The 72,089-nt window shown below is 44.8% G+C and overlaps 2 protein-coding genes and 1 long non-coding RNA gene across 6 annotated transcripts; 2 read left to right on the forward strand and 1 right to left on the reverse strand.

Annotated features, from left to right (window-relative positions):
• Window positions 1–27,538: 27,538 nt before the first annotated feature.
• LOC127754753 (mitochondrial arginine transporter BAC1) lies at window positions 27,539–36,263 on the forward strand. 3 transcript variants are annotated; one of them, XM_052280317.1, is made up of 10 exons: window positions 27,541–27,834; window positions 27,968–28,094; window positions 28,930–29,019; window positions 32,976–33,077; window positions 34,450–34,554; window positions 34,648–34,740; window positions 34,822–35,022; window positions 35,099–35,197; window positions 35,282–35,445; window positions 35,574–36,263. In XM_052280317.1, the coding sequence occupies exons 2-9, from the start codon at window positions 27,999–28,001 to the stop codon at window positions 35,426–35,428; spliced, it is 933 nt and encodes a 310-aa protein (XP_052136277.1). In that variant the 5' UTR covers window positions 27,541–27,834; window positions 27,968–27,998; the 3' UTR covers window positions 35,429–35,445; window positions 35,574–36,263. The 3 variants fall into 3 exon arrangements, with proteins under 3 accessions (XP_052136279.1, XP_052136277.1, XP_052136278.1); XM_052280318.1 differs by having other exon boundaries at window positions 27,544–27,834; window positions 35,305–35,445; XM_052280319.1 differs by lacking the exon at window positions 32,976–33,077 and having other exon boundaries at window positions 27,539–27,834.
• Window positions 36,264–51,586: 15,323 nt separating this feature from the next.
• LOC127755020 (uncharacterized) lies at window positions 51,587–55,603 on the forward strand. 2 transcript variants are annotated; one of them, XR_008012945.1, is made up of 6 exons: window positions 51,587–52,070; window positions 52,615–52,834; window positions 52,946–53,057; window positions 54,191–54,291; window positions 54,369–54,477; window positions 55,250–55,603. It is a non-coding gene; the product is annotated as an uncharacterized LOC127755020 (long non-coding RNA). The 2 variants fall into 2 exon arrangements; XR_008012946.1 differs by lacking the exon at window positions 54,191–54,291.
• Window positions 55,604–69,916: 14,313 nt separating this feature from the next.
• LOC127755231 (myosin-3-like) lies at window positions 69,917–71,862 on the reverse strand. The gene is made up of 3 exons (XM_052280889.1): window positions 71,307–71,862; window positions 71,013–71,231; window positions 69,917–70,875 (listed from the first exon to the last, which is right to left on the reverse strand). The coding sequence occupies exons 1-3, from the start codon at window positions 71,523–71,525 to the stop codon at window positions 70,336–70,338; spliced, it is 978 nt and encodes a 325-aa protein (XP_052136849.1). The 5' UTR covers window positions 71,526–71,862; the 3' UTR covers window positions 69,917–70,335.
• Between the last annotated feature and the right edge of the window lie 227 nt (window positions 71,863–72,089).

The raw sequence follows: 72,089 nt of genomic DNA on the forward strand, positions 1-72,089 counted from the left end.
CTACCCGCCGTCCTCCTTCTCTCTCCCATGCCGCCGGCCACCTCCAGCCGCCCGTGCCGCCGCACCAGTGCGTCGGCTGGCAGCGCCACCACCTTCCTCGGCCTCGCAGGTGTCTCCTCTACGCCGGCCTACCCTCCGTTTCGCACGGAGACCATCGAAGACGCGTCCTCGCTGGTGTACAGTGGCGTTGCCGCCACTGTACCACCTCCAGCCGCCTGTGCCGCCTTGCTGGAGCGTCGACTTTCATCGTCACTGCCTCTCCCGGCACAGCAGCGCCATCCTCATCCCCGGCCAGGTCACGGTGTAGCCCGAATTTCGCCGGAACACCGTCGCCGCGGCGCCTCTCCCTCGGTCTTGTCGTCACCTACTCCGGCAGCCCCTTCCGCCGTGACTGTGCGTCGGCCGACGCTGCTGTCCCCTTCCTCGGCACGGTGACATCGCCCTTCACCTCGGCCACTCAACTTCGCCCGGAAGCCGCAGCACGTCGCTACCGCGCCATCCTTGTCGGAGCCTCTTCGGCCACCCGTTTCTCCTCACCCGTGCGCCGGTCGACCGCACCACCTTCGTCACCAACATCGCAGCGGCAAGATCGTCCTCAGCCTCGGCTCTCCTTTGGCTGAACCCCGCCAGCGTTCGCCGTCGTCGCCTCTTGTCGTTCGCACTCGTCGTGGTGTTCGTCCCTCCGTCGAGTCATTCTCGTCCATCGTTCGCGTTCCGTCAAGTGAGCCGCTGTAGCCCCATTGTCGTCTTCGTCCACGGCTCCGTGTCATCAAGCCCTGTGCCGGTCGTGTCTTGCCTTCGCCCAAGCATCGCCGCCGAAGTCGTCCCCTCGCCATTCGTCTTCGTCGTTCCCGTCCGTCTCTGCCGCCCGTTTGTCGTCGTCATTCCCACGCCTCGTCGTGTGGTGGTAAGGGTCTCTCCTTCGCGGCCCCGTCCTTGTTCGTTCTGTGTCGTCCCGTGCCCATTGTGCAGTTGTCGACCCTGGTACCTGTGTATCGATGTCGACAGTCGTTCGCGTGCGCGGGTGGTGACCGTGTAGTGTCTGTGTTTGTGTGCCCGCTCGGTAGCCGCGTGGTTTCTACGTGTGCAGCCTGCGTGGTGTCTAGTGGAGTCCGTTTGTTGGCCACTCGCCTCAGTTGACACACGGGGTCCGCCTCCGTCGACCCGTGGACCGTCTCTGTGTACTAGGTCTACCATGGTCCCTTAGGTTGACATGTGGGGTCCGCATGTCAACAGCGCAGCCTTCCTGTCTTTTCCAGGCTAGCGCTTACACATGTTTTACAGTTGCAAAACCTAATTACAATAATCCGTAAATCTCCATGTAACAGCATTAAACTTCGGATGATCATACCTTGATCATACGAACTCCGAATCGACCCATTCAAGTCTCTTAGGGCCTCTTTGAATCAAAGGATTTATGTAGGAATTTCATAGGATTCAAATCCTATAGGAAATTTTCCTATTTGGCCCTTTGATTCAAAGGATTGAAGTTTTTCAAATCCTATGAAATTCCTATGGAATGGCACATTGCATGTGGATTTTGGAGGAAATTTAGCAAGAGCTCCAACCTCTTGGAAAATTTCCTTTGAGTCTATCTCTCTCATGCGATTCCAGCGTTTTTCCCGCGCTCCAATCAAACGACCATTCTTGTGTTTTCCCTGTGTTTTGCAATCCTCTATTTTACACTTTAATTCCTGTCAGTATCCTGTGTTTTTCCTATTCCTCTGTTTTTTCCACCCTGCGATTCAAAGGGGCCCTTAATTTTTGTTATAACCTAAAGAACCCTGTGCTTTCTTTTTGTGTATTGTCATTGCTTCTTTATAGGCTTGTAGCTTTGCTTGTGTGCTTCGCGTAGCTTCTGTCATTCCAGAGGTTCCCGAAGTGCGGTTCACGGTCGTCTCCGAAGGTTCGGAAGGCCGTTCTCTCTAAGTAAGGCAAGTCACATCATACTTGAACATATTGAATCCCAGTTTCTAAAATTATTTTATTTTAAATTATTGCATTACTGCTTTATTTAAATTTCTGCGTTATCACTGTTTTATTTAGCACTTCCTATTAATCCTTGTTATAGCCTTATCATTGCTATTATCACCTTGTTCAACCTAGGAAAATAAAATCCCAACTAGTGGGTAATCTATTCATGGTTCCACTAGTATGAATTTAGGTAGATGCTTCGTTGATTAATTAGGCAACACTAGGTGGTTTCATAACTTTAGACTTTGGGAGTCCTCGTATCATTTGGACATTATGGAATGGTTGGCTTGTGATGGAATTGAACACACACCTCCCCCTCTATTCAAAACCCCCAAAATGGTTTTAGGCTGGGCTCGAGGTGCATGGTTTTGCTAGGAGCACCTCGGCCACCATAAGGACTGGTCTTCGGGTCTCTGTTGCAAAGCACTATCGTACTAACCACATGTCTAATGGGTAAGGCTTAACTCGGTGCTCAGTCTAGTCCTGGCAAGAGGACACAGATAGAGATGGACGAAGTCGGGGCTCGATGGACATCTCTAGGGCAAATGAAGGCTACACGGGTCGCGGCTCGGTAGTCGAGATGTCATGGTACATGGCTGGTGTTCTGTTGCTAGGGGCTCAATCCTGCCATACCTGTCTCGGGGGTTCCGGCCGTAGGCGGGGTTAGGTAGGTGCTTTTGTCATGGCTAGGATGGGTAAAGGGGTTATGTCACATCCTTTATGATGGGTTCCACGGCCGTGGGATGCGGCGTATAGATGTGTCTTGTGGGTAAAGATGTACACCTCTAATCAGAGTATAATCTATTCGAATAGCCGCGCCCTCGGTTATGGGCAAGCCTAGCAATGTACCCAAGTTAGTGGTTTAATTCTTAAAACTTGCTTAACAACTAAAATGTGGAATGGTTGGCCTAGGTTGGCTTGGGACGAGCTGGGACCTGGGTCTGGTTGCCAGTTCGGTCTGAATCACCGTAGGCCTTGGCTTAAGGCAGGTTCGTGTGGGTTCACGGCCTTGATTAATAATATTGTGTAGCTCTAGGATCGTGTTTACAAAATAGCTTTGGGCAATTAAGTGACTTTTAAATGCTGTTTACTACAAAACCTAACCCTATATTATTACTCCTTGTACCCCCCTGCATTAATCATGCATCTCCTGGTGAGGCTTGCTGAGTACTGTGGTTGTACTCATTCTTGCTCTATCTTTCCCCCTTCAGTCAGAGAAGCTTTGGAGAAGAAGTCCTAGGTGGAGTCCTGGCTTATATCCCAGTTGAGCGCCTGTGAAGATGGAGCTGTAGGCCCGCTAGTCCGCTGGTGTTTATTTTTGTTTGTCGGGCCTGGAGTGCCTTTGTAATAATGTAAATATTATCGATATAACAAAGATGTGTCTTTTATATCATGTTTGTGTGGTGTACCCCGGCTTTTCCAGGGACGGGGATTAATACACTAGCGTTCTGGAAAATGTATTTTTCCGGGCGCGACACTGCACCCGTCGTATTCCTATTGACCCCGAGAGTACTCCCTCCAGGGAATCTCAACGACGGCTCAATAATGCAATCTGAGAGGTTGTAAAGAAGGAGGTCTTGAAACTCCTGCATGCCGGGATTATTTATCCCGTACCATACAGTGAGTGGGTTAGCCCAGTCCAGGTTGTGCCAAAGAAGGGAGGAATGACGGTCGTTGCAAGTGCTCAAAATGAACTTATTCCGCAACGAACCGTAACCGGATGGAGGATGTGCATCGACTACCGGAAACTTAACAAGGCTACAAAAAAAGGATCATTTCCCGCTACCCTTCATTGATGAAATGTTGGAACGACTGGCAAATCATTCATTTTTCTGTTTCCTTGATGGGTATTCCGGGTATCATCAAATTCCTATCCATCCGGAGGACCAGAGTAAGACTATGTTCATATGTCCGTACGGCACCTATGCATACTGTAGGATGTCCTTCGAATTGTGCAATGCTCCTGCATCTTTCCAAAGGTGTATCATGTTTATTTTCTCGGACATGATCGAGGACATTATGGAAGTCTTCTATGGAAAGACCTTTGGTCATTATCTACAGAATTTAGACAAAGTCTTACAACGATGCCAAGAAAAGGACCTGGTACTTAACTGGGAAAAGTGTCATTTCATGGTCCGTGAAGGGATAGTTCTTGGCCATCGAGTGTCCAAACGAGGAATCAAAGTTGATCGTGCTAAAATCGATGTTATACATCAACTTCCTCCTGTGAACATCAAGGGGATCTGCAGCTTCTTGGGACACGCCGTCTTTTATAGAAGGTTCATCAAGGACTTTTCTACAATCGCTCGACCGCTGACCAATCTACTGGCCAAGGATGTGCCCTTTGAGTTCCATGACGCGTGCCTAAAATGCTTTGAAATCCTCAAAAAGGCACTCGTCTCCGCTCCAATCATCCAACCTCCTAATTAGACTCTGCCCTTCGAGATCATGTGTGATGCAAGCGACTTCACTGTTGGTGCGGTCTTGGGCCAAACCAAGGATAAAAAGCATCATGCAATCTGCTAAGCTAGCAAAACTCTAACTGGAGCTCAGTTGAATTATGCAACCACCAAAAAAGAGCTGCGGTTGTTTTTGCTATCGATAAGTTTAGATCTTACTTGGTGGGAGCTAAGGTGATAGTTTATACTGATCATGCTGCTCTAAAATACCTACTCTCCAAGAAAGATGCTAAACCACGTCTCTTAAGATGAATTTTGTTGCTCCAAGAATTTGACTTAGAAATTAAGGATAAAAAGGGAGTAGAAAATTCTGTAGCAGATCATTTGTCTAGGCTGCAGACCACTGACACGCAAGAACAGCCGATAAATGACTTCTTGAGAGATGACTTGCTGATGACGGTTCGCGACTCCAACCCGTGTTATGCCAACATAGTAAACTACATGGTATCCAAGTACATACCACCAGGGAAAAATCAACGGAAGCTGAAGTACGAAAATCGCCGTCATATATGGGATGAGCCATACTTATATCGGGTCTGCTTCGATGGCTTACTACGAAGATGTGTACCGACTGATGAGGGACCTAAGATCATAGAGCGATGCCATGCCTCACCCTATGGTGGCCACTATGGTGCATTCCGCACCCAGGCCAAGATTTGGTAAAGCGGCTTCTTCTGGCCGACAATGTACGAAGACTCAAAAGAATTCGTCAGAAGATGCACAAGTTGCCAGAGGCAAGGAGGAATCACTGCTCGTGATGCAATGCCCCTCACATACAATATGCAACTCGAGATATTCGATGTTTGGGGTATAGACTTTATGGGACCCTTCCCTAAGTCCCGCAACTGTGAGTACATTCTGGTGGCAGTCAACTATGTCTCCAAATGGGTTGAGGCTATGCCATGCAGCGCTACGGAAGCGAAGCATGCCAAGAAGATGTTCACAGAAATCATCTTCCCAAGATTTGGTACCCCTAGGATGGTCATAAGTGACGGAGGTTCTCACTTCATTAACAAAACCTTCCGAGACCTCCTATGTCACGACCGGAAATAACCCAACGGGCGTTCCTTACGTGCGTGTATTATTCCTTGTCCCAGGAGGCAAGGTACACCAAAAATTGATACATTTCAGAGTTTATCAAGCGGAAGCGTAAATAGTTAATTTATTACATGGGCAGCGAAGGCCCAGCACACACAAAGACAAACGGGAAACAGCGGAAGACTAGGGCGACGACCACAGGCGCTTGACGGCAGGCACGAGCTAAACACCAAAGCCTTCATCATCCAGGGGCTCCTCTTCTGGGTTTGGGAAAAATTGAGCAAGACTGAGTACAACCACCGTACTCAACAAGACACACCCATAAGTGCAGAATAAATGCAAAGGAGTACAATGGAGTTATAATATAGGGGGTTAGGGTTTTGCGGTAAACAGCATTTAAAGACACTTAGTTGCTCAAAGTTAAATTTAAAACACGATCCTAGAACTATTTAATATTATTAAACAAGGCCGTAAACCCACACGAACCTGCCTTAACCCAAGGCCTACGATGATTCAGACCGAACTGGTGACCCGACCCTGGGTCCCAGCCCGTCCCAAGCCAACCCAGGCCAACCATTTCACATTTTAGTTGTTAAGCAGGTTTTAAGAATTAAAACACTAACTTGGGTAACTTGGGTACATTGCTCGGCTTGCCCATAACCAAGGGCGCGGCTATTCGAATAGATTATACTCTGATCAGAGGTGTACATCTTTACCCACAAGACACATCTTCCTCACGTGGGACCACGTGCCACATACCACCACGGCGTACGGACGGAAGACGTGACATAGTTTCCAACCCATCCTAGCCATAGACAAGAGTACCGACCCAACCCCACCTACGGCCGGAACCCTCGGGACAGGTAGGCAGGACTGAGCCCCTAGCAGCAGGACGCCGGCCCTGTGCCATGACATCTCGACTACCGGGCCGCAGCTCGTGTAGCCTTCATTTGCCCTAGAGATGTCCATCGACCCCCGACTTCGTCCATCTCCATCCGTGTACTTTTGTTTATAACCAGACTGAGCCACAAACTAAGCCTTACCCATTAGACATGTGGAAGTACGGTAGTGCTTTGCAACAGAGGCCCGAAGACCGGTCCTTATATGGCCGAGGTGCTACCGTCAAAACCATGCACCCCGAGCCCAGCCTAAAACCATTTTGAGGGTTTTGAATAGAGGGGGAGGTGTGAATCCAATTCCACAATAATCCAACCATTCCATGGTGTCCAAGTGATATGAATATTCCCAAAGTCTAGAGTTATAAAACCACCTAAGGTTGTCCTATTAATCAGCGAAGCATCTACCTAAATTCATACTAGTGGAACCATGAATAAAATGTCCACTAGTTGGGGTTTTGTTTATCCTAGGGTGAACAAGGTAATAATAACAATAACAATAATAAGGTCATAACAAAGGTAAATAGGCATGGCTAGATAAAACAGTGATAACGCGGGAATTTAAATAAAGCGATAATGCAATAATTTAAATCAAAATAACTTTATAAACTGGGATTCAATATGTTCAAGGATGATGTGACTTGCCTTGCTCGCTTTCCCAAACGTCGGCTTCAACCTCCACGTAGAGCGGATCTTCCGAAGCTGCAGCGTCTACACGACCAACGGAAAATAAAAGGGCTTTTACTCTAATAAACTCCATATAACAAGTAGGAACAAAGCACAAAAATGGGTTCTTGACTTCTTAAGGAAAAATTAGAGACTTGAACGGTCCAATTCCGAGTTCAAATGGCCAAGTTATGACCATTTGAAGTTTATATGCTCTTTAAATGAATATTTGCGAATTTCTTCATTTAAATTTTAATTTTAAAAGGGATTTATTGCGTCAGCTGAGGGGAGAGGCGCGCGGACCGGGTCCACGGGAGTGGGGCCCACGCTGCAGCCTCACGGTCCACGGTGGACCGGGTGCACCCGGGCTCACACCGGCCGGCGCCGTGGGCCCCACGCGTCCGCCGCACCCAAGGGGGCAGGCGGCTGACGGCCGGGCCCCACGCGGCAGCCACTCGGCGCGCCCGAGGGCGGCCAAGCCGGCGCGGCTGGCGGGAGACGGCGCGCCCGCGCACGGCGGAGCGGCGGCCGAGAGAGGGGAGGGAAAGGGGGAAACGAGGCGGCGGTCCACGGCTCACCCTAGGTCGACGGCGACGACGGAAAAGGCGACCGGAGCGGAGGAAGGCGGCGGCGCTCCGGTGGTCGGCGAGCTCGACGAGGGGGTGGACGGGGATGGCGGCGATGCGGCGAAGCCGGAGGAGGCGACGCCGGGGCGGGAGACGGTCCGGGGCGACGACGGCGGCAGACCGGAGCTCGGCGGCGACGGCGGAGAGCTCGACGGCGTTCTCGGGCTCCATCAATGGCGCCGGCGGGATTAGGGGCAGGTTTCCAAACGAATCCAAGGGAGAGAGGGAGGGAAAAATGGGGGGAAAGGGAGAGGGGATCACGGGGAGTATTTCCCCCCACTTTATTGCACGCGGGGACGGCGGGAGGCGGCGGGATTCGCGGCGGCGGTGGCGCTAGGGTGCGGGGGAGGCGGCGGGAGCGGCGGGAGGAAGGGGATGACGGGTGGGCCCCACCCGTCAGCGAGGGTGGCGGGCGGGCCCGCCCGTCAGCGGCGCGCGCGCGGGGAGGGAGGCCGAATGGGCCGCGGGGGAGAGGAGAGAGAGGGGGGGAGAGAGGGAGATGGGCCGGGCCGGCCTAAGGGAGGGAAGGGGAACTTTTAGGGTTTTTCTTTTTATAAAACTTTTTCAACTTTATTTATTTCTTCTCAATTATTATTTGTGCTCTGAAAATTCCACTAAAATTTATTTACATATTTTAGGCTTTTAGGAAATATGCAAAAATCCTTTAAGCCTTGTTTGACTTTTACTTTACACATTTTAATTTTTGGAGGCTTTCACACGGATTTTAATTATTCTAGGCATAATTTAAAGGATATATTTTAGGGTCGTTTTGGGACGTGACATCCTACGAGAGATGGGAGCCAAACACAACGTGGCCACTCCTTACCATCCACAGACTAGCGGTCAAGCAGAAACATCAAACAAACAGATCAAGAATATTCTGCAGAAGACGGTCAATAAAATGGGAATAGGATGGAAGGATAGATTGTCGGACGCACTGTAGGCATACCAGACAGCGTACAAGACACCCATTGGAATGTCCCCCTAGCAGATAGTCTACGGGAAGTCATGTCGACTACCCGTAGAACTTGAGCACAAAGCATACTGGGTCATCAGGAATAGGAACATGGACTTTGAAGGAGCAGGAGAATGGTGAAAAATGCAAATTGCTGAACTTGAAGAATGGAGAGAGAAGGCTTACCATAACGTGAGGATATACAAAGAAAGGACGAAGCGCTGGCATGACAAAAGGATAAAAATCAAGAAATTCAAGCTAGAAGACAAAGTGCTAATGTTCAACTCCAGGGTTAAGCTTTTTAGCCACGGAAAACTACACAGTAAATGGGAAGGACTGTTTGACGTCATCGACACCTCTTCGCACAGGGCAATCACACTCTGCGACGACTCAGGTAATATATTCAAGGTAAACGATCAACGCTTAAAGAATTTTCTTGAGCCAAATGAAACTTTAGATGAAGAAGTGGATGTTATTGAATTAATCGATTATGAACCATGATGATCTCATCTATTGCATGCTTAAAACCCATTTTTGAATGATAGTCTCCCTCGCGCCCAAGTCAATCTCCCTGTCCTCTCGGTCTCGGCTCTCGCATCCTCGCGAGTTCGCCAGCCGCCGCCGCCTGCGCCGAATGTAACTGACATGAATCGTCTCTCCCAATGTGTTTTTTCTGCTTAGTTCGATCCACATCAATGAGATGCTTGGTTGATTTTGGAGCCGATCGGCGAGCTCCCTGGTTCGGTCGAACCAGGGGTTCGGCCGAACCCTCCTCGGCCCCGTTCGGCCCCCCCCCCCCCCCCGTTCGGCAGCGTGATCCCTCTCCCCTTGCCATGTCACAAAAACCAAAATCCGGGGGGGAGGGGTTCGCCTGGGCGACGGCTGACAACGGGAGAGCTCGGTCTCTTAAAGGCACGTCGCCTTTTTCAAGATGATGAGAAGGCCGCGCCGCCTTTCGCCGAGGCTATGTGGGCACCCTGTTCACTAAGGCAGGGGATGAAGTGCTCCACAAATATGTCACACCCACCGCTAATCCATCCACTCCAAAGGAGGAGCGGTTCCGCATCACGGGAGTGCGAACTCCCGACGGTGGGTATGGCAAAGGTTTGCTCTGGCCTTTGACGGCATCAGAGAAGAAGGAGGCAGTGGAATCCCGTAGCCCTCCAACTATGAAGGTGAAGCGTCATTTGACACCCCCTCCAATTGTGAGGGCTCCCGACCAATATCAAGAAGATGAAGTGAAGTCGCCGGAGCCCTCAATCCATAAGCTCACCGCACAAGTGAAGAAACTCTGCAAGGAGAATATAGAGCTTAGGGATCGCAACACGGAACTAGGGGTAGAGCTAGCTGAAATTAGAAATAATTTTGATACCCTTAGTCGCGGTTTGTGCGCTAAGATCAAGCGTGCATTCATAGAGATGGGGAAGGAAAATAAGTATTATGCCAATTAGATGTTTCCTTTCCCATAAATAAAATGGTAGTAGGTGCTTAGTTTTTTATTTTCCAATCATGTAAGCACTTGCTATGAATAATGCGGCTCATTGGTGTTAACCCCAATGTTTGCCAAAGTTTGTTGTTGTTTATGTTTAATAAAGATTCAGGTTTTGAATAAGTGTGGGGGAGATATCCCAGCTTCTGATGTGCACATGCTCTGAAAATTGCTGAATATCTGAACACCTGGAACGCACTGAACTCTGCAGAAAATTGCAGAGGGATTGGGCACCAGAGTGGTTCGGCCGAACCAGTGTTGGCCCCAATTCCTCTCAGTTTTCACAGGTAAGCAGGTGAGCACGTATTTTATCTGTATATCTCCACCATGGTGCAGTACTAGAGCTGAAAATCCAGAAAACAATTGGTTCAAGTATAATTGAAAGATAAAATTTCCAACTGATGAAATTCTTCATATGATTAATCTTGTATATTCATTATTCTTAGTTGAACTTGTACTTGTGAACACTCATTCATGTTTAGGAAACCTTATACATCCAAGTGATTGTTTTATGTGAGATGATTTAAGATGAAAGGAATTCTTGCAACTCTTGTTACAACTCTTGGGAATTTGTTTTTAAAATAAAAATGTTTTAAAGGCTCAATCCTCAAATTGACTTCATTCTATATATACCCACCAAGGCCATATGCAAAAGTATCTTTGATGAACCTTATCATCCACATGACTGCTTTACATTATATTGAGCTTTGTCAAATTTATGTGACTCGTGTTAGATATCTTTCATACTCTCATGATCAAGGGGTCAATTCCATTTTCGTTTTCCACATATACAATTAAGCTAAGCTTCTACACTGGAAGTTGGCTTTCTAGAAAAATTCCATTTAAATAAACTCCTACATTAGACTATGCTTTCTTCTCCTAGAAAAATTCTTGGCAAAAAGAAAATGAGAAAAGGAGGGAAAGGCATGGCTATGAAAAAAAAAAGAAGAGGAAAGGGAATAAAGCTTGTTCTCAAAACAGTAAGCAATGTTGAAAAGAAACTATAGCCATGCCCCCTTCCATACTCATGCCAAGAAAACAAAATAAGGAGAAGATATAGGAAAAAGGAGAAAATCATTTCTTTATTCCACCATTCATTTTAGTTTTCCATTTTTTCTACCACAAATAAAGACCCTTTATCAGGAGTATGACTGATGATCTTCTTGAGTCCATATTTTTGGCTTTGCGATATATATGATGCAGGTATGTCACGATTTATCCCTACCAAGCTCCACAGATCAGCCTTATAATAGGGGTAAATTTGGGCACATTTTGCCTTGGTGAGGATCCAAAAAGAAAATATACATCATTGAGAGCTAAGAGTGAAAGTCAATATGAGGAAAGGAGCTGGTTTGCGAAAATTTATAAAAGTCACATGAGTCTGACAGAGAAGCAAGAAGGATTGTGTCAGGGTTATGGGTTAGGTATACCCTTTACCCTTCGATATACGCTACATATCGGTATGGCATACCTACGCGTATACGGACACTCTCTGCATATACTAAGGAAATCCTTCACGGATTTTGTAGCTGGAAAGAGTCCTACTCGGACAAGACTGGGTCGTCAATGTATCGTGTAGGGTCCGATGTCTCCGAGTCCTACTTGGAGACCACCTGACCTACGATATAAAAGGGACAGAGCCAACACAACCCCCACAGCCTACGAAGTCGGAGCCTGTAGGAGCCAAATCGCCCGAGATCCAGTCGAACCAACTCGACTACGATCTCGCCGGATCCATCGAGTTCCATCGTTCCCTTTGTAACCTGTGTTTTCCATCATATAATCCCACATCAACTAGATTAGGGCTATTACCTATCAAGGGGCCTGAACTAGTATAATCTTCGTCTTCTGTTTGCTTGATGTCGTATTACGTAGACCCTTGTACCAACGTACCCCAATACCCTCTATATCCGGTCTACGGGTATCACCCATCGACAGTGGCACGCCAGGTAGGGGGACTTGGTGCTCAAGGTTCTACTACTATGTCATCCAGCTTCGTCGACAACAACGTCAACACCAACCTCAACCAGGTATTTCCTACTTCAACTCTGGTGTGGACTCAAGTCGGCGAAATCGTCTTCCCGGTTTACACCACGATGCCGATCTCAGCCGGTCCATCAATGACCGGAAACAAGAACGCAGTGGCCACAAACCAGGACGACTCCATGTCGAAAGATCCTCCCACCGAAGCGGAGAACGGAACATCGATGACATCCGAGCTCGAGAAGGATTCTAATGCGGCCAAACCTTGTCGTTCTGACAAGAACCACGAGCCGACGAGGATGACTTCCGAAGCGACAAGGTCCTGATGTCCTATCCACAAAACCAGGAAAGACACTTTGCAAGCCTACTAGGTTTTTCTCAACGTCCGCGCCGAAATTCGCGCCTGCAAAGAGCGTGGAATTCAGCGTATTTCTCCAACTCGTGATGTCTATTGTCCTATTCACAAGACAAAGAATCACGACCTCTCAAGCTGCAAGGTCTTTCTCAGCGCCATGAAAGCGCCATCTCCTAAGGTCCAGCAGTCACACATCCCCGTCAGGGATAAAGACAAGGAACGAGGAGCGACGCCAATTTCAGATCGATTTGTTGGGGTAATCGACATCGATCCCCACGAACCATCAGTTTTGCACCTCCTCGAAGACTATGGATCATCGACAACGAGCGTGCCGCGGGAAGTATTAGCTATCGACGATGTCGGCGTGTCAGCACGCACCAATGCGGAAGCAGAAAATCAAGTGACCACTCCGACCCAGCACATCAGAGCCGTCAACGCAATACTGAGGGAAACCCCCTACGATCCCGTTCTGAGCGACGATCTCACATGTTGGACGGAACGACTATAGGAATCAGTGGCCAACCTCGGTAACGCATTCAAAGAGGCCGCTGCTGCAGCGCGTCCGGAACAGCCACCAACTGGCGATGCTAATGGTGAAAACCCTAAACAGCGGGAATCGCCTCATCGAGCCACCCCTCCACCTCGCGGCACCGGCGACCTCTGCGACCACCTCAATGGCCGCCGAGAGGCACGACGCACACGAGACAATGGGGATCGCTCCCGACACCGCGTCTCTTCACGACATCGCGATAATGAAAGACGGGAAGGCCGCTCGAGCGAAGACCGAGACCGTGTTAATCGCCACGATCGCCGCAATCACGACGATCGCGAGAGGCGGACGCAGGGCGACACTGGTCGAGGACACCGCCATAATGACGGGGATGATAGAGATCGGCGCCAGGACAACAACGGAGGGCGGCGACAAGATTCTCGAGAACCTAGCCGACGTCCTTGTAATCCTACACCGGAACCAAGTGATCCATTGTCATCGTCGTCTTCTTCTTTATCCTCATCATCAGACAGACATCCACGAAGGACACACGACCGCCGACAACCCACTGCCCCCAGTGCTGGGTGTAGAGCTTTCAGTCGTTCCCTGCGTGATGTCCGATGGCCTGAGAGATTCCGACCCGGAGCACCGACCTAGAAGAGTTCCTACAAGTCTACTCCACGGTGCTCTACGCTGCCGAAGCAGACGACAACTCATTGGCGAATTATTTGCCAACCGCGTTAAAAGGCTCTGCACGTTCATGGCTGATGCATCTCCCACCCTACTCGATCTCTTCGTGGGCAGACCTGTGGCAGCAGTTCGTCACCAACTTCCAAGGAACTTACAAGCGCTACGCAATCGAAGACGACCTACATGCGTTGACACAGAGCTCGGGTGAATCCTTGAGGGAATATGTTCGGCGCTTCAACAAGTGCAGAAATACAATCCCCGAAATCACCGACGCTTCTGTAATTCGCGCCTTCAAGTCCGGTGTTAGAGATCGCTATGCTACCCAGGAGTTGGCGACAAGACGCATCACAACTACTCGGAGATTGTTCGAGATCGTTGAACGATGCGCCCACGCAGATGATGCGCTGAGACGCAAGAACGATAAACCGAAGACCAGGGGAGAGAAGAAACCAGCCACGGACGCACCTGAGTCAAGCAAGAAGAAAATTGCAAAAATGGGAAAAGGAAAGCTCAAGCGGAAGTTCTCACAGCAGAATACGCGAACCCTCCCAAGCGCCCAGACCCACAAGGTAGCGACGCGAAGAAAGCATGGTGCCCCATACACAAGACGGACAGACATTCTTTGGAAGATTGCCTTGTTTTCAAAAAGTCGCTCGAGAAGCACATTGCATTTGAAAAAGGCAAGCGAGTACGCGTGGTCGAGAAGGATGCGGAGGCGGCTCCCCAGGAGTCAGACTCAGCATATCCGGACTCTGACCTCCACGTTTCACACATTTTCGGAGGTTCCACAGCATACTCCTCAAAGCGAGAATACAAGAAAGTGAAACGCGAAGTCTGTTCGACATGGCAGGGGGCTGCACCGAAGATGAAGTGGTCTGAACAGAAGATAGAATTTTCGGAAGAAAACCATCCCAAGACTGCCGTCATCCCAGGACGCTATCCGATAGTGGTCGAACCCACTATTCGGAACATCAAGGTCGCGCGGGTCCTCATCGACGGTGGCAGCTCAATCAACCTTCTCTTCGCCAGCGCTTTAGACGCAATGGGAATTCCGTGAAGCGAGTTGACACCCACCGATCAACCCTTCCATGGAATTACTCCTCAGTCCTCGTCCAAACCATTGGGCAAAATTACGTTGCCTGTGACTTTTGGCCAAGCAAACAACTTCCGAACTGAGCAGATCACCTTTGATGTCGCTGAATTCGATACAGCGTATAACGCCATCATCGGGAAAACTGCACTTGCGAAGTTCATGGCCGCACCTCACTACGCGTATCTAGTGCTCAAGATGCCGGGACTGAAGGGAACAATCACTATTCAAGGGAACGCAAAGCTAGCGGTACAATGCGACAAGCGGAGCCTCGACATGGTCGAGCAAACGCCCAGCCCACCCGCCACAACTAAGCCACCCAAGAAAGTGAGCAAGACAAATAAGACGCCGAAACCGGACGGCGCGATCAAGATCGTTCCACTCTCTAGTGCCAACCCCGACAAGACCATCAAGATCGGGGCATCACTAAGCGAGAAATAGGAACTCGCGCTCATCACCTTCCTCTGCGACAATGCTAACGTGTTCGCTTGGCAGCTGTCCGACATGCCGGGGGTCCCCAGGGAGGTGATTGAGCACAAACTCATGGTGCGACCCGATGCCAAACCAGTAAAGCAAAAACTACGGAGATTTGCACCAGACCGAAAACAAGCCATACGAGAAGAACTCGACAAACTTCTCAAAGCTGGTTTCATCAGAGAAGTACTTCATCCAGAGTGGCTAGCCAATCCAGTCATGGTGCGGAAGGCCAACGGGAAATGGAGAATGTGCGTCGATTTCACTGACCTCAACAAGGCGTGTCCCAAGGATCACTTCCCTCTTCCTCGAATAGATCAACTGGTGGACTCAACAGCCGGCTGTGAGCTGTTGAGCTTCCTCGACACTTACTCTGGCTACCACCAAATCAGCATGGCGAAAGAGGACGAAGAGAAGACAGCATTCATCACGCCGTTCGGTGTATTTTGCTATGTTAAGATGCCATTCGGACTGATAACCGTAGGGAATACTTTCCAGCGCACGGTCCAGGGCACACTTAGCGACCAGCTCGGCAACAATGTCGAGGCATACGTCGACGACATCGTTGTCAAGACCAAGACAAGCGACTCATTGATTGACGATCTGCGGGAAACGTTCGACAACCTTTGACGATATCGCCTCATGCTCAATCCAGAGAAGTGCACGTTCGGAGTACTGTCGGGCAAGCTGCTCGGTTTCCTTGTCTCTGCAGAGGAATAGAAGCAAATCTCGAGAAGATCAAAGCAATCGAGAACATGAAGTCGCCCACAAGACTCAAGGAAGTACAAAAACTAACCGGATGCATGGCAGCACTAAGCAGGTTTGTCGCTAGGATGGGAGAACGAGGGCAACCCTTCTTCGCTCTGCTGAAGAAGCAAGACAAATTTGTATGGACACAGGAAGCCGAAGAGGCATTCGTTGCACTCAAGCGCTACCTATCAAACCCCCCTGTACTTGTTGCTCCCCAACCTAATGAAGAATTATTCCTCTATATTGCCGCCACGCCATATTCCGTTAGCACCGTCATTGTTGTCGAGAGAGAGAAAGTACAACGACCAGTCTATTACGTCAGCGAAGCTCTCCACGACACAAAGACAAGATATCCACAGATCCAAAAGCTACTTTACGCGGTAATCATGACATCAAGGAAGCTACGCCACTACTTTCAAGCCCACAGAGTCACAGTTGTCTCCTCCTTCCCTCTCGGTGAAGTTGTGAGAAACAAAGACGTTGTCGGCCGCATTGTGAAATGGGTAGTCGAGCTGAGCCAGTTTGATGTCCACTTTGTGCCACGAACAGCCATCAAGTCCTAGGTACTCGCCGATTTCGTAGCCGATTGGACTATGCCTGATAACAAATCAGACAACCAAGTCGACAACGAAACGTGGACAATGGCGTTCGATGGTGCACTCAACAGCCAAGGAGCAGTGGCAGGATTTATCTTGACGTCTCCTTCTGGAGATCAATTCAAGCACGCAATCCACCTCAACTTCAGGGCGACCAATAACACAGCCGAATACGAGGGACTACTCGCCGGGATAAGAGCTGCAGCCGCACTTGGGGTCAAGCGACTGATCATGAAAGGGGACTCCGAGCTAGTCGCAAACCAGGTGCACAAAGATTATAAATGCTCTAACCCCGAGTTATCCAAGTATCTCGCAGAAGTCAGGAAGTTGGAGAAAAGGTTCGATGGGATCGAGGTCCGACACGTATACCGCAAGGACAACATCGAGCCAGATGACCTAGCACGACGTGCGTGCAGACGAGAACCGCTCGAGCCCGGCACCCTTCTGGACATCCTGACAAAGCCATCAGTAAAAGAGGTTAGCGGCGAAGTTAGCCCGGCCACCCCTGACATTAGCTCGAAGGCCACAGAGGCAGAACGCGCCGTTGCCGATATCGAGACCCCAGACGACTGGCGCATCCCACTGATCAAATTCATCAACAGCGAAGAGTTGCCCGAGGACGATACAGAGGCCGAGAAAATAACCCATAAAGCAAAAATCTATTGTATGGTCGGCAACGATCTATACAAGAAAGCGCCAAACGGGATACTTCTCAAATGCGTCTCGTCCGACGACGGCAGACACCTCCTCCTTGATATACATGAAGGCATCTGTGGGTCACACGTTGCCGGTCGGATATTGTTCGGGAAAGCTTTTCGACAAGGGTTTTTCTGGCCAACCGCCCTCAAAGATGCATGCAACATGGTCCAGCGATGCGAAGCCTGTCAATTCCACAGTAAACACACAAAGCTACCCGCGCAAGCGCTCCAGACTATCCCTCTTACTTGGCCGTTCTCGTGCTGGGGGCTAGATATACTCGGGCCATTCCCACGAGGACAGGGCGGCTACAAGTTCCTATTCTTGGCGATCGACAAATTCACTAAGTGGATCGAAGCAGTACCCACGGGGGAAATCAAGGTCGACAACACCATCAAATTCATCAAGGGGATATTTTGTAGATATGGACTACCGCACCGCATCATAACCGACAACAGCTCCCAGTTCATCAGCGCCGATTTCCAGGATTACTGCATTGGGCTGGGAGTCAAGATATGCTTCGCCTCGGTCTCTCACCCTCAAAGCAACGGACAAGTCGAGAGGGCAAACGGCATAGTACTACAAGGAATCAAGACCCGCGTCTACGATAGGCTCATGTCACATGACAAAAAATGGGTCGAAGAACTTCCATCAGTACTATGGGCCGTACGCACCACATCGACAACGTCTAACAAGGAAACACCCTTCTTCCTCGTGTACGGCTCCGAGGCCATGCTCCCCAGCGAGCTACGACATCAGGGTACACGAGTACAGAAGTATTCCAATGAGGATCAGGAGGAGCAGCGAAACGTCGATGTGAATCTAATTGAGGAACATCGCGAACGAGTTGCCGTCCGAGCAGCTAGTTACCAACAGGCCCTCCGACGTTACCACGAGAAGCACATCCGAGCACGCATACTTTCGATCGACGACTACGTCCTCCGATGGGTTCAAAGCCAAGCAGGGCAAAACAAGCTCTCACCCAAATGGGAAGGACCTTACACGATCACACAAGTCTTGCGGCCAGGCGCATTCAAAATTGCAGACGGTGATGGTCGCGAGTTGGCAAATTCTTGGAACATTGACCAACTACGTAAATTCTATGTATGAGTCAATATCATCCATACCTGTAAGACACCTTACAGCATCAAGAAAGTCTATTTTTAGGCGCACATTACAATCAAAGTGTTCCTGCCCGATGATCCCTTACCCAGATGACACCTAGCGTTGAAACCTATCCTCATGTCCCTTTACGCCGTCTTGACAAGGCCTCCGAGGAACCTAAGGGATCTTCGGCTGGGGACGCCCAGAGCCGATATGGCCTTGTCAGATCTTGTAGAGACGAAAGACCATGTAAGACCTGGTCGTGTAAGAGTTCTCGCCATGCGTATTAACCAAGCCGCGTAATCGGAAATTAACTTTCCAACTTCACGGCTGGGGGCTAGAATCAGTGCTTATTCAACCAAAGCAGGTCAAAGGTCCAAGAGCCTTATCGTCCGAGAAAAATCCTCCGACGACAAGGCTGGGGACTAGGGAGAGTGTACGACTCAAACGAGTAACTAAAGTCGTGAACTGAGAACACACTCTTACACACGATACCCAGAGTAAGAAGGATTTGCTAAGATAGATTTCTTTTCTATTTCGCAAAATACCCCTTACAATTTTACACTAGTTCAAAGCTATATTACACTTTTTCCTAAGACATCCATCACAGGGTACAAAGACTACCAAGAAGGCCAACGCCAGTCCATAGACTGGAAGACTTTCTCCGCCAACGGCGCCATCGACTTGCCAAGTGGTCTATCTCCGCCGGATTCCTCCGAGAACGAGCGAAACCTTCATGAAGAAACTCGAGGTCTAGTCGCGGGCGGTGATCTCGTAGGCAAGCCAACACGTGCCCTCCAGCATATCGGCTCGATCGACGACATTCCTGCTTCAAGGCTTCGTCGATGTGTTTGCCGATGCCTTCGAGCTGAGTATAGGCCCCATTCAGCCACGAGATGTAGCCGACCGCCGATTCCTCAGGATCTCCACGAGGTACCCGGAGCTCTCTACAAACCTTGGCCATGGACGTGCAGCAACTCTTGAAGTACGAGTTGAACCACACCTCACGACCTCGTAGCGTTTCCACAGCTTGCTCTTTCTTCACTTCCAGCATAGTTCTCTCGAGTTCCGCCACTTCAAATTTCGTCTTCCAATATTGGATATGACGATCCTGGCCAGCAAGAGCACTCTCGAGGTCGGTTCAATATGGGAACGACTAAGTCAAGCTGCACTTCTCTTTCGAGAACAATGCTGATCAAGTCGAAGGAGCAAAACGGGATGAAGGGACGACTAACCTAAGGAAGTCGTCGCCGTCCCCGTCCTCATGGCTAAACTTTGATCTACATCGTCCGGCGACGCATGTGGCTCAACCGCAAGGGCCGAAATGATCGCCGGCGACTCAGGCTGCCTACACTGCTGGACACTCTCGTCATCAACATCTCTACAAGGGACAAAAAAAAGTACTCGAGATCAAAATGCTAAAGAAAACTAAGGTGATGACTACACGCACAAAGGCGGTTAGAACCCAGTGGAGTTTTATACAGCATGTCTAAGGAGTACAAGCGAGTCAAAATCCTACTCTTCAAAAAGCGGGAGGACAGATTCCCCTAGATCACCGACTTCTTCCATCACCCCCTTACGCGTCGCTAGCCGCCCCCTGATCCAGGATCTCACGCAGATCGAGTTCAGGGTGCGCCAGCCTAACACACGCAAGGACGTGGCACGCCCCGGTGTAGATCCCGTCGGACGTCTCCTCTCCGATCCTGGCCGCATGCTTGGAAGGAATCTCCTCCATCGCTGCCGCCAGCTTCGCAAGAGAAGACGTCAGCGAGAACTCATCGGGATTCGCCGGGATGGTAGATTTGATACCGCATTCCCCGGCGAGCTGGTGCAGACCAGTATAGGTGACCCGCAACGAGCCACGAATTTCTGACAAGTTGTTCCCGAGCTCCGACATGCGGTGCTCGAGCCCCTACCGTTGTCGCTCGTTGCCGGCCACCAACTCCCTCATCTTCTTGAGGTCTTCACGAGCCTCCGCCAAGTCGTGTGCCAGCCGGTCAGCGCGCTCGTTCGCCGACGCCGCCGCCGACCTCGCCTCCGCAATCTCGCGACCAATGCCGCGAGCACCAGCTTCGAGGAGGCGCCCCATTTCAACCTGGAGCTACTCCCAGGTGAGGACGGCAGCCAGTGGACCACGACCAGCCGCGGGATCGCTGGCTGGGCCGCTTGGTGTCACCTCGCGGCTCCCGGGCGCGAGCACGACATCCGTCGAGGCTACAGCGGGAGACGCGCCGGAAGTCCCTCCAGACTCGTCCTGCACCGCCTTCGCCCGCGCCGCCCTATGAGATGGCTATGGTTCAGACAACGCTCGACGAAATCACGAAAACTCAAATTCATCCACTTACTTCTCGCCGAGAGTCACAAGTCGCTGTCGTCGTGGAGGCGGGGGAGACGCGTCCGAGGCCTGGAGTACAGTTGATACAAAGTGAGGTGAAAGTATTCTGACTATGTGATCAAATGACAGGAGAGCTTACCGAGGGGGTAGATGCCTTTCGACGATGTCCGATTACAGAGGAGAATTTCCTCCCCTTTGTTGGAACATCGCTACCACTTGTTGTGCAAGCGACAGCAGCAGCATCGGACGCCTCCTTGGCGACCTTCTCTTTCAGTGACGCCGCCACCTGATGGTCCGCGAGCGGCCCGATGATATCAGTCAGAGGAAGAGCCTACGCTTTATAAAGTCACAAAATGATCTTAGAAGAAAAATGCGGAATGCCTACTGAGTACACTTACATTGATGGCAGTGTCGCGTTCGGCTGCCCCCTTCTTGCAAAGGGAAACGGAGACATTACTCGCCGTCATCGGGCCACTGATCATCACCTGGCCTACACGACGTCCCACGGTTTCGCTGCTCAGACCTGTGAATCGAGAACCAAATTTCGATAAGTCAAGAGGAACGCGCACACAAGCATGTCAGGATAAATGCAAGAAAGATACCCCGAGGAGAAACCCGGGTCACGTCCTCCGTTCCAGAATAGTCAAAGGCTGGATGGGCTCGAGCCTGGAGCGGCTGGATCCGTTTACCAATGAAGTCAGCAGCGACTTCATACCCCGACAAACCTCGTACTCGGAGATCGTCGACAACATCGATGAAGGACTGAAGAGAAGGGGTCAAGGGGGGCGTTGCGGTCCAAGACGAAATCTTGTCTGGTTGTTCCACAGGAACAACGAAGACAGGATCCGAATCTTCTATCTGAAGATAGAACCACCTCGTCCGCCATTTGCTGCGAGAGGAAGGGCACTGGAAGGGGATATAACGCGACTTCAGGCCATCCCGAAGTCGGAATCCGACGCATCCAGACACCCTGTTGGACTCCATCCAACGCAACTCGTAGTAGAAGCGAAAGAGATCAAGAAAGGGTTCTACCCCAATGTAGGCCTCACAAAGATGCGAAAAAATACTAAGAAAGGCAATAGAATTGGGGTTCAGATGGAGCAAAGAGAGGCCGTAGAAGTTCAAAACCAAGAGAAGAAATTCGGAAGGCGGAGGGAGAAAACCACAGATAATGTAGTCCTCGATCGCAACCATGCGACCTAGGACAGGCTGGGTTCAGTACCTCCTGCTTCTCTTTCCATGGTCCCACGACCGGGAAGGGCGCCATCCTCCTGAAGCTTCTTCAGCAACGCGCTGGTGGAGGAAGATTTGCCGAGATCCATCACCGACTGGAGATCACCGAAGAGAGGACTGAGATTGACGAGCTAGGGTTTTGCGGGAGCGGAGACGACGAGAAACGCTTGTAGGCTGGAGGTTTTCTTCACAACAGGCGGACTTCAAAATGGATCCCCAAAATTCCTTTAAATAGGCGCACTCTCGATGGTGCAAATTCCAAGGAAAGGAGAGAGATAGCCACCGGAAATTTCTGGGTCCGTTACGCGCGGCAGTTTCTCGGACTTCAGTTTAAATTCACTCATGACCGTTAGGCTTCACAGGGTGTTCTCGACTATGTCCTGTCTCTACGGTTCTTACACCGGGAACGACAACAGCCTCGACACCTGAAGTCGCGAATGGTTACACGAGTTCATTTAAGCAGAAGTCGGGGGCTACTGTCAGGGTTACGGGTTAGGTATACCCTTTACCCTTCGATATATGCTACATATCGGTATGGCATACCTACGCGTATACGGACACTCTCTGCATATACTAAGGAAATCCTTCACGAAGTTTGTAGATGGAAAGAGTCCTACTCGGACAAGACTGGGTCGTCAATGTATCGTGTAGGGTCTGATGTCTCCGAGTCCTACTTGGAGACCACCTGACCTGCGATATAAAAGGGACCCCCTAGGAGGACCTAAGGCATCGAATCTCAGAGCCAACACAACCCCCACAGCCTACGAAGTCGGAGCCTGTAGGAGCCAAATCACCGGAGATCCAGTCGAACCAACTCGACTACGATCTCGCCGGATCCATCGAGTTCCATCGTTCCCTTTGTAACCTGTGTTTTCCATCATATAATCCCACATCAACTGGATTAGGGCTATTACCTATCAAGGGGCCTGAACCAGTATAATCTTCGTCTTCTGTTTGCTTGATGTCGTATTACATAGACCGTTGTACCAACGTACCCCAATACCCTCTATATCTGGTCTACGGGTATCACCCGTCGACATATTGGAATCGAGATCGTTCCATTTATCAATTACTCGAGATGGTAAGATAGGCACTGATAAAGTTCACAGGTACAGGTATGGCTGTGAATGATTTATATGCTTGATTCATATCTTGAAGAAATTCATTCTACACTAACCTTTACTCAGGGACGAGCAAAGGGCTAAGCGCGGGGGGTTTTGTCGGCGGCTGTTAAATGCCGATTCTATACCGCCAACATCTGCATAAAGTCCAGATAATAAAACATCCAACATATAAATAGGTGCTTAATCTCATATATTCCACATAAGTGTTGGTATCTATTTGTATGCAGATGATAAACCCAGAAGATGCAAGGAAAATCAGACTAAAGTGAGGAGAATTATGTATCCATACAAGGAGGGGTTGTGAACTTCATCAAAACATCAATAAAATAAGCCAATACTCCGAGAAATGGATAGAGGAGAGTCCAGGGAGTCCACCGACTGAAGGCCAGGCCAGGACGGCCCAGCCCAGGTTCGGCCGAACCCCTCTGATCACCGTTGATCCTAGGGTTTGGCGTGGACTCTCCAGATGCTCTCCCAATGACGGTTGCGGGGCAGTTCGGACATTTCCCCTTCTCACAACCGTCATAACTGCCCTATAAAAGGACATCACTCCCTCTCTTCACTCACACACTTCCAAGCTTGAGCTGAATTATAAGAGGCTCTATTGTACTATATTGTATATTAGAATAGGAAGATAGTAGAGTAGAAGAAGTCGGAAGAATTCCGGAGTTGTCGCTAATCTTCTCCTATTTCTTTTATTCTTTTTATTACTCTGAATTCAATATAATATTCTTCCTGAGTAATTTAGATTTATCTTGTGAGAATTATCTCTTGGTTAGTTCCTAAATAGCATACGAGATTATTGTTCACTATAATCAACTAAAATATAGTGATTGCTTTGGTGAGTTATAAACACTAAAGTAGATATTAATTGCTTAAACGTGGTATTTAGGTAATTATTATCCAGTAATTGTTGCGTATTCCACAGTACGTTGAGGTAGGTGTAGAGATGGTGATAGCCCTCGAGATCACTTAAGTCCTCCCTGTCCGGGTACGTAGTAGAGCAACATCTGGGAGCAGCGGGTTGCCAGTGCCTGAAGTATTGAATTAGGATTAAAGTTAAGCTTCCACTAGACATTGTTTCTCACTAGAAAATCCTCTCTACCCTAGCCTATCATTTGCTTGGTGTCCTTGGATGAACCAGAGGAAGATCTGATCACACATGTTCCTTTGGATTCGATACCCTTGGAATACTCCGTAGGAGAAGTGCTACCTTGGTATATCCGTGCGCTTGCGGATTTTATCTGTGATCGTAAGAAATACCAACACACATACCATGAAGCATGCTGCATTCTAATCCAAGCACTAGTGCCAATATTCATTAGATTCTATGAGTTGTCAACCAGTCAATCAGAACTCATATGTCAGTCTATTGTACCAGAAGAGTACATGAAAGAAAATATTTGTAAAATTATAGAATAGAAAATGATGCTATTCATGCATTTTACCAAACATGTATCCAAGACATAGGACAATCTCACTCACCTGTTGTCAGTATTTACATCTGTCAGCATTTTTGTTGTCCATTACAGTGCTGCCATCCTTGCTTGTTTAGACTGCTTTCTCCGTCCTCCCGCTTGTCACCATAACCACATAGAAGGGGGACAACGAAAGGAAGAGGATGGAGTCAAAATTACTCAGCAAGATTCAAATACGACTTTGGTCGATGATTGGCACCTATAGATCAGGAGCAAGCGAGGTCGTGGCTTTGGAAGACCAGATGGCATAGCCATCGAGCACTCGCGGCACGGCGGCAGTGACAAACAAGGTCGACGCGCAGCCATTGGGTAGTGCGGCAACGCAGGCAACTGGCAGGCGGTGCTGTGTGCACCTGGCGCTCACCCCCGCCGCCACTTTCCGCACGTTTCTTTCAACGCCACCGCGTCTCATCTTCCCTGCCACAACTATTCCACTCCTAAATTGCTCCCTGTGCCGCTCCTCAGTTTCTAATTTGGCCTAAACCTCCGTATGGCCGAAAGAGAAATGGGAAAGGAGAGGGAGAGATTAGGGTGAAGATTGCGATCTGATTTTTAAGGCACGACTGTGACCTCGCAACGAGGAAGATTGATGTCGCAACAGCATCCTGGTTGGGGGGTTTGTGGGAGGGGTTTCCAACGTCGGCTAGTGTGGGGTGGAAGATGTCGCAATAGGGATGCGTGTGATTCGGATGCGGGATTGGGGAACGACTTCAACGTGTATGTGGCGATAGCACGCGGTGGCAGGACCGTGGGAGTGCGGGCGGAAATCACGGTGGAGAGGAGTGTGGGAGGGTGGAATCGCTAAGCGGGAGGGACGGGGGTGGTTGAATACATGGGCGATCGGCGGATGGACTGGTGAGATTAGTGCAACGCAGATGGAAGATGATTTCACCAGTTGGATGGGAAGGGGTGAACTCCTCCTTTTTTATATTAGTATAGATATAGATATAGATATAGAAATGTAGAAGTATAGATTAGTGTCCTACAGCAAATATTATGAAAATCCTTTGCGTCGATTGACTGACGGAGAAAACAATAATCGGGCACACTCCTAACCACTCATCCTCTATCCCCCTCTGCATTCTTATCCATCCCCCTCCTTCCCTCTTGCTTTCTCTCCCCCTCTGTATTCTCTCTGGCGCGGGAGGGGACACGGAGAGCACTGCCAGCGATTGCTGGTGTGGGCGGGGGACGATGCGGATGGGGTGGCAGGTGGCGGCGCTGAGGGAGTGGTCGGTGTCGTGGGTATCGGCATCAAAGGCCGCGTTGACAGGGTGGCAGGAGGTGGGGTCGTGTTATTCGTGGCCAGGCGGCACCGGCGGCCAAGCGGCGCCGATGTGATGGTCCGTCACTCGAGGAGCCCTATGATGTACCAACTCGCATGTTGATACATCATAGAAACATTTTTATGAGTATGTGATGTTTCAACCAACGTATCTGGATGTTTATTGAGGTTGGATCGAAATGTTGCATTTGATACTTCGATGGTGTTTCATTTTTATTTTGTTTACAACTCTTGAAATTTGTGATGTTTCAGCTATTGAAGCTGATGTTTCATATGTGAGAAATAGCATGTTTCAATCGTGATTAATATGTATTTCACCAAGTGATATTCTAAAATATTTTTGATTTATTTGGTGAAACATTTTTATAAGTAGCTGTGAAACAACGCCCAATTTTTTTTGGAAAAAGTTGGGCACCCGATTTGTTGATGTTTCAGCTATCGAAGCTTTGATGTTTCATATGTGAGAATAATATGTTTAAAAAGTGATTAATTTGTGTTTCACCATTTTATAGTTTGAAACATTTTTGACTTATCGGTGAAATATTTTCCTAAGTAGCGGTGAAACAGGGGATTTTGGACTATTTGCCATCCTCTTGAATGGCGTATTCCCAAATGCCATCTTCCCAAATGACTTTGACGATTTACCATTCGGTCCACTGTTTTGTTTCTAATTTGCCACTTTTCACTACCAACTCAGCAAATTGAGTAGAAAATAACTTGATTGCCCCTCATATCTATCCTCTTCCTTCTTCTTTCTTCTTCCTTCCATACACAACACCGGCATGTTCAGCTGACTGGCCTTCTCATGGCATCCTGTGCATTGCCAATTCCCTCATTCCAAGGCATTCAACCTCGCCAACATCCTGCTCATTACCTCCGAGTACAACACAACATGCGTGTCAGAAAGGTTCACCGATGAATGGAGCTGCCACGGCCATCAGAAGGACAACGACGCCGACGTCAGCGTAGGAAAGCAGTCCCGTCGACGTCCTATTCATGTGCTACCTTGGGGAGATCATGCTCACCGGCTTCAATTAATGACCTGTTCAGTTAATGCACCACCAGCCATCAAGTTCGTCGAGTCGCTTCATAGCCGACATTATTTCTTTGGCTCGACTCGTGGTGGACGGGGATGCGCATCCGGTTGGCACTAATGGCGGCTGTGTTCCAGAAGTTTCTCTGGGTGTCTATCCATGCGCGCGGGTGCCACTCCACTAGCGAGATCGATCATCGGCACAGGATGGGTGGTGTCAGGCTCGATTTTGTGTGATGTATGGGCTGTTGAACCTCTTGTAGGGTAGCAGCAGCATGAACGATGCCACCGCCGCAGAAGACGCCGAAGACTGCTCCGCCACATCACTAATGCCTGAGAGCAAGAAGGAAGAAGGGAAAGGAGAAATGGGAGGGGTACTGAGGTCATTTTCTACTCAATTTGCTGAGTTTGAGGTGAACAGTGGTAAAATAGAAACAAATCAGTGGACCCAGATGGCAAATCATCAAAGTTATTTGGGAAGATGGCATTTAGGAATACGCCATTCAGGAGGATGGCAAATAGTCCAAAATCCCGTGAAACAGCGCCTGACTTTTAGGGAAAAAAATCGGGTGCCTAATTTATAGATGCTTTATAAATATTCACAATATTTTTTGCAAAAGCAAGTATCTTTTAATAGAGATAACTTTCATAATGTTTTTTTTTGCAAAAGCAAGTGTCTTTTAACATAGGTAACTTTCATAATGTTTTGCAGCAAATTTTGGCAACAAAAAAAAGAAAAAGAAAAGAAAAGGAAAACCCTCTTCTTCGCCCGCCGCCTGCGTGTCGCGCCGATCTCCATCACCGCGAGCAGCGGCACCGGCAGACGGCAGTCCAGCACTCCCGCAATCCCGCTGCTCGTGCCGCATACTCTCGCCTGCTACTCCTCGCGCCCAAGTCAATCTCCCCGTCCTCTCGGTCTCGGCTCCCGCATCCTCGCGAGTTCGCCAGCCGCCGCCGCCTGCGCCGATCTCCGTCCCGCGAGCAGCGGTGCGTCGTCCTGCTGCTTCCGCCTCAGGTGAACACCCGTGCCGACGGACGGCCTACTTCTTTCTCATCCGTCTCCATCCACACCTTCTCTCTTTGGCCTTATCTTCTCTTCTAGATCTGGAAGCCTTTCCTCTACGTCTTAACCTTAGTACTAATAACAGTTAGGTCCGCCCCTTTGGGGAGTACGCTGAGATGACCGGCGCGGGCGACGCTGCCAAGGAGTACGCCGCCGGATGTGCTGCCGGCATCGCACAGGTGGCGGTCGGCCACCCTTTCGACACCGTCAAGGTCGCTTGCTTCTGTCTTTCCTTCCTATCTTACCTTCCGGTAACTGACATGAACCGGTCTCTCCCAGTGTGTTATTTCTGCTTAGTGTAATTGACATGAATCGTCTCTCGCAATGTGATTTTCCTGCCGATTGTAACTGACATGAATCGTCTCTCCCAATGTGTTTTTTCTGCTTAGTTCGATCCACATCGATGAGATGCTTGGTTGGTTTCCTTGAGCAGACGGAGATATATACAAACAACTGCTGTTCAATTTAGTGCTTGGTCCAAAATGAATTTATCCATAGATTTTCTTGTTGAGATGGCATAATCCTAATTTTTAAAAATCTTTTGCAATTCAGTACTTGGGGAAGTATTTATCCATTTCTTCAAAGGCTAGTGCACTACTTTACCTTGCAATGGTTGTGGTAACATTGGAGATATTGGAGAGAGGGATGAGCTCTAACATCTATAATTGTGCCAGCATGGTTTGTCTCTGAATAAGGCCCAGCCGGAGAAGGCACATGTAGACATCAAGACCAACATTCCAATATTTCTAGCATTCGTTATTGCAAGTACATATAATGCATAGGGGCTAGCTTTCTATGATGTATCAACATGCGAGTTGGTACTACAAAATTATTTGACCAGTTACATGTATGTTTTTTGTTTGGTTGTGTTGTACCTATGGAACAAATACTTGTTTAACAAGTGCATGGCATTGCACAAACTTTTTATATATTTGTTCATGTACAAGGAAAACAATGCAAGCTCACGTTCAGTTTCATTTACTGGATAGAACATGTCTTATCAATTCCTGTTCCTTTGGTTCATGACAATGCTTTGTCCATTGACAGGTCAAATTGCAAGCTCACAATACCACAGCTCATGGGAAGGTATACAGGAATGCTTTCCACTGTACTAGAAGGATACTGGTTGAGGAAGGAGTAAGTCCCTTTCTCCTTTCTTATTTTTTCGCTGAAAATTTCATGCTTAGTCTTAGGCAGTTAAATTGGAATTTTTCTTATCCAAAATGTATCGGGTTAAATCATCAGCATCTACACTGTAAGGAATGTCTTAGCCCATGATGCACCTAGTACATTCCATAGACAATGCAAGTGAGATGGGTGACATTTACTCTACTAATGCAGGCAAGGGAATTGCTTAGATCGCATTCATCTGACATTTTCACCAAGTTAAGTTATATTTATGGACGCTCGTTTAACGAAGAATATTCCATACAGTTAGGTTGGAGTACAAATAGCTACTCTGTGAATGAATTAACCATATTGTGGATATATAGTGTTTTGTCTTTCATCTTTTATACACTGTAGGCTCTGAATGAGAACAATCTATAAGTTGTCTAAAAGAGGTCAATGGTCAAATGATTTTTTGTCATCAGATAAAGTATCATTTATAATAGCTGTTCTGTCTGTATTGATGCTAAGCCCTTTCAGATGTATATTTAGTTTTTTATATTTCTTTATTTGTAAAGGGTTTTTCTGCATATTTGTGTGTACTTGTACCTGTATATATTTGTTTGCCTTTTGCCCTCAGATGAATACAAATGCTATTCATAACATGGTATCAAGAGCCAACCTAGGGTTAGACTTTTCTTCTTCCCCTAGATGGTCCAAAATTTTTTCCATGCACGTTAGCACTTGCGTGCATCACATTTTCTATATCATACCTGGATTTTGTGGTCAATTTTTCCAACTCATTGTGGTCGTCGCTGCTGCTTGTCACTGTTGCGGCAGCCACACGTCTCTGGTCGCCGACCACCGCTTGTCATCACCGTCGCCCGTCGCCAGCCACAGCTTGTTGCCTGTCTCCAGCCACAGCTTGTCGCTCATTGCCGGCCGCTGTCGCCGGCTGCCGTTTGTTGCAGCCCGGTGCCGGCCGTCGCACGCTCTTGCTGGACGCCGATTTGCACCTGACCCTTGGCTTGCGTCGGTGCCCGCTTCGTTTCTGGGTGGAACCGATCCAGATCTGGGTGCTAAGGGAAAAAAAGCACGCCTAGCTGCTGCTGTGCAGTCTTTGCAACCAACAGTTTGGGTCCTTTGACCGAGGCTAATTAAAAAAAAAGAAAAAAAGAAATGAAAGAAAGAAGAAGTTCCTATCTATTTGCTTGTTGTCACTTTAATTTGCGCTTATGCCGTTGTCCGTTGCTCTTGCTCTTTGACGATGTCATCTCTGTTAGGCACAATTTCGGTTCCTCGTTTCCCAGTTATTTTTTATGGCGTCAACTACAATCATTAGGCTCAGCATATGCGTCTACACATGTGTGGTCAGCGTCTTTGGGATGTTCTTTCTGGTGAGCTAGCTTGCTCACCTTTCCCCTTGGCTCCAGCTATGCCTGCACTTTCAGCTCAGACTACTGATAGCAAAGGCACAAGAGGAGTATGATGATGTTATGGAAACTTATCAGGGTCAGTATGCTATGTACAAGGCTTGGTTGGATTAGGATGCTTGTGCTTATGCTATTCTTGTGGTTAGTATAGAGGTCCATCTTACTGGATATGTGGTTACCCTTACTTCTGCTCATCTCATCACGTATGAATGGATCTATAAGGTCAAGACTCGCTCTGATGGAACTCTTGCACTCTATAAAGCTCGTCTTGAAGGTTGTAGCCCTTAGAGCTTGTCTAGTACCACCAGTACTCAAAATGCATCTCCGCGCATCTACCTGGCCTTTTTATTAGCCGCCTTGCATGCAAACGAAGTGCTATTGGCGGCAATTAATAGTTCATTGAGCGATGATTGTTGCACGCATGAATTTCAACAAGAGCATGGTCGGGACTGTAACGAGACTTTTGCTCCTGTGGCTTGCATGACCACTGTTTGAACACTTCTAGCCGTAGCCTTTGCTTGCCATTGGACTATCACCCAGCTTGATGTTAAGAAAGCTTTTCTCAATGGGGAATTGCACGAGGAGATTTACATGTGGCCACCGCTAAGATATTCGGTTCCTGAGGGTACGGTTTATCGTCTTCGATGCTCTCTTTATGGGCTCAAGCAAGCTTCTCGTGCTTGGTTTCTGCTGTTTGCCTCTGTAGTCACCGCTGCTGGTTTATCGGCAAGTGCTCATGACCCTTCACTATTTGTACATACTTCGCCTCATGGTCGGACCATTCTTCTGTATGTTGATGATGTGATTATCACTAGCAACGATGTTGGGTTGATTGCAGTTGTTAAGGCATGTCTCAATGCACAGTTTCTGATGTCTGATCTTAGTTCTCTTCGCTATTTTCTAGGGATTGAGGTTTCTTCTACCCTTGAGGGATTTTATCTTTCTCAAGCAAAGTATATTCAGGATCTTCTGGATAGGGCTTCTTTCATTGATCAATGCACGGTTGAGACTCCCATGAAACTTAATCTTCATCTTTCTGCCAGTAATGTTGTGCCATTAGCTGACCCCACAGTACAAAAAATCGGACCGGGTCAACAGTTGAACCAGAAAAAACCGAACCACCATCCTTGTCGGGTCAGTTTGCTGCAAAGACCGAACATGCAATTGGTCCGTTGTGAACCGTGTGAACCGGATGGTTCTACGTGAAAACCGGCGACCCAGGCTGCTCTGGACCGGCGGTTTTTCTTTTTTGCCAAACAAATGGGCCAGTCTATTAAGGCCCAAATGCTTACTAAGCAGCCCAATACATTTTATGGTAAAATGGTGAGAAAAAAGGGAGGAGGGAGGGATCGAACCCTTGCTGCCGAGATGGAAACAAAGCACCACTACCAACCAGCTAGCTTGATCATGCTGACAAGAGGAGATATGCATGATAAATATACTTCTTCCGGTTCAGCACTCGGACCAGATGAACCGGCGGTTGGACCGATGAACTGGTGAACCAGGTGCTCGAGCGGTTTAGTGGCTGGTCCGGCTTTTTTTACTATGGCTGACCCCACTCGCTATCCTCACCTTGTAGGGAATCTTGTTTATCTTGTTGTCACTCGTCCAGATATTTCATACTCCGTGCATATTAGGATTCAGTTTGTTTCTGCTCCCACCGAGCTTCACTATAGTCATCTTCTTCGTGTTCTTCGTTATCTTCATGGGACTATCTCTCGTTGTCTTTTCTTTCCTTGGTCCACATCTTTACATCTTCAGGGTTACTTTGATGCTACTTGGGCTAGTGATTCCTTTGATCGCAAATCTCTTTCTGCTTATTGTGTTTTTCTTGGTGGTTCCTTCATTGCTTGGAAGATTAAGAAACAAACAACAGTTACTCATTCTAGTGTAGAGGCTGAGTTATGAGCTATGTCCCTTTTGATAGCAGACGTTACTTGGTTACGTTGGTTACTTGAGGACCTTGGTGTTTATGTGATTTCGCCAACTTCTTTGTTGTCGGACAATACAAGTGCTATTAGTATTGCTCGTGATCGTATAAAGCATGAGCTTACTAAGCATATTGGTGTGGATGTTTCTTACACCCGCACATAGATACTGGATCAGGTGGTTGCTCTTCAGTATGTGCCTTCCGACTTGCAGGTGGCTGATTTCTTTACAAAGGCATAGACTAGAGCTCAACACAGGTTCTCTCTCTCTCCAAACTCAGTGTTGTTGATCGACCTTGAGTTTGAAAAAAAAGGGGGGGGGGGGGTGTTACATGTATATTTAGGTTTTATATTCCTTTATTTGTAAAGAGTTTTTCTGCATATTTGTGTGTACCTGTACCTGTATATATCTGGGCCTTCTGCCCTCAGATGAATACAGGTGCTATTCATAACAAGCCCAATATTAGAATCTGCTGCTATTGAACTGAGGATTGTGATTAGTTATTTATTTACATCTCTGATTCTGCGAGGATATAATTTTGTAGATCTGATTTGTTTTGGGGGTCTGGTATCTGATTTAGCAACATAATTACTAGAAATTAATTTCATGGCTATTCTGTTACAGATGAGAGGACTGTATAAAGGTGCATCATCTTCATTTATCGGTATCGCACTTGAAAGCTCCCTTTTCTTTGGCACATATTCACAAGCCAAGCAATTACTAAAGGTATTTTAGTGTTCTTCTCTGTTTGCAAAACTGGACTTGCTATTTTCCTCCCTTGCTCATAAGGAAAACCCCTGTAACATTTTATACCAACAATAGCAGTGACATAGAAAATCTCCCTTTGGCAGGTTGTTTGGGAGAAGGAAAAAAACAGTGCTAGATAGCTATATGATATGCCCAACTACTGTTCTGTATTAATCTAAAACTCTGAAAACTGCATCATGCATGGAAATACCAGATTGAAATGAGCACCTTCATCAAAATAAGTAACAATAAATTTATCAATCACCAAAATTTCAGTAAAGAATATCAAATTGAACAAACCAGAACAAGAATGTGAAATTGACAATAAATTTCACACGAAACTCAAAATAGCAATCAGGCCTGGGCCATATCTGAATTAGAAGTTGAAGATGTGGTGGTTTGTTAATACTGCAGCTAATTTATGGATGAGAGAGAGGACATGACAACATCAACGATTCAACGCCAGTTAGGCAGTGCCCAATGGTGGCAGTGTGGTTGAGGCAGGCCCTGCTGGTGGCGGCAGACCACTTCATCATACGTTCAGTGGCACATAGAATTTTGAAGAAATATTATACTAAATAATAACACATTTACTATATATTTGATGTTATCAATTCAATATAAGTAATGGCATTGTATAACGACAAAGGAGTAGGGATTAATGTGCATGAACCGGCAGAGCAATCAGGAAAGGAAAATTTGAGAGGCGAGCGGCATCAAGGTGGATGTTATGCATCAAGCGTGATGCATAACATGTCGTGGCACACATTTGTGCACCTGGCCATCTGCACTGAGCTAGCTGGTTCTCTGGCTTCTGCTGGGCTCATGGGTGCTTGGGTGGTGCACCAACTTGGGCTGAGGGCATGTGGTTAAAATAGAATGGTAAGCACTGAGTTTTTTCTGGCTGGTCCTCTGTGCACTCACTTAGCCCATTAGGCTCCACCCCTGAGCCCAGAGGTAATGAGGCAGAGCAAATCGAACCTTGGGCCCTTGCTTCTTACAGCTGCTGAGTTCTTTCGGTGTCCCAATGGGATTTTGAGCTCGCACAGAAAAAATACGTTGGTATTGTCGCTGTCTCCCTGTTGCATCCTGAGTCATTTTTATTCTCCTCAAGTCCAATCAGGGATTTTTTTTTTTGAATGCCCCAATCAGGGATTTAAGTATCGAAACAGGCTGCCTAAGCATTGTTTCTTGGCCCAATAGTTTTTCTGTGCCTTTAACTTAGACTTGTTTTTGGTGCAAAACTGGCCTCTCAAGCAGGCCCTAACTGTTTCAGCAATAGCATGATCAATGTAACTCTTGTGACATGCCCTGATCAAAGTTAAATTTACCTTTCTTACTACTATATCAGGGAAAATCTGAGGATGGTAGGCCACAGCTACAGGTAATAATACCTTCTGCTGCCTGTAGTGGAGCTTTAATCAGTTGCATTCTCACTCCAACTGAGCTAATGAAGGTCAGTCTAGCACTCAATTTGTCCAATATAAGCTAGGAACAAAGAGTAATGATTCAGGTGTTATATTATGTGGTAATGCCAAGATTTCTCCAGTGCAGAATGCAAGTTCAAGGGAAGCATGCATTGCATGGTACTAGGTACTCCAGTCCTCTAGATTGTGCTATGAAAACGCTGCAAAGTGAAGGGGTGAGCTTATTTTGCCTTCTATCAGCTTCTATTGTCCAATAGCTTTGTTGGCTTACCAATTTATGAGCTATCACGTTGCAGGTTTGTGGTCTATTTCGTGGTGGTTTGGCTACATTGTTTCGAGAGGCAGTTGGCAATGCTGTCTTCTTTTGCACTTATGAGTATAGCCGATATTGGATGCACAGGTATCTAGATTCACCATGGTTTTCAGGTGGCAATCACTTAGTTCTGGCAAAAGATGTTGGCGTAGGAATCATGAGTGGTGGCATTAGTGGGATGGCGGTAATTATTTACACATATTCTGAATTCATTGCAATATCCTTTTTCCCGTTTTGTCAGCAATCCTTTTATTCTGCAGTTCTGGACAGCTACTCTACCATTGGATGTTGCAAAAACCATTATTCAGACTGACCCTGACCCTCATTTGAGTCGAAACCCCTTTCAAATTTTAAAAATGGTACATGCCCTTACTATGGTTCATGATCTTATTTACTTCCGTTAGTTTTGTGGGTCATTATGCATTTATGCCTGATCAAAGCAGAGCACATGCTTGAAATGTCACAGGTTTATAGAAGAGCTGGAATGGGTGGCTGTTATGCTGGCCTTGGTCCGACGCTTGCACGAGCATTCCCTGCCAATGCAGCTGCAATTGTTGCTTGGGAATACACTGCTAAGATTCTTAGTATAAGGCGTGACTAGCATAAGGTACTATCCACATCGTCTCAAAGTTGTGCGACTTTTCACATCTCAAAGTCGTATACATTTTGGTCAGTGTCAGTTTACCTTCTGTTAGTAGACTAAGTCTGTTTTGCTCCCTTTTATCTTCATTTCAGATGCTGAAAGCTGAATTGCTGGTCCAATTTTCCATAATATACCGGGGAACACACCTGATTAATCATTTTTTTTCTATAGTTAGATGGTTTTGGTAGGAAATGTTTATATTTGGTACCTTAACTCTTCTTCACCGTGGTCAACTTTTGCCCCTCAACTATAACTATTCAAACCATCTAAATAATGTCCCCAGACTGGTTCTGTGGATACTTTTTGAGTGACATGGCTGCCACATCTTGACCCCACACTTCATGTCCTCTTGTCTTTAAATCAAATGAGGTTGGAGAGGAATATGAACAAAGGTGGATAATCTAGTTGGTCCCATCACTTCCTTTTATTTCTTTTCCTTGATTTGTTTTCCATGTCGGCATCCAATTAGGAAATCATCTAGGACAGTACAACCTAGGTACGTGCGCAAGGACGTCATTTCAGTTTTGACTGTAGAGGAATTAGTTCTGGAAGAGTTCAGAAAGACTAAATAGACCTTTGTCCTGTTCATAGAGAGGTTTCGTTAAAATTCAGTGTATTGTAAAACTCAGCGGTACATTTTTAATTGTAAACTCAGTTGGGGAGAGGCTTCTTAGCTTATCCCGTTTGATTGCATCAAACGAGGAAATGGCTGTGACTGCATCAATGGATGTTGCAAATTGTACCCTGTCAATGGAGGCCCATTTGAATTGGCATTGATTTAATTTTGCTGAGTTCAGACTATTTGTCAGCTGTCCTTTGTTTGGCTGCTCCCTCATGGTTCCAGAATGTTCTTATAGTAAAAAGCCAATGTATATTACACAGCTATCAGGGTACGAGCCAGCCCTCGTGAAGGCAAGCAAACACGCCCGATGCATGACATAGGAACGAGGAGTATATATTGAATCAGCTTGCCTTATATTGTTAACCTTAATGAGCTACTCTGGTTGGCTTGTTGATTGAAGTTGTTTACGAGCTCTCTCATTAGTGATTTACAACATGTTTACATAATAACAAACTTACTAAATACAAGTCGCCTGGAAATAAATATGAAAGTATTATTTAATGGATTAAGCACTAGATAAGGAGCAAAATATGAATTCTATCCTATAAAGCAAGCTAAACGAGCTTAATGAGTAGCCCACGAGCTGGCTTATTCGACTAGTTAAGATTTTGAATTTGAGCTGATTCAAGATACGAGTTTATCCGAACCATGAGCTTTTCAGATTTTTTTTCAGCCTTGATTCTAGCATTAGGCATGTTTTTATACACCTGATTTCTGTTCATACTAGAAAGTACCCTTGGCAAAGCAATGCTAGATGGGTCCTCTGCAAACTTCCAGTATTTTGTATCAAATTCTTTCCACTATCGAGTATTTGCTGGGTGTCTAAGCATCCCATCATTTTTGTGCTTTTCATGATGCGAGCATATCAGTTCGGCATCCCTCGGGTTCGAGAACAAATGCTTCAATCGATCTTTAACCGGAAGGTACCACGTAACCAGCTATGGAATCTTCTTCTTATTGTCTTTGTATGGAGCAGACTCTTCTACCTCATCAACTGCAACATCTTGACCCTCAGACTGGGTACCTATTTTGTATGGACTAGTGTTGCATGTTGGGCATATATTGAAAGTCTCGTACTCTTTACGGAACAAGATATAATGGTTAATACATGCATGTATCTTTCGCACACCCAATGACAATGGGCAAATAAATAAGCTTCTTCGCTTCATAGGTGTTGGTTGGCAGGGAGTTGGGTTTCAGAAACAATTATTTCAATAGAATCAACAAATCGTTGAAACTATTGTCGGGCCAATTGTTTCCGGCCTTCAATTTCATATGAAGCACCGTACGCAACAATGTAAAATCCTTGCCACAACCTTTTGTCTCATTGTCAGAAGTTTCTTCATTGCCTTTTGTAATGCATTGAAATTATCCAAACCGCGAGAAGAGCAAGCCACAACTTCTGCTTCAGCATGGTGCAACATCTCCTCCAAATCAAAAGCAGTGCCATTATTACCATCGACATCAACCAATTCTTCATCATTAGCATCATCAACTGTGTGATGACCATCATCATCAACCAATTCTTCTACTACCACGAAATTCCCGTCGCTGAACACTTCAACCTGTATCTCTTTGTTGGGAACTCAACAGCTTGTAGGGATTTATCCATAATGTCACCAATTTGTCTAGCCATAAACAAATCCACGCATCACCAAGTGTGTCTCAATTATAGATGGATTGTCCTAAATTTTCTGATATTTGCAGTGCATGCATGGACATCTAATTTCCCTTGTCTTCTTAGCTACAACATTCTTCTTCGCAACTTTCATAAATCTATACGATATCTCTCTCTATACATCCGTGCTCTGTCTGCCATCTATGCATTGCGAAAAAATAACTAACTTAGTTTAAATATTTTCAATAATATGTCACATTAAAATTATGCTAATATGTACCGAAAACAATACCAAACTGTTATGTCAAAATTAGTAAAATTTGTATAAACAAGGTAATTAAAGCTAGTCAAAATTATATTACGATTTCATTTTTCTAAAAAAACCTTCCCACTACATACAACTATACAGAATTATCAAACTACCCTCTTTCTCTTAATTCTGTCCACTTAACTAGATATAGATCTAAGTTCATAAAAACAACGATAGCATATAGATCTTCTACAATAAACCTATCAAAACATTGTGAAATCTATGGTACATTGATCATGTACAATATTTCATAAAAAGTTTTACCGTTTTGAGCTCTACATAACAAATAAAACAAACATGCCATGGTACATATGCCTTGTTAAATTCTCAACATTGAACATATAAAAATGAAAAAAAAAACTTGAGAAATAGAGTAGTACAAAGTATAACTAACCTTTGATGCAATAGATCTATCGAACCATTTGGGTTCAAAACCTTCTCCCATATGTTTGTGTCCATAAAAGAGAGAAAATCGTGCTCAAATCGCAAGACAGCTTGGGCTCAGCCTTATATAGGAGAAACTGTTTTCGTTCGCGGACTACTTAAGCCACTGCCAAAAAAAAAAAAATAGGAGTGGCAGTGGCTTAAGTGGGCTGCTAGCGAAAATAACTTCATCATCGCTGGCGGCCCACGTCACCAGTCCGCCAGCGAAGATTTTCCATCTTCACTAGCAGTCACTTAGGTGTGCTGCCAGTGAAAACCTATCCATATTCGCTGGCCACCCCTCCTTAAGTTGTTCCTGGCGGTTTTCGTGTATGGCCGCTAGCGAAAAGTTTAGTGTGACGTCATGAAATATCGTTTTTCTAGTATTGTGTGTGGACTGTGGACATTGATTCTCTGCAACACCCATGTTTGTTGCGACATGTACAGAACAAGACAGATATGCTGTGTCCTACCTATCCCTATTTTCTCAAAACACTCTTTTGAGGACACTATCTAATTTCCATCACAGCTAAGTCTGAAGAGATGACACTCTCTGAAGGACACTTGGAGTGAAGACAGGTCAGTGACCTATATGGTGCAATTCTCCTTATAGTGTCATCCCAAGAGATGAAACTTAGTTTCTACATCTATTCATAGAAACTTAGATAAGGAGATGTTTCGACATAATATAATATTTTTTACTAAGTAAGTTTGCAGCAATAGAAATATTATTAGTATTAATCAAACAATACAATAGTTTAAGGTAAAAGTATCAAAATAGGAAGTACACCGTGTGCTATACCATATATTCATTACTGTCCAAAAGCAAATAACCATTAAATTTCTGAATTAGTACTTCTCTTTTATGGTATAATGTATCATATGCAAATTTAGGTTTTAAGAGGTAATATTTACTTTTGAAGAGAATGACAGTGCTACGTGCCACACTGCACACAGACTGGTGAAGAACTAGTTGAAATGAAAATTTAAAGAAACTGTATTGAAACTTTATTCTTTGGTGAAGCACATAGGAGAAGATTGTTTTATGTCAAACTACATAATGCATTCCTAGGCATAGTATATCATCGAAAACAATTGAATTGCTAGCACTTAATTTCCGAGGCATAGTGTACTAGTGTACAATAGTCAATGCTATCTTTCTAGAGGTAATTAATTTTTGATATCCTAACCCAAGAAAAAGTTTAGAAGCATCCACATGTTGAAGATATGTCCATTAAAGAACAATAAATATATACTCATTTGGGATGGGCCACAGCAAGGTTAATTTCTAAATAGGAAAAGGTTTTACTCATATTAAAAAGCTTCCAAATGTTCAGGGTATGATATGGAAATTCATGAATACTTGCCAGATATCAGCATTCATGTTAAAATGCTAGCATCTTCCACCTCTATACCAAATTTCCTCTCTTTATTTTCTTGGCTTTCTACAGTATCTCCATCACTTGTCATCTCAATCTCAGATCCCGCATGCATTTCTACGGAAGTTTTTCCTTGACAAGTAAGGTAACACGAATACAATATTTGCTCTCTGTTGTTTTGTCCATAATATTTTTATGGATTTGTTATGTCCCATCGAATCCCGGTTTGTGGTGTTATAGCAAAGCAGATCTTAATGGAGCAGGACCAAACACCATCAGGGGTTCAGCTTGACAACTCTAGGAAGCATGAAAGGTCAACGAGAAGTTCCACAGCTACACGCAACACTAAGGAAAGTTGTAGATCTGGGCCGGATGTCCAGCTCTATACACCTTTGAGTCCCACGTGCTCATCAGGTGCAGTCACAAAATTGCTTCTCTATTTCGAGTATTTACTAAACCTATAGAATTTATTCGATATTTGTGAAGTCTGCTGTCTGTCTACTCCTTGGAATTTTTAGGATTGATTTCGTTTTTCTGTTTTTGTTAATTCTCATTCACAGATCTGAAACTTTATGGCATATTATTTATGAAATGATATTTTACTGAGCTAGGAAATTGCAACCTGGCTAGAGGATTGTTTTAATTCCTCAATTTTAGATTGCATCACTTTGCCTAGCATTTAGTAATCCAAAAAAACTCTCTCTGTAGGTCTGCTAATTTCTGACAAGTCCCCAAAAGGGTGTAATTTGTTAGGGGGGCAGGGCACATTTGGTATTTCTGGTGCTGGTGACACAGGCAAGGGGTTGCCAGGACCTGCACCCTATTGGAGTGTTAACTCTTCATATGAGTCTATCCCAATCTCAGCCCTGCCTCCAAAGAAAAGGTATTTGCGACAACTACAGTTAGCTCAACAACTAGAGGTCAGCCCCCCTGCTGTGCCAGTCGCAGTTCCAGCTCAGGTCCCCTTGGCAGGGTCTAACAGTGGTGTAAGCTTTGGGCAGAAGAGTAAGCAGGACAACTCACTAGGCCCAATAAATTGGAGATCAACAAGATGGTGGAATTATCGCAAGAGATCATCAGATGATGCTGATAATGCAGAGAAAAAGGATGCAGCAAATTACCAGGAAGCAGGCAATTCCATTGCTGGGAAAAGGAATCGAGTGGAATGGGGCTATGGACTAGCAAAGTATGAGAAAGAGAAGAAGCAGATGTCCAACAGCTTACCTTCAGATGGGGACAATACCAACCTTGGCGCTAGCAGCGAGAGCATGACTGCAACTGTGGATTGCCCAGCCGCCCTGCCTGCATCTTCATTGGGAAGTAATGTGCAACCAGGTGATGCATTAAATTGACAAATATAGCGCTGCTGATAGATACCAACCAGGTGCTGCGGATAGATATGCTTGTGTGATATAAATATGTTAGTTCTATATGCATATCTAGCAAATATTTCCAATCCATACGCATATCTACATTGAACCAATAATAATATCTGCAAACATTTCCTTACTTGAAATAATACAAGATTTTACTGAATTAGAAACTTTATGTACTATGGGACATGTGCATTGCCAGTATTTTATGGAAAACGAATCCCTAGATTTAACAATTATGCCTCCGCAATAATGAGTTCATTGCACAAGGGGGAGTACTATTGACTTCTAGTAGTTAACATTTTCAGGATATTGTTTTGGACCTGTTTCTAATGTTATTTATGCACTTATTCCTTAAATGATATTGGAAGCATACGTACACAATATTTCTCATCACAAATTTGTACAAAAATAAATATAGCACAAATTTGTCCCTACTGCATCACATTACTCACTACTATACTTGTGTGGGATATAGCTTCTTTTGAACAATACTACTATTTTTTATATAATCTATCATGTTGTAAGCTGGCTGTTAGTATGTATGGATGCTTAGTCGTACGTTAGACATTTATTGTGGGGAACAACTTAGCTTTCTAATAGAGGTGTCCACTCTAGGAGATCGGTGTATAGTGCTTTCTTTGTCGGCACCATTAGGTTTGCACATTGAAGATGTATTTGGAGACCTTGATTGGCGCTTCATAGTAATTTTTGTATCTAAATGGCCACTCTATTGCTAGACTTGCCGACAGAGGGTTGCCTCACTGGCTTAATGCCCCTTATGCGATGAGACCATTGAACATCTTTTGATTTCGTGGGTAGTTGCTGGACAAATTCGGTTCACCATTCTGAGTCACACTCGCATCATGTGGCATACTGCAGTGCCGCAATCTGCTTTTCTCAGCTTCTCACTGGTAGAGCTGAGCCCTCAGAAATGGTCGACAACGATTTAAGTGAAGTGTTTAATTCTTTGGTAATCCTCATAGTTTGTGAGATTTGGTAATTAAACAATGGTTGCTTCTTCAATGATGCCTCTCCTGATGTACAAATTGGTCGTACAGTTAATTACAAACAATGGTTCCTTGTGGTGTCTTGAGAGGCGAAGGATTTCGGTAGATTGGTTTTTGCTAGCATAGGTGCATGAGGTCTTATCTCTATAATTAGCACTTTTCTTCTTCTATGTGAATGGCCTCCTTCACGTTTGAGAAGAAAACAACGGGCGAGGGATACAAAGTCCAACTTTGCAGGGTCTAGGCAGTGGTACTCATGGCTATAGTAAGCTGCCTAGGCCATTGCTCACTACTAAAAGAACACTATTTTTCAGAATGCCCCCCCCCCCTTCGTACCGCACACACAAACCATTGGGACAACCTCCTGTATAGTACGCCATAGGGCCTTGCTCCATGAACCGCCTATGAAAATGTATTTCTAGATCGGCAATCATGTTAAGATGACCGTCTATGGAAATAGCCCCATTTTGCCTTTTGAACTAGGAGTAGATGCCCTCCAATATGTTGTTTAGGCAAATGTAATTCTATTTATTAATACTACATTGTCTAACCATATTAAAAATCAAGACAAACATAAGAACTAACATGGAAATCATAGATTTTCTAAAATAAGACGATAGAGAATACATAAATTCCAATTCACAATTACTAATTTCTTGTAACTACTGAATACATCCAGACCAATTAGTACATGCATGTTTTCTAAAAAAAAAGAGGCGGAGGTTTCTATTGTACTCGATCTTGTTCCAAGATAGTATGATACTAGGTGGGTATTATATATGATATATGTGGATACTAGGCTGGTACCAAGTAGGTACTAGACCTGCTACCAAAGTACCAAGCGGAGCACCCACATGAGTATCAGTCCTAATACCAATAGTAACCGGTTCTTATACCTGTATATCAAGCTTGGTGCCACCTGATACGACATAGTATTTGAAGGAATTTTCAAACAGTTTTCCTTATTCACATCATCACAAGGTCGTCCCGCTTCAACCAAAGGCACCATGGGATTTTCAGCAGTTACTCTAAACTAACCAAAGTAGCACAAGCTACTTTTTGAGTGGGCGATGTGTCATCACATAGATGATCAACATTAGGACAACACAATTTTACACTTGCACAAACAAACTACGGGATCAACTAAGAGGCTCACAGAGCAATGGGAGAACCACGACCGTGGGAGGGATGAGTGTCCCTATCCGGCCACCACACCATACTCCACTCGTCCTCTATAGAGATTCAACTGACCAACCTTTCCCCCCTTCCCAATACCATACATCATGTCAGCATGGGGAAACAAGGAATCAAGGTGCTAGATAAGAAGTCGATGAGGACTGAGGCCAACACACGTACATAGTTACATATAGGTGGTATGGCCTTGGTAGCGTCCGTTGCTGTCGCGGTTAGGCAAGGAAGTTCAACTGCCACAGCCCGGTCGCAGGGGATCGGTACAAAGGGGTGTGGGTGTGTTGCGGAGGGGATACCGCACACAGACTCTGGACAAGATCTCATCCCGTACCATTCTCCAAAAAAATGGTGTGTATGTGGAGAAGATATATAATTATGTGAAAACTGTTGTCTGGTAAACAAACAGTATCAAATATCATGCTTTGTTGGTAAAGTCCTACTTTTCATCCCCGCTTCTTTGGTTTGCCTCTTTGGTCATTCAATTATAAACAAAACATTAATTTCTCTCATCTGTTAAGATCTGGAAGAGATTATCCCTCCTACAGTTTACCAATGGTAGGTATACCATGAAGTCTTTTAGAGACTTCATAGTATACCATGAGGTCTTTTAGAGACTTCATAGTATACCTATGCAAAACAACATCGGATAGCAGATTATGTCCGTGCACTTACTGCCTGCTCCGCGAAGTTCTGTCATGATAGTTATTCCTAGCAGATGTTTTATGACTTGCCTTGCAAATGATATTGTATCATGGTAGTGCACATAACAAAACAACATAGATTTTACATTACTTAGAGCTAAAATTGTGTAACACTAAAGAAGCAGTTGCATACCCTTTTGCATTTCACAACCATAAACATATATTGCACAATCTTTTTATAATGATAATCCCAGAGTTTGAAACGACATCAAAATTAACAGAGGCACTAGGGAAACAACCTAGCGAAAGCCAGTCATAGGGACATGCACGATAAATGAGTACAATATATATTCAGTTTAAGGTTGACATGGTGAAATACTCAAGGACCAGCATTGTGTCAATGACAAAGTAGCACCTGCAAGAAGCTAATTACAATATTTATCCAAATTGCCTTAGGTAGTAATCTTCCACAACATTCCTATTCCCATAACACAATGACAAGTGAGTATTTCATGACAAGTGTAGTTCACACCAACCAGCTGATTATGTGTCAAAACATCTTTCAAAATTTTCTTTAGTTTATTTAGTTCCCAAAAAAATATGTACCTTGTTGGTTATTTAAAATTAGGGATGTGTAATTTTGAGGAAGTTGTATAAATTCTTCTTATGTTTGCAACTCACTATGACACATCGTGTGGAAACAATGGAGTACACCAGATGTCTTTAAGAATGTGATCCAAATTTGCAATTCATCCACTGAAGAAATGTTACATGATGTACATGTAAAATTTGTATACATACATGTTAATAATTCCAAATAGCAGTATGTGGTGTTAATGCCAAATATCGGCTGCATGTTGAAATTTCTGACAAATTTGTTAGCCTGTGATTTTGATGACTTAATGGTAATACATCCTGTGGCACCTATATGATATATTGTTGTTCCGATGACTCCAGTTATGTTTGTTTTGGTATTTTCGTTTAGTGCTTTTACGCTCACTGCATGATCTCAGCTCCTTTCGTAAATTTGCACTTCATGTTTGCACTAGTAACATGTTGAACTTTGAAAACTGCACTTACATATACCATAATACATTGCATTAAATTTTCTATTAAATACTCCATATATTGCTATCATCAAATGATTAGTCTTAATAAAATAATCCTGTATAATGTAAATACGTCTTGTTTTTATGGCCTTTGAGAATATTGGGACGTATCACATATTGTTTTTATGCATTTTGATACCTTCCTAGTATTAATGTACTGATAGATACAACAAAATTAACACTAAGAAATTTAATACCTCCCTGTACCTTTTTAGAGATTGTATATTCATTTAGGATAACGAATTTATAGTGTTTGTCACTCTCCTGGAAGTCAAAGGACAATATATACATATTTCGTAAGATTGACGACTTATACGATGTGTCTATTTTCAAGGCATTTGATAAATAAATTACTGAAATCTGTTCCAAGGTGAAAGCATGAATACAAAATGATCAAGTCATTCTAGGAAAAACTTTCAATGCTTATGTTTATTATGTGGTATGTCAAAATTCTTGGACTGAATATAGAAGTTGACCAAACATTGTAGTTTTGGGCTCGCCAATATGTGCAATTTTATTTTTTGGTATTGTCATATGTTGTTTCCTAACATTTTTTTTTCATACACAGGATGCATTTCAACTAATTTAGCAGAAGTGCTACAAAAGAAGGTTGAGCAGAAAGAAGAGGAATCTCACAAAATTTCTCATGATAATGCTTTTCTTGAAAGCACACCAAGTTGTGAGGTGGGCAGTACGTCGATTGAAGAGGTAGAGGAAAAGGATTGTGTAGCTTCTGAACTGTCTATGGAAGAAAAAGAGTATGTAGCTGCTGATGTATTAGCACGAAAGTTTGACAGTCCACCTTCACTGGTGGTTAGTTCACATGTGACATGCTTTGGAAGTCAAGTTGAAGGGGTGGGACTTCCCAAAATGGATAAGCCAGTAAACCATAATTCAACTAAGAATGTCTCTTGGGATGAAAGAATTCGTAAAGGATATGAAATAGAGTGGAGTGATGATGAAATATTGCGATTTATGAAGGCTATGGATAAGAATATCTTTGATTTGAAAAGTATATTGAATTACATTGGGACAAGGTCTATTCGGGAGTGCAAAATTTTGTTCAGCAAATACCAACGTCATTTTGGCACTGACTTGATTCACAAAGCAAATGAAAACGCTACAGTTGAAGGAGAAGTTAGCAATTGTATGCCTGATAATGGTGAACCTCATATTTGGTCTGCAATTGACAGTATGCCTTGTTCTATGGACAATGCACATGATCAAAGGCCCTCTATTCTCAATAAGATGACAACTGAAATGGAGAATCCTCAGATTTCTCAAGAAACTTCTGAGAAAGTCATTCATTCAGTGGAAAGCAATGTTATTAAAACAAATGGTACTGAATTATGCAGTAAAGTAAATATTGACTTCAACACAAATCTTTCCGCAACCGCATCAGAGGTGGATTCGCCTCGTGCCGTGGTTTCATTTGATCTGAATTCACCTCCTGTCATGGATTCTATAGAGTCAAAAACATGTCATACTAAAACTTTAATTGGTTTCAGTGAACCTCCACTGTCAGCCACAAATAAACATCAAGAAAATGGTAAAAAGGGAAGCACAAGGTCTCAATTGCCTGAGAATTCTCTGAAACATAGTGAGTTCCATGTGGAAGGTCAGTCTATCTCTACCATGCAAATTGGCACCATAAATGGATCAAGTTTCTCACAGGCAGATGGCATCATGACCCATGTTCAGAGAACACAACATCCTCAAACTAACATACTTGATACCAGTAAGGATGCTGCCAAAAAGCCTAGCTTCATCAGAATTTTTGGTAAGATTTTCCATGAAGGCTTCTCCATGGAAGCAAATACTGATTCTAAGGAATATGACAATGTTGAAGGTCTCACATCTAATGTGACAACAAACACGACACTTCCCAATACAGTGAGTGGAGACATCCCAAAAAATCTATCAAATGTGACGTCTTCCTGCTCTGCCTTGAGGAGCAGGAATATTGATCTTATACAGAATCAGCATGCTGAGTCCTTAAAAGTAATTCCATCTGGTATGACAAAAGATGATGTTGCCTCGCACTTGTGGACTAGGAGCAACAGCATTGTTAACCATAGCGAACAGCCATGCAAAAGCAGCACCGTGGAAGGAAGTGGAATGTTGAATGGTTACCCATCCTTGTCTGATTGGACTCACATGATGACCAGCTTTCAAGCACTGGGATCTTGTGGTGGACAGAATGAAGGTAGCTCAACAAGAAATACTATGATATTGGGAAGTCAAGATCAATGTAAGGACTATCACCTAAACTTTCACGATGCTTATCCTAAATATAGAAAATAAATCATGCTACTTTGGTACAATTTTATTGTAATTTTTTGTGTGACTATTTTATATTAGCATATGTTCACCTATACGTGTTTTTATGCCTCCTTAGATTATAGTTGTTCCTTATTTTATACTGTTAGAGATTCATAAAATACAAGTTTCTTACTTTATGTTAATACAATATCCTTTTCCTATTATGAAAAAGAAAGTTAATATATGGGGGTGCTGGCAGATTAAAAAGTGAATGATAGATTGATAAAAATCTGTCTCCAGATGAATAAATTCTGCTGTTTTTTTCCTGGAGCATTGACTTCATTGTGGACCTATGTTTCAGCAGCAGGGAAAGAAAGAGCTGATTGTACTAGTTCTGAAGATGGTAAATCTGGTAGAGAACCTATATTTGATGAATAGAGAAAGGGGCTTGACAAGCAACACCATGCTGATGGGAAGTCCACAAACATGTATGGAATCTATAAAGTGTTCCCAAACAAATCATTTTGACTCCATAATTGTTTTTCTGATGGAAGACTCCGTATTATTTTGTTGTGCCAGCAGCAGGAAAAGATAGGGCTGACAGTCCATGATATGTTTGATCACCACTGATAATTTCAGCAGAGCATGATGATTCAGCAGAGTACATCTGGAGAACTCTTCTAGAAGAAGGATAACGAAGGCTCAGTCTGGTGTTTGTTTCATGCAGATGTTGTTTTCATCTATAGATGTTTCTATTATCTTATATTGTGTGGGTTACACCAGAGTTGAACTATAGTGGATGCTTTAAATTTATGTTTTATGAACCTTGCTGTAAGTGAATTATTATGGGAACATGGGTATTATATCTTCGTCATGTCTATTGAATTTAATCTATGCTGGGTAGTTTGATTTATTTTTTGTTGAATATATTTTTGGTGATGTAAGAAGCGTTTAAAAAAAAACATAAACCATCATCCATGAAAAACTACTCACTGTTCAGTAAGCACTAAGGGTAGTTATCACGTGTATAGCAATTGTTTGTTACAGCCAATGCTCATTAAGGAAATTTCCAGGGTCAACAAAAGGATGATGGTAGTGATGCAAGTGGGTCATGCTAGTCATTCATTTGGTTTATATTTATTTCACCTAATATGATGTAAGAGTGGGGAAAAATGGTCTTATATTAGAATGGTGTGGATTGGCACCCTGGAGTGGCAAACTCGCACCCTAGATGAGAGCGATACCTTCATTTCAGCTTCACCACCGTATGAGAGAGACACTACTACGGAATCAGTCACCCGTAACGGGCCGGAACCCTCATCTTTATCAGTGTCATGTCCTAATAAATTCATGCCAAGTTAAAAATCACTTCCCGAAAGAAATAATAGAGATTATTAAAAGTCTAAAAGAAATCTTACTAAAATACGTCCAAGAAAAATTTTGAATGTAGCTTGGAGTTTTTTTTTCCTTCAATTCCACATGCTGTAAATTGGTATCTCAATTTTTACTTGAATTTTCAGAGTGCCATAAATAATTTTAAAGCAACAAAAACTAATTTCAGAGTTAGTTAAAATGAAAAACATAAAAATAATACTCTCCCTGCTCACCATTATTGACGTAACTTTTTTTTTTACAAACCCATCTTACTCGGTGTATATACATTATACTGCTCATACCCTACCAACCCCTTTCTCTGTCACTTCATTTTTTCCCCTTTTTTTTTTCAGATCAAGGATCAAACCACCGTCCAGCACATGGATCGATGACACATCCCAGCAGCATCAATAGTTAGTTTGGTGGCCTGTGAGCAGCGAGGAAGGATCGGTAGGGAGGAGGTGCTCCTAGCGGTGGTAGCATCGACTCCCTCCTCTCGTCGAGTGCCAAGGCACTCTGGGTGATGGGTGAGGGTGAGGTTCACATCACTCTCACTGGAGGAGGAGGGTCAGTATAGTGGTGACATCATCGAGTACCTCCTCCGGATGGTGTTGATGAGCTTGTGACGGCAGACGGGGGTGAGTTTTGCAATACTGGCCCTAACTGCCGACTAGCACTGAGAGGCAATGTTGTCCCAAGCTGCTGGCAACTCCACTTCCTCCACACGAACCCATACCTGACCTCTCCACGGACACAGTCATACATCATGCTGGCTGTCGCCCTTCATACACCATCCAGCATGCTAGGAGAGGAAGCCAAGGTGTTGGAGCAGATCTAGAGGGCAAGTCATCGGTGGCCTCATTATGCTCTGATTCGCCAAGGTGCCTGATCTTCCGATAGGTTCGATTTGACAATGTGAAGACGCTTACGTTTCAATTTTGCCTACGTCATCTCACAACTGCTACACCCCACACGTCAAATTGTTATCAACCACACTCTCAACAGGAATGATTCATCCTTGCAAGCAGTCAAAGAAACTCACAAAAACAAGGAAAAACATGATCTAAATTGCAGAATACTGATTAGCACTCGAAGTTAGGGTTCCATAAACCAAACTTGACAATGACTAAACTACTATATATGGCGGGAGACTAATCTAAGTAAAACCCAATGATGGCTACTGAATAAATATGACGAAGAACGTCCTAGGGTTAGGGGTGGACAAAAAGCTTGGGCTCGTGAGCTCGGCTCAGGCTTGGTTCGGGCTCGCATAGCTCAGCCCGCCTCGAACGCCAGACGAGCCGAGCCGAAGCCTCCTTCCTAACTCCTTCCCGAAACGAGCCAACCACGAGCTGGCTCACGAGCCGCTCTCGAGCTCGTTTGGCTCAGTACAATAGGGTCATATACAAAAATTTTGCACCTTTTCTAACTATTTATTTGTTGAAAAATTAAAATTTTGATTGTAATATTATCTATTTATTTGTTGTGATGACATACTAAAGAAAAGAAATCACTTTATTACACATTCTATGCGGTAAAATGTTGCTGGATTTCTCTTAGACCTGCTTGAGATTTACTTAATGCCAGGCTCGCGAGCCAGCTCGGGCTAGCTCGAGCCCATTAACGAGCTGAGCTGAGCTGCAGTTTTAGCTCGTTGTTTGTAGTGAGCCAAGCCAAGCCGAGCTTCCCTTGCACCAAGATTTCGCGAGCCTGGCTTTGCATGGCTCGTTTTCACCCCTACCTAGCGTTAATTGTAACACCCTAAAAATTTCGGCTTTGATTTGCAAAATTAAAAATTCAGGATAATCAAAAATCTTTTCCAAAATCCGTCATGATGGATTTTATTGGATTTTATCTCCCATTTTTCAGTTGCGCTTGGACCACGAGGATGGAAATCTAGAAACAAAATCTATTTTAGATTTAAATACTATTTGATAAAAGAACCATGATTATGAAATATATTAATTAAGAAAATATTTGCAAATACCATTTATCTTTCGGAAAACCCTTTCCTATGAAATAGAACCTATTTGGTGTATTTGTTTTATAAATAAAAGCAAATGCTAAATATTTAGAAAACTTACTTTGAGAGATATTTCCCCGAGAAAACTATTTTTACAAATGAGGGCTAATATTAGTTAACGTCTGAAAACCCTATTTTGAAATTATAAGTGTTTGGGAATTATTTTACAAGAAAAGACTAGAGTGAATTTACTAGCAAAACTCTATTTACGAACTAAAATCTTAAAAGAGTTTATTTCAAATGAATTCACGGAAAAGTCTAGTATTCCACCTTGAAAGGCCTGGCCCAACCCGCATAATGGGATTTGTGTTATTTGTGTGCATTCATGTGTTTGTTCCAAGATCTCGATTTAATCCATCCTTGTGAATCCCAATGCTTACCGAAATTCCTCAGGATTCGAATTTCGTAATTCGATTCCCCCTTCTCAATCGGACCCCAACTGAATCAATTATATATATGACACTGGATTACCAACAGACATCTGTTGGCAAATATAAACTATTACTGATAATCTATCTGTCGCTAAAGGCTTTTAGCAACCTATATGTCGGCAATACCATGTATCAAGACATATTATATGTTAGCAATTCTAAATATGTTTAGGGTCAAAATATATGTCAGCAATTATAGGAGTACAAACCAATTATATGTCAGCAAAACTTATTGACCATCTATCTGTCAGCTATGTTCGGTACATCAGATCTTAATCCAACGGTTAGGACAGAGGCGAAGTTTAACCCTAGCGCGTTCCCTACTCCATCCACTGCCGCCACCTCCACCCACCACGCGCGCCGCCTGCATCTCCGCCAAAATTTACCGCGCCGCCTCCTCTCCATCGGTCTCCCTCCACACGCATCCTCCTCCGCCGCCTAATCCGCCTCTGGGCCGCCGCTCTTCACTCCCCCATCCACACCTTCCTCTTCCCTATCGGCCTTCTCCCCGACCGCCTCCCTCTTCCCCATCGGCCGCCGGCAAGAGAGGGCTCTGAGAAGGGAGCCCTACGACGCCCGACGTTGCGTGCCCAATTCCATCCGTGGACAACCATGTTGGGAGGTGAACCAGGTCGGCGTGAATCAGATCTAGGAGGCGGTGAGCACGAAGCTGTGCATCACCTTCGACGGGCTAGCACAGCCGTGCGCCAAGGTATGTGGCAGCAACGAAGCGATGATTTTCTGTGATTTTCATGCAGGCCGGTGGGTTCCCCAAGCCGGAGACCGTTCAGAGAAGAAGAAGGCCTTCATATTCAGAGATCAGGTTGTATACATTAATTGCTTCCCTGCTACTTCTGAAAAATTTGCTGCTACTAGTGTTCTGAATTTGCTGTGTGATTGCAACAACTGCAGCATTTCCTCCATGTCTTGTTGAGATGGCAATAAGTCTATCACCATGCATTTTTTTCCCTATATTTGTTTGTGCCTGAGTATTTGCTGATTAATTAATTGCTAGACTCCCTCATTTCATTTTACAGTCCATACAAAGGGATTAAGTGATCAACAACATATTGACTCATCTGAAATTAACCTGTTTGAACTCTGCAACAAACGGCACAGCATAATTAAATACCTGATTAACTATGTATTATTCATGATCTTGATCACTCTTCCTGCATACTTGCATTTAATTGCCTGCAATGCTCGATCTCGCTCTATATGTTTGTTTTGCTTCATTTTTAAATTTTTATACAGGTCATGCATAGCATTTTTAACTTAGCATGTTGGTTTTACTTTATATACATCTTAATTAGCTTTGCCAAAGATACAGTCAAAGATAATATTGACTTTGCTTGCTGCACATGCAGGCCTTGCTGCCGGGGCAGTAGAGGAGCATGTACCAGAGCCAGAGGATGATTTGTTGGATCATTGCTCAGTAGAGGAACGTAACGTATATCCTGTGTTACAAACATATAAATGTAGACTTGTTGGATCCAACCTTTCTTATTTGCTTATGATTTTACCTCAATGTCCAACAATGCTGGGTTGTTTGGCTAGCCACTGATGACCTGAAGGCTCATATACCATGTAAGTTGCTATGCTCCTATTATAGTTGCTTGGTCAGTAGGAAATATGAGAACCTTCTTAGTCTCAATTTAGCTACTTGTATATAATATTATATATTCCCTCTTCTAATAGAAATGACAGTTTGATGGTAGTCAAAACCTTTCCAATGTCAGAGAAGGCCTCCTAGAAGGTTGTACAAGTCACCACCAATGAAACTAATGACCTGATCAGGCTCATATGCCATGTAAGTCAGCACGCTCTGATAGTTTGGGCAAAATATTGGGTATCATAAATTGCATTTTGTTTATTCTTGGGGGATTGCTTTCTTTTCCTTTTAAATTGAGACATACTCCTATATATCTTGTAGCTGTTTTCAGTCTCTGGGGAATATGAGAACCTATGAGCTACAATTGAGCTTCTGCAAATATATTTGAAAGGCTAATTGATAACTTTATATGCACCGCGTATTACATCAACTACCCAAGTCAAGTTCCCGTATATATCAATTTTAGAAACATGAATGTACACTATGCATGGACTGAGTTTTTACTTGTACAATGTGCCATCTTAGTATAATTATTTAGATAAACTCCCTTAGTTGTTCTCTGCAAAGTAGGTGCCTAGGTGGTTATCTGCCCTTACAGTGAATAGTCATAGTATAATTTGAAGGAGTCTTCAGACTGTAGTTTTTTTTTTTATCCATGTTACTTAATTATGAAAATGTCACCTACATACATTACAGTTCTGATATAAGTTACCATTTGCTAGTGAGAGCACAACTGGAGTACTATATATGATTTGCAAATTGTGGGCAGCCCCCTCCTTGTAGTGTCAGAGAAGGGTACCTCAATGATTTGCAGATCACCACTGATATCTAAGCTCATACACCATGTAAATCAGCACGCTCCAATAGTTTGTGACATAACTCGCATCTCTTCTTTTTAATTGAAGCTGTCCTGCGTCTATACGGTTGTAATTATGTTGCTTTAATGTCAATTTCTCATCAAATGGAACTGGTAGTTTAATATTGGACTATGAGAATGTCAGAACTATGCTACCGATTGAATTAAATGGAGGAACTGCACACTGACCCTTTACCTGCACATTTGGCATTGACTTTAAATTCAAAAGTAGAAGTAGTTGTACATTTTATTTATCATTATATAGGCAATATCAGAACTCATGTGCCAAGCGGTGATTCTCATTTTGCACTGCATTTGGTATTTACCATGCTTCGCTTTGTCAGTTGCACTGCATATTTTTGTGATCACTGTTCTAGGCTATCTGTGCATGCATTGTATTCAGACAGTTCTGTTTTTTTTTTATAAAAATATCACGTTACGTGGAATAACAGTACATGTTGTTTTTCTTCTTCAGCAATAAAGATATTGGTTTACTGCCTTAAGTGAGGAAAAGGGAAAAGTATACAGATGCCCTTGCATGACTTTACATGATTAATATTGTAAATGTTTATACAGGTCATCATAGCCTATCTCCCTTATCATGTTAATTTAACTGGTTGTAAGGATCTTAATTAGTTTTATCCAATTTACAGATTTATTGATTATTTGAACAACTAGAGTAATGCTCCTGACTTCCTATTGATAAAGAACGATAATTCTCCTCATGTGGATCTACAACACAACACATGTGTCGTCAACAAGGTATCATCTCTGTAGGACTCTAGCTATTTTTGTGTACCATGGTTGATAATAAGCTTATCGATTATCGATCTGTTGTGCTATTTTTCTCTATAACTTTTTTATCTCCAAAAACATGTCCTAAGCTGAATATATAAAAATTTAGTTGGTAAAATTTCAGTGTAGTTTGGAACTTCTGAGTACTATTTATCTCGGAACTTTGAGGAAGTGCATGACACTGAATATATCTTAAATGCAAAAGGACTGTTGAGGTAATAAAGTGAGAAACAGTCCAATAATAAAGACACTTATTAGATTATGTAGTACTAGGAGACATATATGAATGGTATGATTTCAGTCATGTGCTTATGGTTTATCCACCATTTACTTTTTAAATCTTTAATTCATACTACCGGTTATTTAGTGGATGCAATACTGGAATGGAAATGTATGGTGTGAAACTTCCGGCCAGCTTCTGCTTTTATTTTGAATGTAGCTGCCAAGCCAATCTTCAGTATTTGTAGTACTAATTGTTGAGCTTTAATTTGTCCTCGGTTATTGTTAATATTTGTGTCTCTTCTGCAACTTTTTTATACATCTTTCTGTTGTGGACACGAGAAAATATTAGTTCTCTGAAGTAGATAGTATGTTCCTTAGTAAATATCGGCATACATTTCGGCTAGTAGCTAATGACTATGGGCTTTGATAGCAGGTTTTGAATATATTTCTTTTCATCCAGTATATATGGCATTCAATGTTATTGTCTATGTGATAATACAGGTTGATCATTTTGCAGGCTGTTCTGTGTTGATCCTGTATTTACCTTGGTGGTTACATGTATTTTGGGGTGTGCTTTTGGCATTTTGTACATGCCTAGATATGTTGCTTTGCTATTTTAGATGTTTATTGGAGTAAATAATTGTATTTCCCAATAATGGAAATGGCAAATGTTATGTATTGCTAGAAAATTGTACAAGGCATTTCTCATTGAATAGCAAAATCATGTATTGCTGGAATGTTATCATGGAAACTATTGATTAGTATGTGATGGCATACGATTAATAGAATTCCATGCATAGAAATTTCGTTTCTGCCCTCACTTTCATGTCCAATATTGATTATACCCCTACTTTTAGGGTTTTCGTTTTTACCCTCACTTTTTTGAATCGAACAATTTTGTTGCCTTTGTTTTGGATGGAGAAGTTAACAGTGTTAACTTATTATCAAAAGGACATTTATACCCCTTCCATCTCTATTCATTAATTGTGTTTTTGCTCTTAATTTATGTATGACTTTGGAAATTTATTGTTGTGGAGATGTTTAAAATTAAATGACAGATTTGGACATATTTGAATTTAGTCATTATAATTTGGACATATTTTGAATTTGATGGAATTTTGATGAAATTTCGGCAACATTTTGACAGAAATTGAACAAAATTTTGACAAAATTTCAAAAATATTTTACACAATCATATGAAGTCATAGAACAACCTCACAAGTATCACAAACATTCACAACATAATAGCCAACACCAACATAGGCGCCGCCGTTGCCGCCGGCGTAATGGACCTCGCTGGTGAGCCCGTAGCCTAGCGCGCGGCCAACCGCGTTACGTTGTCCGCGGGAGTCGGATTCCACTGCCCCGTGATGACGGCGTGCGGTGATGGATTCCTCGGCGACCGCGGCAGTCGGATTCCAGCTTCGGTCCGCGCCGATCGCCTTGCCGGCCGCCTCCAAGACCCCTGTTGGCCGCCGCCTCCAAGCACCCTCTCGGCCACTCGCCGCCACCTACCCTTCTCTTGCTCGCCGGCGAGAGGCATCGGGAAGAAACGATTCCTGCGCGAGAAAAGGAAAGATGGGAAGTGTTAGATATTTCCTAGGGGTAAAATGGTAAAACACAAATTGGAAAAATCTTTATTTCCTTTATTTCTCTATTTTTTTACTGCCATAAATCCGGTCCCATTAACTTCCATCCAAACCAGGGGTAAACGTCTCTTTCGGTTCAAAAAAATGGGGGCAAAAACGAAAACCCTAAAAAGTAGGGGTATAGTCAATATTAGCCATGAAAGTGAGGGCATAAACGAAATTATCCCATTTTTTTTATTCCTCATATGAGATGTGCTGACAAAATATCTGTCGGAAAAAGTGATATTTCCCATTGAATTATCTGTCTGTAAAACGCCAACAGTCGGCAAAGACTATCTGTCGGTAAATATTATCTGTCAGCAAAGATAAAACAATACCGTGCACCTATCTGTCGGAACAAGTTTATCTGTTGGTAATGATATTTGCCGGCAGCAGTTGGCCTGACAGACCTTGTCTGTCGGTAAAAATTTTCCTGACACATAATATAACAGCATATGGGGTCTTTACTGACAGATTTGTAGTTAAGGAATTCAGGGCGTGGTGTAGTTTGCTAGTATCTAGACTTTCTCAATCCAGTGATTTTTCAGAATCGCCTTCCCTGGTAAGATTCCTTATATGTCCTTTCAACCCTCTCAGGTTATTGCAATACCCCATACTTCCTGCAAGGCATTGGAATACCTCAATTAAAATGTTCCACCTAAAAGATGTCCTTCGATCGACATATTTCCCGCTAAATGCTTCGATGCTAAGCGAATCAAAATCCCAGAATCTTTTCCCATTTTGTCGCAATGCCGTTTCTTTCCCTGAACCCTTGGAACCTTGCGATTGAATCAAAACCCGCTTCGGCTATTCGACTCGGACTCCCTCGGATTCCTTACTCCTATACTCCCTTTACTCGAAATCCCCGAGTTCGGTCATTCGCTTGAAACCCTAAAATCGTTCGGCGGGTTTAACTGTCGTGCGTCGATCCATACATTCTCGATCCTATTTCTACCTTTGAACCCCACCGCGACAAATGGATTTGTATGCCATACGCCGCTCCTAAACTTATCGTCTATATCGCCACACCTTTGGAACCCTACCGTGTCCAACGGATTTGTATGCCAAGCGTCGCTTCTAAAACCCCTCGGCATTATTGTCTTTGGTTCGCTCGAGCGATCGCAAAGAAATCCTAAGTCAAGTACGTGGACGACTGAGCAGCCGAACCGAATCTCATTCAAATACCCCTATTAAATGGTTCTCGTACAGTTCCAAACCCTAGTTCCAAATTTCAATCCAGAGCCAAATCAAATGTCCAATTATACAGTCCCATTACATATTTGTAGTCTATTTACAAGTGTCTGGAATCTACAAATTCCATCTCAATTCCAAACCCCCTTTGCAAAATACAAGGTACCCCTATTTCTTGTGGGCCCTCTCTCTCCCCTTTCAGCCCACTCCCTCTCCCCCTTGAAGCCTAAGTCTAGTTACCCTCCTCCCTTGCCTCAGCCAGCCAGCCACACATGCCCGCCACGTGCACGGCAATATGCCGAGCCAGGCAAGGCTAGTGCGCTAGACCACCAAGCCACTGTGCCAAACCGCAACGCCCCGAGCCGTGCCGCACTGCTCTTCCTCCGTGAGTGCACCGCGCCACGTCGCGCTCCAGCATCATGCTCCGAGACGCATCCCGCGCACCGCAGCGATGCACGCCGTGCACGCGTTCCCCCTCGTCGCCACAACCGCTCCACACCTGGGTCTCCTTGGCAACACACCTGCATGCTCCCAGTCCACCGGAGCCCTCCCCCCATGAAGCCCCGCGACAGTGAGAAGGGTTCACGCCGAAAGAAAGAGCTGAGTTCACACCGAAAACGGGAGAGCAAGCACAGAGTGAGGCTTACCTTGCAAGCTCTCTCCTGTGGCGATGTCGACATCCGGGCCCACCTCATCGCCGTCCATTCCATCAGCCGCCGGCACGTGCCCCGGGGAAGCCTTGTGACCGATGGTCACTTCGCCGCCTCTCAGGTCATTGCCCGTGTGTGCGCCGCTACTCCCTGTCCACGCCACACGGCCTCGTCCTCCATTGCTCATAGATGGGCGTCCACGACACCCAGGTGAGCCGCATCCACGCCTGCTGCATCGCCACTGTGCTGATCCTTATCTTCGTAGCCTTGCTATATCCCTTATCCTCGAAGCCATCCACAACCAAGAAAAAACCATAGCCACGAGAGCCGCTCTTCATCACTTCCACTGCCTTTCGCCTCTCCCATCGCCATCACCACCTCTGTGCCTCCCTTCCTGGTTGGCTCGCCCATGCCCCCTTCCTTGTTGCCGATCTTAGCCATCGCCGTGCACAGCCAGGACGGCTCCGCACAAGCGACCGCCTCGGAGAGTCATCACCGTCGGCATCTCTGCTCGATCCGGGTCGTCGCCACGTCGGGACGAGTGACGCCCACCATGGGGCCGCCTCTTAGCAGCCATCGACTGATGCTCCCGCGATAGACTCCTCGCGTCATTCTTCCCAGACACCGCCGCACCTGCCTCGGCCCGTGCCGGTGGCGTACCGGCACGAGCACCGCCGCCAAGGTGCCGACCCCGGCCGTGGCCTCCTTATGCCCATCGGCGCCACCACTGTCACTGCGCCGGCTTCCTTGCCCGAGCTGAGACGACGTCGCCGCCAGCTGCCTCTCCAACTGGCGCCCGACCTCCTCACCCCCACCGGCATCACTTCCTGTTGAAAATTTGGTCATAATTCGGCATATTTTAATCCAAAATGTTAAGACAATAAACATGACATTTGTAATTTGAGTAGATCTAGTGATAGTGCTAGATGTGTACAACATGAGCTTGCTTATATAGAATAAGCATCAACATAGACAAGAGAATGCAATAATATTACGACTAACAGTTGTAGGAAACGAAGAATGAACGGTAATAGTGAAACGTTATACCCCGAGAATGGCCCTCCGCTAGAGTTTGAGGCAGTATTACCTTCGTTGGTGTTGACGGGAGGCTCCATGTCCTTGTTTCTAGTGTTGTTGTTATCGCCGGTTGTCGACATGTTGGTGAAGATGATGCAGAGCAGTCGCGCTTGAAGCGCTACCCAAAAACTTGATCGCCCGCCTACCCGTGCAGGTTGTCAAGCGGATGGTGTTTCGGAGGCACCTGCTCATTCTGATCACCCGTGCGTGCGAGATGAACAAAACCGGGGAAACAGAGAGACAACGCAGGAACAGAAGGAGTGTATCACCAAGGAACAACAGCAGGAGGAAGACACACTCTTTGAGAGCCTCTGCCTTGCATTATATAGAGAGACAGATCTCCATTACCACACAAATAAATCTCATTTGTTGTGAAGGTTACCACAAAATAAATCTCATTTGTTGTGAAGGTTACCACACAATGAATCTCTCATTTGTTGTGGAGGTTACAACAAATAAATCTCTCATTTGTTGTGCATGTTACAACACAATGAATCTCTCACTTGTTGTGGCGGTTACAGCACAATGAATTTCATTTGTTAATGGTGACTTTATTTTCATCTATTACAAAACAGAAGAGCAACAGGTAGGCTCGGCTCGGTTGGCCGCCTCGCCTCGCCACACCCACGGCCGAGGCCAACTTGGTGCACACGCGTGTGGCAGTCCAACCATCACCTCAACTGGTCAACAGGGAATCTCCAATATCTCCCTATTTAGGTTGAGGTTCTTCCACCTAAATTTTCAAGGCAGTATTATTGTCTCTAACATTACTTGTGGGAGATTTTAATTGAATTAAATTTGGGCTAGCCCATTTATTCCAACACTTCCTTCCCTTCCTCCTCTGCCGGTGCAACCCCTCTGCGCCACCTCCTGGCCATGCACCTGCTTGTGCCGTCGCCCCAGCCCGTGTGTGGCCGCATGGGCTCGGCGGGGATGCTGCCTCCTGCCGCACCGCCCGGCCTAAGCTGCCGGCTCCCCGGTATCCTCCTCCCCGGCGCACGCCCTGCGGCAGCCCACCACCATCGGCGCCTCCCTCTCTCCCTCATGGGCGCTCAAGAAGAGAGAGCAGAGAAAGAAGCAGGAGGAAGAACCGAGAGAAGAAGAGAGGATAAGAAAGAGAGAAAGAGGAAAAGGAACAGCGGGACCCACTGCGGGGCCCACCGTGTTAACTCCTCCCCATGATGGAATAAGTTCATAGGTTTGTGAAATGCTTTGTGAAATCTAACTTTATGCAAATAAATAAAGCCATCCTTGAACCCTTGTGTGCACTAAATGCATTCTGTAGTAGTGGCTTGTTGAGTACGGTTGGTACTCACGCTTGCTTCACTAAATCTTTTAGAAAGGAATTGGAGTCGACCATTCGGGAACTATGCTGATGAAGAGATGTCGAAGACTGTGGAGTTGGGACCTAGGTTCACCAATCGATGCCTGTGGAGTACGTTGGACCGCCGCTGCTTCGCTTCCGCTATCTCATCTTCTTTTGGTATTTTCTAATGTACCTGACAATGCTCGGTCTATTTCGGTCCCATTTGGGCTACCCTTGTATAATTAATGTATAGTTCAACCTGTATAACGATGTCAGCTTGTGATATACAACTGTGCCATGTGTGTACCATCTACTGATCCAGGGAATGGTACTGTAAATCACATGGGGTTTCCTGTGTGTAAAACTGGGGGCCCACATGAACCCTAGGGCACACACCATCTTTGTCTTAGCGCACGACACAATTACAAGTCCGAAGGTCCAAATCAGACTTATACTGGAAGATGTATATTACTTGTTTTTCATATTCCTGACAACTTAGAAGGAATTTTAATGTTGGACCAGCACCATCTAAAAGTATACTCCATAAGCTTTCCAACAAGGAATGACGGGTCCCAATAGTACTTTTGGATCAATGGCTAGGCCCATTTGAAGTTGATGCTCTCAGAGGTCCAAATCCAAATTCAAAACGTGTAAAATTTTATCTCTTACTTCTTGGGAAAGATCTTGATTTGGTCCCTAATAAATTTCTTTGATCATGCATTCATTTCTTGCACTCGGTATTTTTCCCTTCTCCCAAATTGTTGGGAATCTCTCCCTCTCTCTTATGGAAATCACTCTCTAATCTCCCTCATGCAATTGCTTACTAGTTCCCTATAAGTTTCACGCACACACACACCCACCCACTAGAATATTACAAGTAGAAAGGAAGAATAGGGAGGTGCACACATGGACTACCTCTTGCTTTCTCGGCAGCCATGACACATATTTTCATTCCTCTATCAATTACTTATATACACAACCGAACTGCATATGTGCATAATGAAAGATCTTCTGCATATGTGCAGAATGAAAGATCCTTTGAAACAAATAGTTTTTAATTGGTTACAAACTTTGTAAAATCTTGGGTCCTCTCTGTAATTTAACTTCCTATAAATATTTTGCATTTTAATGAAAATACAGTGTTGGGCAAAGCCGTGGCAGTCCTTTCAGTAAAAAAAAAGAAGGTGAGCAAGCACTGCATGGATATACATGCAGCTCACACGACTAACAACCCAACTAACTCAACTAATCAATCTTGCATGCACACACTAACTCAACACATGCAAGCTAACCACCTGATCTATCCATGCATACACACACATTCTCACAATGTGTTTGTGCACACAATTCTATATGCTAACAAACACATAAATGGAAAATTATTTCCAACAAGAACACACTAAACTTATAATGCAGTAATGTTTATTCAAATATATAACACATAAATCTTACGTAGAAAGCATGCACCGTTGGTTGATGAACACATAAGATAGCCATGGTCATATTCGAGCCAATGTTATCCTCATAAGGTAGCATTTACGATCTTCTAAAAAAGTTAATTTTAATGGTAAAACGTGTGCTGGATTTGTGCGTAATATACATGAGATCACTAAAGAAAACATTGAGCGAATGAACGAAAAGTATATAATTGTCTGTAGTGATTGTTGAAAAAACTAACTTTTGAACCAGAAGATCTTGTTTGGTTATACTTGCATAAAGACCGATTTCCTACTATGCGAAAATCTAAGTTGATGTCTTGAGCTGCTGGTCCTTTTAAGGTCAATAATTGTTTCAAATTAAAAATAATTCAAGAAAATTGTAAATATTCACCTTAACAACACTTAAACTTCAAATGGCCATAACTTGGTCATTTGAACTCATAATTGGACCGTTCAGGTCTCTAATTTTTCCATAAGAAGTCAAGAACCCATTTATGTGCTTTGTTTCTTCCTCTTATGTGGAGTTTATTAGAGTAAAAGCCTTTTTATTTTGGGTTAATTGGATTTGTGCGATTACAAATTTGCTCGTTTGGAAAAATACCACTGCTATTCGTGAAACTTGCCATGTGCCATTGAATTTTTTTAAAATTCGAAACATGCCATCACCGTTACTTTTTCTGTCAGCTCCTTCCATCGTCGGGCCCACTTGTCACATCGTCTTCAACCTCCAGCTAAGCTGCTGCCTCCTCTTCCCTAGTAAAAACCTAGCCTAGCGCCTCCTCCATTTCACCTCCCACAACCATCCTTCTTCTCAATTGATTGAGGGGAATTACTCCTCTCAACTCCCTCTACAATCCCCCAACATATCCCCCTTCAATAGGGTCCCGAATCGTTTGCTAATGATATCGCCTTAACCCATCATCTTCATGGCCGGCCATCTAGTTTTTTTTTTTGTCGGGCGCACTTCGTTGCTGTTCGTTTCCAGGCTCTTCTCCTCGCTCTGCTGCATCCTGGAAGACGTGGGAAACGGTGGTCCAGTGTTGGGATTGACCTGGTATATGATGGATTTCTTTTAGTCCATGTTCTTGGATTTCTTCTCATGGATATTTCGATGGATCTTTTTTGTCCATGTGTGTTTGGATTTGATCGATGGGGAATGATCATATAACCTGGACATATTGCATTGGTTGGCATATGTTGGAATTCGACATACACCTCGCCCCCTATTCAAAACCCACAAAATGGTTTTAGGCTGGACTAAGGGTGCATGATTTTGATAGTAGCACCTCGTCCACCATCAGGACCGGTCTTCCGGCCTCTATTCCAAAGCACAACCATACTTCCACATGTCTAAATGGGTAAGGATTATTTTGTAGCCTAGTCTGGCCATGAACAAAATGACACTGATAGAGATGGATGAAGTCGGGTGATGGATATCTCTAAGGCAAATGAAGGCTATATGGGCAGGTGTCTGGTAGTCGAGATGTCGTGGCACAGGACGGGAATCCAGGTGGTCACTCCCGAGAGGTGTCCTAATGCTGTGGGGCTTAACCATAATCTACGTGTCCCGGAACCCCGGCCATAGGTGGGCGTTGAGTTGATATTTTTATTCAAGGCTAGGTTGAGTGAAGAACTATGTCACGCCCTCCGTCCGTATACCGTGGTGGTACGTGGCGCGTGGTGACACGTGAGGAAGGCGTATCTTTATGGGTAAAGATGTACACCTCTGATTAGAGTATAACCTATTCAAATAACCATGCCCTCGGTTATGGGCATGCCTAGCAATGTACTCAAGTTAGTGGTTTCACTCTTAAAACTTGTTAATCTGCTAAAACTTGGAATGGTTGGCCTGGGTTGGCTTGGGACGAGTTGGGGCCCAGCTTTAAGGCTGCCAGTTTGGTCCGATTCATCATAGGCCTTGGGTTAAGGCAGATTTGTATGGGTTCACGGCCATGGATAACTATAATATTGTGTAGACCTAGGTTTGAATTTATTAAATGGCTTTTGAGCAACTAAGTGGTTTAACAGGCTGTTTTGCTACAACTCCTAACCCATTATTATTATACCTTTGTACCCCTTGCATCTATCGTGCATTTGTCGGTGTGACTCATTGAGTACGGTGGTTGTATTCAATCTTGCTCAATTTTTCCCCAACCCAGAAGAGGAGTTCATGGATGATGATAGCTTCGGTGTCTAGCTCGTGCATGTCGTCAAGTGCCTGTGGTCTTCACCCTAGTCTTCTGCGTTTTTTCGTTTATCTCTATGTGTTGGGCCTTTGGTTGTCCATGTAATAAAAATATTATTTACACTTAGGCTTGTTAAACGCTGATATTGTATCAACCTTTGTGTACCTCGCCTCCTGGGACGAGGAATAATGCACTCACGGATGGAAAACTTGTTGGGTTATTTCCGATCGTGACAAGATTGGGAGTTTGTAAAGTTTGTTTCTTGTGCGGGAAGGTTTCCTACGGATTAGGACTTCTTGTATGAGTTGGATCCGTGTCTAGGGGCAGCCACGTTAGGGGTATAAATAGATGAGGGGTTGAGACTAGAAAATATCAACTTTTGGGAGAGAGGATAAGGTTTGGTTCGAGATTTCATTCCAAGTTCGTGAGTTGAGGAGTGCTTTAGATGCACTTTATAAAAACATATTAATGCAATAAAGTTTATCTACTTTCAAGAGTTTCGTCAATACGTGTTTTTCTAGATCTCGACGGTTTGACCGAAGTACTATGGGCAGTCTAACCGGCGAGGAGGCAGCGGTCTAACCGGCAGCAGGCAGGCGGTCAAACCCGCGACGGCGATCATCAGCAAGCAGGGAGACGGCAGTCAGGCTGGCCGGACAACACCAGTTAGGCCGGCGGCAAAGGTGCAATCGGACTAGTGGGCACAGAGCGATCAGACCGACTACATAGAGATCTCCATCGATTTGAGGGTAACATTTATTTCCGCAAAAAAGTTTTTGGTTTTTGGTGTTCCTACAATTAACCCCGCCCCCTCTGGTAGGTTTGTTTGGTCTTGTTCAATCCTACAATAGAGACATCCATCGTTGGATCTACGAACTAACAATTGACCGCCCGACACGCCAAATCGAGTTGTGCGTCACCGGATAGATCACCTGGTCATGGAGCTCCAGCAGAAGAGCCGAATCAAGGTACTCGCTGTTCGCTGACTTAGTGTCTCACCATCGAGCTCAAACCGGCAGGACCGACGACACGAAATGTCTGAGACATTGCTGCCATTCTCGCCGCCACCAAGTTCTATAGATCCTGTGGCCCTGGATTTGTCACCAGCTCTGGATCAGAGAGGGAGAGAGGGGGGTGGGAGGAAGGAGAGCTATAGGAAAGATGAGGGTGGGGAGGAAAGCATTTCCCCATGGAGCTTACATCCGTTGATACTGAAGATGAGCCTCCTGTGCTAGCCCCGCCCTCGCCTCCGGGTGACTAGATCCACTGGCAAGGAGGTCATAGCTGCCGAATCCGGTGGGCTACCCCGAAACTGGCCCCACGATAGCAAGGGGAATGTGCGGCGATTTGGCTGAGCGCGAGAAGAGTGGTCAGAGGCAGCGGTGGCGTGGTCTAGGGGAGAGCAAACGAGATGAGAGGGGTGACGGAACGGTGGCAGCTTGGGTTTCGTGGTTGTGGGAAAAAAATCCTTAGTTTCCATGTTTTATAGTGGTCCTATTTTCTGAATTTTTGCTTTTTTACCAGAATATTTTGTTTAGTATAGGTCCTATACGTAATAACGTAAAACGTAGAAACTGTACACCTAGAATTAAAACAAATTACCAATGTGTTTAAGGGCCTTTTTTTTTTCAAAAATGACCAGCATCGACGCAGGCACACCTGCGCTCGTGAAATCCCACCAGATTCCAGCGCCGATGACGTGTCGGCTCGTGCAGGTGGCCACGCCAGTTCAAAATTCTCTAGGAGGAGCAATTCCCAGTAGGTTTGAAGTATTTGTTATGAAACTATTATCTCTTGTCATAGATAAATATGGGCTCATACCAAACATATGGAAACGTATCCTAATAGGACTCTTCCTATTATGAGTATATATACTGAGAGAGAGCTTGAGAGGTGGGTTGATGTATCCGCATATGGTTAAAGCAATAAAGCTGTGATGCCCCTCCCTATATCCGTGTTCATCTACCATATGATTGTGTGTATGAGATCGTTGTCTTCTACTCCGGATCAGCGAATAGGCCACTAGTTATTCAACACGTTATCAGCACGAGTTTGCTCGTTTCGCTGATCTGGGTAAGCGTTTTTACTAGATCAATTTGTTTCCGTACTAATCAGATTGATCTATTGTGTTTATGCATGTGTCTGCCATCGGCCGAGACGATTGCCTCCGCACTAAGGCAGCCCGCCGGGTGACGCGCGTGCACGTCGTATTCCACGCGCGGATAGCCGGAGGAGCAGCCCCGCCGCGGTCGTCCGCACTGGAGCCCCAAGCCATCTGACACATGCGCAGATCGCTGTTGCAGCAGCCATATGCCAAGCACAAACATGCGTGCCCACGCATGGATCTATCCAAATTTAATTCACCAATAATATGCATATGCATCGATATAGCTATATGATCTCGTTTCTAATCATAGATTGATCTGCTGTTTGTTTGCATATACTGCTGCCGACCGATGATCATCATGGTGAGCTCCCCGCGAGGCGCCCATACGTGATCAGGCGCCCGCTCCGCTCCTGCATGCGCCGACGATCAACCTCGGCTACCGGGGGCCTCGTGCTGACGTGGTCAACCTGCTACTAAGACGTTCAAACGAGATAAGTTATCGATTTAATCTATTCTAATACTTAGTAGTAGCGAGATTAACAAGCTAGATCATATCTCTAGTTGTTTTTAATTTCTCGCATGAATAGATGTATTTGTCCGGCTGTTGTGCTGGCTCTTCTCTTGTTTGTTTCCGGCCACAAAGATCAGTACCACGACCACTGACGCTTGCATGCGTCACCTACGGCGAGACTCGGTGCCCGCATGCACCGCGTAATTTAAATAGCACATGTGACAACATGTTTGCTTGCCATTGTCTATGAAGGCTATGGATTATGCCATCGGCAAGAAATAAAATAGTTGCTGAAAAGTTCTACACGAAGTCGTTGATGCTGTTGTGCATGAATCCAATGGCTTATCTCGCCACCTGAACAGAACCATCGCATCCACTTACATGTGAGTGCGCTAGAGGCCATCATTAGACTTGCTGAAGCCGCTTGCAGTCCTTCACCGCCTGTACGCGGGTGAATCAAAGCCTCTAGCAAGCAGTTAACTGTGGTCGTTATGCATTCGATGCCTGTACGCACCGTTATCCGCTACTGACCATGCCGAATATGGGCTACTAGCTTTATCCTATCGATCCGCCATCTGAAACGCCGACTCGACGGTCCTTCAAGTCCAATCGCACCTGCTATCGACGGCCGACGCCAGGAGTGACGCCGAGGCACTCACGCCCGCATCCCCTCGCCGCCGGTACACACGGCATGCCTCCCGCGCTACCGCACGCGGCCGAGACGAGGGTCGAAGCCACCGTGAGCGCCCGCCGCCAATAGCCGTCCGCTATGCCGGCCTGTATGCCGAGTCGAGTTTCGTCAACACGTGACACGGAGCTATGATTGTCGGACGCCGGTCACGGCTTGATGCCAACTAATGCCGGTGTCGGTGCTACTAGATGTTGCACCACCGCTCTGCCTCTAACCATGGCAACTTGCCATAGTCGTCCATCTCTACCGAGGGCTCACTAGCACGTTTGCCATTGGTTCCATCCGTCGTCTCCATTGAAGAATGGCAATTGGATCATACCTCACCCACTTCTTGTGGGAAAAGGTCGTAATAGCCTATTGGGCAACATATGAGATGGGCTGGCCAGGTTTTCAAGCTAGCTAGTATAAGGAGGTGGGCCAAGTAGAAATTAGCCTATTAAAAGGAGTCGGGTACGAACCGTGATTTTGGTCCGAAAACGGTATTTTATTTCAAAAGTCCTTGGTTTCCAAGGCATTATGCGGAACTCAGAAATTATGCGGAAAATTCCTATGGGACATTAGAAACTACGGGTAATATACATTCACCATTTATACTTCGAACCTTCATGAATTGGGTTTACGCCAAATAGAGAAGAATTAAGGATTTATACCTTAGTCCTGTATTTCTAAGTATTTGCTTTAACTATTTAGTTAGTTTCTTGAATGACCATAATCAATCCTAGAAACATTGTTTTTAGGCAAAAGAGCTTCCATGAACTTGTGAAACCTTTGTTTTAGCACCCCTTTTGAAAGCATCATATTTTATGGTTTATCTCCTGACAATTGTTTGTTTGGGGTAATTGATTGTTCTATGGGTTAGTAGTTATGTAAATTACACGTACCTTTGAATAGCAGAAAATCATGTTAATTGCTAGGATTGTAATAAAAGATGTGTATAGAAAACCATTCTTTACTATTTTGTACTCGTTTTGTGCACTTTATTTACTAGAAGTAAACTGGTAGAAAGTTGCATAAAAGGACATCATGTAAGTAGTTGCATGTAGCAAATACATTTATTAGGCAAATGAGTAATAGAATTATTCATATATCTTCTCTTTGTCTAAATGTCGCCACATTTGTAGAAGGCACAATTATATATTCTCAGTATAGAATAAATGTATACACTCATCATGAAGAGAGTATATTATTGACTTAGAGATATTTATTAGTGCATGACTATCATAGAAGATAAGCTACAACTAATTTATATTAATTGTGGCCAAGTAGATACAATGTCATCGAATTTGTGAATATCTTGATGAGAAGTCTATATGCCAACTGCACCAAAATTATCTATCAAAAGACTATGTACCTATGCAGTGTCTATAGTTAATTTGATTGATAATATTATGTCCATCTTCCACGTATAAATGACTTTACAAATGAAGTATTGTTTTTATGAATGTATGTAAATTATTTTGAGTAAATTGGTCATTTGCATTTGAAGCAATTTTGGCCTCGATGCAACATGTTTAGTTGTTAGAATTGATACACAAGAAGTTGTATTACTGTCAACATATGCATTTGCACGCACATATATGACTTATACTATTAATATGTTCATGAAGAACATGCATACTCAATTTGTGGAAGGAAAGGAATTTGGTGTATTTGAATTTGATGTTCAACTCAGGAGGAGACGAATAGTAATGACAGTAATCTTGTATTCGTTCTTTTGAGATAATATTTTACAATACATGAGTTACATTATAGTTTAGATTAAGTTCGATATGAAGAACATGGTTAAGCTCATGTAGAGCATCTTTATCTTTTGCTTTAGGCATAGAAGCTTTTGCATTAGCTTATTGTATATATATTTTTATATAGGTCATCTCACCTTACCTATATTGCCTTTTTTCTTTACCTGCAGTAATTCTTTAACCTTTTGTGGAATAAAATTATGAATTGTATGTCTAACATTGAATGTAAATATTTGTCTTGCCTATTATTTGAAGTATTTTTTGTGAATGTATTCTTATTATCCACTAAGCCTCAATCAACCATGTAGGTTGATAGTTCTAAGTGCATTGACACCATATTGGCATACATGTAAAGTTGTTTACTTATGCACATGAACAATTAGAATATTTATGTTTAAGCATTGAAGCTTAAATATATCCACCTGCAACCACATTATTTCTTTTTAGAAAAGTTGTACCATGAAGTTACAACAAATATGTGGGTTTCACGACAACTATTTTGTAAGTTTTCTTATGATTGGCGTGAAAAGGGGGAGGAATATGTGTTACCAAATATATAGAAACGTATCCTAATAGGACTCTTCCTATTATGAGTATATATACTGAGAGAGAGGGCTTGAGAGGTGGGTTGATGTATCCGCATATGGTTAAAGCAATAAAGCCATGATGCCCCTCCCTATATCCGTATTCATCTACTATATGATTGTGTGTATGAGATCGTCGTCTTCTACTCCGGATCAGCGAATAGGCCACTAGTTGTTCAACAGTATTCTAATTATTTTAAACGCGCAATTCATCATGGACATATTTTGCCTTCTGTTGCAAACTTGGGCCCTGTCCACGAGTTTGGGCTGTTATCCAGGCTGCCACCTCCTTCTGGACTTTGTCTCCTGGAAGCGACCGAGCCTCAAACTTCTCTGGGCCTGCACAATGCGCATGCATGAATACCCTCCAAGTGTTTCGTATCTAGCTATGGTCAGATTTCGTTTTGTTCCTTTTGTCAATTCGATCACCCCCAACAATTTTACAACGATGTACAAGTAGAAGAAGCAAACCAAGCGTCTGCAATCTTGCGTGGCTAGCAGCAGCGGCGGAAGCAACTGCAGGAACAGCAAGAGGAAGGGCTTGGAAGCTTGAACGCGCAGCACTTGGGAAACCTGCACTTCGGCAGCTTGATCTTCCACGAGCAGCACCTGCGGCGGTTCCCGTGGCCACCCCTCTCCGAGCGGACGAGCTTCTTCAGCTCGGCCTTGGTCTTACGCAGACGGGCCCCGTATTCCTTCTTCCACGTCCCGAACTGCCGCTTCAGCTTCTTGAGCTCGTCGACCGACTTGGCAGTCGGCGGTCCCGCTTCGGTCACCGCACGCGCGCGGTGCTCGAACGCCTCGCTCTCCTGCCGGAGCTCCGTGGCCAAGCGGCTCACGGCATCGGTTTTCCTTTCGTCGACGACTGCAGCAACGTTCGATTCGCGGCCACGAGCCTGTTGCCGCGTCACCGATGCTTCCTCCTCTCGCCTCCCTGACGACTGAGCAGGAGCACCACTAGTGCCTGATAGTTCCTGCCTGTGGTGCGTCCTTGTCGTCGATTCACCGGTTCTTCCAGCGTTGTTCTGAGCGATCTGCAATACCCAGGCAAAAGAAGACAATCCGTCAACCTTGATTTTGCACTCAGAAATCAGAATTCGCATTGCATTGGAAAATCAAAGGCAAAGCAAAGTGACCCCGAAAAATGATGGCTTTCATTTCATTCACTCACCTGCATCGTGGTGATCTGTTTCCGCAGCTCCTCCTCCACGGATTTCATCCTCGCCTCGCATTCCGAGAGCCGGGATTCGTAGTGCTCAACCTGTTTCCTCAGCGCGGCTATCTCCTCATCTTTCTGCCTCACCACGTCGTCCTTCTGCTTTACCGCCTCTTCCGCCACCGTGGCCCTTCTTTCCAGCTCCGAATTGACCGCAAGTTTCTCGTCCACTTCCTAACAATTGATTATATATCGTCCAATGCAATGTAACATGGCATGAAATAATGCGGATCTGGTGAAGTGTGGTACCAGCATAGGCGGTAACGATGGTGACCGGTGAACCCAAGGGGGAGGGGAACCAGGCCTCTGCAGAGATGGCGGCCTGCCCCTCACCGTGGGGCGTGTGGGCAGCGCTGGAGGCGCCTCCTCCTTGGGCTTTTCCTCCGGCTTTCCTACTCCTCTCTGCATGAGCGCATCCAGCATCACCTCCATGGAGCTCAGCGCTGAAGACAGCGTCGACGATGTCATCGCTTGCCACGAGCTCAAGCCCTCAACGCCAAGGAGACGTTACGCCGATGCGCGCGCCTCCTGCGTGCATGTAATCCAGCTTCATTTGTCCATGAAATTTGATGGAGTCAGGGTTGAAATTTGATGTAGTCAGGGTGGAGGAGAAGGGGAGGCCCGAAGAACAACAGGCAGGGGAAATCATGTGGTGGCGAGGCGTTGCCCAACGGCCTCGCCGACGCTGCCTGCCTGCCTGTTCCTAGGTTCGTTGCTTGGCTTCCTGGCGGCAACATCTCTCCGGTTAATCTGCCCGTATTGGCGTGGCCCGGGTTGTCTGCTGTGTGGGTAGTAACTGCATGCCGGTTGGCTACACATGTTGCCAGTTGCAAATATAGGCAATTTAAACTGCTAAATATAGCTATGTATGTCTACATGAGGATGAGAGCTTCGCAGTACACTGGTGGAGAAACCTTCTTTAGTCCCAGTTCATAACCTCCTGTAGTCCCGGTTTTACCAATCCGGGACTAAAGATCGCTATATTTAGTCCTGGGTGAAATAACCGGGATTAAAGATGGGCCAGCCATGTGG

Source organism: Oryza glaberrima, chromosome 11, assembly GCF_000147395.1.
Source record: "Oryza glaberrima chromosome 11, OglaRS2, whole genome shotgun sequence".
NCBI lineage: Eukaryota > Viridiplantae > Streptophyta > Magnoliopsida > Poales > Poaceae > Oryza > Oryza glaberrima.

Coding starts and splice junctions, on each gene's coding strand:
- LOC127754753 (XM_052280317.1), top strand. CDS start 27,999: ATGACCGGCGCGGGCGACGCTGCCAAGGAGTACGCCGCCGGATGTGCT. Junction 34,555..34,647: donor CTCCAACTGAGCTAATGAAG/GTCAGTCTAGCA, acceptor AGATTTCTCCAG/TGCAGAATGCAAGTTCAAGG. Junction 35,198..35,281: donor CCTTTCAAATTTTAAAAATG/GTACATGCCCTT, acceptor TGATCAAAGCAG/AGCACATGCTTGAAATGTCA.
- LOC127755231 (XM_052280889.1), bottom strand. CDS start 71,525: ATGACATCGTCGACGCTGTCTTCAGCGCTGAGCTCCATGGAGGTGATG. Junction 71,232..71,306: donor CATCGTTACCGCCTATGCTG/GTACCACACTTC, acceptor ATCAATTGTTAG/GAAGTGGACGAGAAACTTGC. Junction 70,876..71,012: donor AACAGATCACCACGATGCAG/GTGAGTGAATGA, acceptor TGGGTATTGCAG/ATCGCTCAGAACAACGCTGG.